Genomic DNA, 72,089 nt, shown 5'->3' on the forward strand with positions numbered 1-72,089 from the left:
CGGAGTAAGGAGGAGACGCACGGGACCGGGCACGAGGGGCTGCGGGCGCCGTTGGGCAGGCAGGCGCCGCGCGGCCGCTGCTGCTCTCGGTCCTGGACGTGCGCTGCAGGCGAGGCGAGGCGAGCTACTGCTGTGCGGGTCGGGCGAGGAAGAAGGCTGCAGCCGGTGATCACTATTTTATTAGCAACAAAAATACCGCAACTAACACGGTGTAATTGTAGCACATATAACAAGTAACCGAGTATCGTATCCACAGGGACTATTATAACGAATTACTCTAAGTAATCCTAATTAAACTATAGTAATATTCAGGCAACGAAAAGGGAGAGATTGGTTGACGTAAATTATAACGCAAATAGAAACTAATAAAAATACGTAGATAAATTCAAATATGGAAAACTCTGACCCTAGGGATGTATTTTCACCAATCAACTACATGCATTCAACCTATTGATTCAATTACCAATTTTAATCCAACCCTGATGAAAGATCACTATATTATCCACAAGCGTCTCTAACGACCACCTATGAACGTAGATTAATTAATCCCTTTTCACATTCAAGACTCCAAGGAATAAATTAACTCCCAATAGCGCATAAAGAATAGCTTCCTATAGCTTCACCTATCGCATTCAAGACTCAAGGTTAATTAACACTATATCATGCATTCCTGAATCGGCTGAACAATTATCGCATTCAAGACTCAAACTGAACAGCTAGACATGTAAATCATTGATCAGATAATTCACAAGAGATTAAGCACCAGGAATCATGAATCATAAGTTGGAGGGCAAATTGATATCAATAAATCAAAAACCCATAATTAATTAGCTATGTACAAACCCTAGGTTCAGAATAAAAGAACTAGCTAGACATATTGAAATAAAACATAAACAAAATTAAAGAGAAAGCAATTGTAAAAACTGAATGTATAAAAACCGAATAAAAACTGAAGTAGCGACTTGAATCTTCAATCTTGATCCAAGCCTTAAAAACTAGAAAAACAATAAAAATCTAAAGCTAAAAACTAAAGTATGAATGCTAGGTTTCGGTGGTCTGCCGTCTGATGATGTCCTCCTTGAAAGGCCAAAAGAGGACCTATTTATAGGCTTCAAACTTCCTTCGGATCACCATGGAAAGTTGCCATGCAAAGTATACTTCTAAAGGTAATCGAATTCTAAAGGTAATAGAATCGTATAAAAATAAGGCAACTTTCCAGTTGGATGCGTGCTCTGTAAAACGGACCACGCCAGAGAAATGAGTTTCGCCAGAGGAATGGTATCGCCAGCGGAATGGGTGATCTCTCTGCTATCGCCAGAGGAATGGGTGATTTCTCTGGCTTCTCGATTCCGCTGTAATGGACTTCTCTGAATATTGATTCCTCTGACTTTCACTTCTCTGACTGATTTCTCTGCTCTGTCGGATCCCTCTGACTTGGTTCCTCTGCTCTGACTTTTGAGCGCTGGACTCGACTCCTCTGGTCAGCAGGGAAGCGACTCCTCTGGCCTAGACTCCTCTGACATTCGCGGATTTGGGCTTTGATTTCTCTGGTCTTCCAGAGCAATGATGATTTCGCTGCTCTACAGACCCAAACACCTAAAAATCGCGAAAATCATCCAAAATTGAATTCTTCCATCTCGAAAGCCTAAATCACCCGCAAAGCATAAAATACACCATAAACGCACCAATTTCCAGAAGATTAACTTAAGATATGCACAAACAAACCCCTTAAAAATCGTGTAAATTAAGCATAAATCAACTCCCCCACACTTAGCCTTTTGCTTGTCCTCAAGCAAAATCTATATGAATCCTAGGAAGAGATTGATTTCAACAACGTTTATTTCCATCCCATCATTCACAAAGTCAATTCAAAACTTTACAATCAACATACATCTCTCGGTCATGCAAGTAACTCAAAGTTTAAGAAGCAACAAAAGAGTAATGCAAGTAATTCGATCAGACCCAATTCTCCGCTAGAAGTGAAATCCCTAATGTGACCGCCTTTATAATCAATATCACCATTTTTCACACTTTTTGTGCTTAGAATTTTCGACAGTTGAGCCATAATTCATGAAATAAAACCATTTGGATATAATCCAAAGTCTTTTCACGTGGTTTCCCATGCTCATAGTTAGACTAGAGGAGCAGAGACTCAGAGCTATCACATTTCAGAACAGGCCAGATGTTTCAGAGCTGGCAATTTTGAAGTTGGCAATTCGTCCAACATTTTTTTCACATTTCACAGATAAGATACGATCGTAGGCAATCACAATGACAACACTCCTTCTAGCATCTACCGGACAAATCACGTTTTACTAACTTACAAAAGTGTTGCAACAAAACTCATAATTCTTTGCACAATCAAGAAACATATATCAAAGGTAAAACAAGAATATCCTCCATTCATTCACAAACCCGAAATTCACATCGAAAACCATCTTCTCTTCCACAGATTCATAAAAATTAGCCAGATTCTAGACTAAAAACTAAGCATAGAAAAATCAATTTCGCCCAATTTTGAAAAATATAAGCACAAAACACCACTCCCCCACACTTAAAGTATGCCATGTCCTCAGGGCACAAAAGAAATATGAAAAGTGTAGAAAACTTCCCTGAATATCGGCATTGCAAAGCTGAATCTTCGTGAGAGGCGTTGACGAGGTTTGTGGCCTTGGGTAGAGTAAATATGGCGGCGCTGGGTAGGGCAGCGAAGTGAGTGACTTCGCTGGTCAGGACAGAGGAGAGGGTGGCTTCTCTGGACAGAGCAGCGAAGTGAGCGGCTTTGCTGAAACACGAAAACCTCCAGAAACCTGACAGAGAAACAAAAGCCCCAAACAAAACAAAGAAACAAAAAGAAACAAAACAAAACACAACGAAACTAAAAGGAAGGAAAACAAAACAAAGAAAAATAGATGGGTTACCTCCCAACAAGTGCTTAATTTAACGTCTAGAGCTCGACGATACCTCATGATCTCAATGAACATCAAACACAGCGAGCGTGACAGAACGCTTTACACGAACAGAGGTAGAATACCCATGCACATCGGCTGCGTGAAAGACGACGCTTCCATTTGGCACATCTATCATAGCTCTTCCCGTAGCTAAGAATGATCGACCAAGAATCAACGGCGGATTTGCATCTTCAGGAATATCGAGGACCAAGAAATCCGTAGGGAAGACTAGCTTGTCAACCTTCACAAAGATGTCTTCAAGCTTTCCTCTCGGCTTTACTCTTGATCTATCTGCCATTTGAATCTCCATCGAGGTCGGCTTGAGATCTCCAATTCCCAGCCGCTTGAAAACAGAGATGGGCATCACATTGACACTAGCCCCTAAATCGCAAAGTGCCTCGGGAAATAGCTCTCCTCCAATCTCGCACTCAATGGTGAAGCTACCCGGATCTTTCTTCTTCGAAAGTAGCTTCGTTGGCAACTCAGCGCACACAGCTTTCGCCTGTGAGATTTTCTTATCCTCATCCCCCATCTTCTTAGTGTGAACAATTGCCTTTTCTTCTTTATCATCGGCAGAGGAACGGACGTTGGTAGAGAAATGGCTGATTTCTCTGCTCTGACTGTTGAGCACTGGGCTTTGTTTCGCTGCTCTGATATCTTGAGGCTGTGCACGCCGATCTGATTCTTCAAGTAGCCTCTCTAGCTCATCCACTATTCGTCTATGCTCTGTCTCCTCGGGATTGACAACTTTTTTCTCATTCTTGCAATGGGGGATCTCCAGCTTGGTTTCCTTGGCATCCTTGCCGTCCCGCTGCTCTGGCCTGCTTCTCAATTGAATTGCGTTACACTTTTTGCTTGGCTTCACAGCACATTGCTCTTCAGGTACCTCCCTCTTCGGCAGACTACGGGGGAATGGAGCTTTTGGGATGTACTCCCTAAGTGGAGTAGGAGATTTGTATGGTTCCTCACTTGGTTGTTCGTTCTCCTTGCTCATCCTCCTGTCTTTCGGAGACAGAGTGCCATCGAAAATCGCTTTGCATTGGTCATTCTGCTTGCCTTCGGTATGTCGAGGTCTGCTCTGCACAACTGCATGGCTAGCCATTTGGCTAACTTGCGTCTCCAAAATCTGTACCTGCTTGGACAGTGCTGAAACATTGTTCCCCATGTTAGCCATACCATTCTCTAGACTGGCCATCCGTGCACCCATACTCTTCTCAAGATTGGCAATCTTGGCACCCACAGTCGTCTCTATACTGGCCATCTTGTTGTCAATAGTAGTTTCGAAACTAGTCATCTGCACCAACAACTGTTGCATCATCTCTTCAAGTGGCACCTTCTTAGGCTCATTGACAATCATCCTTGTGGAGCTCCGATCATGTGGCATTTGGTAGCTATTGGAGGCCATCTCCTCTAATTCAAAAGTGTTTGCCTGCATAGCTGACCCCCGTCCACCTCCATCAAATTGCCCAACTTGAGATTGGTACATGTAATCGAGTAGTGAAGGTGGTGGAGGAGGCTGTGCACGTCTGTTGGCCTCTCTAATTTGTCTTTGCTCATCCAGCTGCCTCTGCAGTTTTGCAATCATACGCCACGCAGCTTCAATATCAATATTCTCAGCCATCGCTTGTTTCTTCTTCTCGCGGTTATCCAACAGCTGAGACACCAAACGAAAATCAGAAATATAAATTTAAAACTAAAAATAAAAATAAACTTATAACGCCTGAAATAATGCTTAAGTTTAATCAGAAATATTAAAGTTAATTCTAAACAGTCCCCGGCAACGGCGCCAAAAAGTTGATCACTATTTTATTAGCAACAAAAATACCGCAACTAACACGGTGTAATTGTAGCACATATAACAAGTAACCGAGTATCGTATCCACAGGGACTATTATAACAAATTACTCTAAGTAATCCTAATTAAACTATAGTAATATTCAGGCAACGAAAAGGGAGAGATTGGTTGACGTAAATTAAAACGCAAATAGAAACTAATAAAAATACGTAGATAAATTCAAATATGGAAAACTCTGACCCTATGGATGTATTTTCACCAATCAACTACATGCATTCAACCTATTGATTCAATTACCAATTTTAATCCAACCCTGATGAAAGATCACTATATTATCCACAAGCGTCTCTAACGACCACCTATGAACGTAGATTAATTAATCCCTTTTCACATTCAAGACTCCAAGGAATAAATTAACTCCCAATAGCGCATAAAGAATAGCTTCCTATAGCTTCACCTATCGCATTCAAGACTCAAGGCTAACACTATATCATGCATTCCTGAATCGGCTGAACAATTATCGCATTCAAGACTCAAACTGAACAGCTAGACATGTAAATCATTGATCAGATAATTCACAAGAGATTAAGCACCAGGAATCATGAATCATAAGTTGGAGGGCAAATTGATATCAATAAATCAAAAACACATAATTAATTAGCTATGTACAAACCCTAGGTTCAGAATAAAAGAACTAGCTAGACATATTGAAATAAAACATAAACAAAATTAAAGAGAAAGCAATTGTAAAAACTGAATGTATAAAAACCGAATAAAAACTGAAGTAGCGACTTGAATCTTCAATCTTGATCCAAGCCTTAAAAACTAGAAAAACAATAAAAATCTAAAGCTAAAAACTAAAGTATGAATGCTAGGTTTCGGTGGTCTGCCGTCTGATGATGTCCTCCTTGAAAGGCCAAAAGAGGACCTATTTATAGGCTTCAAACTTCCTTCGGATCACCATGGAAAGTTGCCATGCAAAGTATACTTCTAAAGGTAATCGAATTCTAAAGGTAATAGAATCGTATAAAAATAAGGCAACTTTCCAGCTGGATGCGTGCTCTGTAAAACGGACCACGCCAGAGAAATGAGTTTTGCCAGAGGAATGGTATCGCCAGCGGAATGGGTGATCTCTCTGCTATCGCCAGAGGAATGGGTGATTTCTCTGGCTTCTCGATTCCGCTGTAATGGACTTCTCTGAATATTGATTCCTCTGACTTTCACTTCTCTGACTGATTTCTCTGCTCTGTCGGATCCCTCTGACTTGGTTCCTCTGCTCTGACTTTTGAGCGCTGGACTCGACTCCTCTGGTCAGCAGGGAAGCGACTCCTCTGGCCTAGACTCCTCTGACATTCGCGGATTTGGGCTTTGATTTCTCTGGTCTTCCAGAGCAATGATGATTTCGCTGCTCTACAGACCCAAACATCTAAAAATCGCGAAAATCATCCAAAATTGAATTCTTCCATCTCGAAAGCCTAAATCACCTGCAAAGCATAAAATACACCATAAACGCACCAATTTCCAGAAGATTAACTTAAGATATGCACAAACAAACCCCTTAAAAATCGTGTAAATTAAGCATAAATCAGCCGGCAGGGGCTGTGCGCACCCGGGGCCGCGCCTGCGCGCTTTGCGCGCTGCGCGCCCAGTGGGCGGCGCATTGCCGCTGCTGCTGTCCACGCCGAGGGGCCTGCTGCCGCTGCTGTTGCCGTGCACCGAGGGCTGCTGCTGCTGCTGCTGCTGCTGGTGGCGCCGAGCGCTGCCGACCGGGTGGCTGCTCGCGCTGGAGGCTGGTGCCGGGCTGCTGCCGAGCGTGGGGGCGGCTGCCTTGGGAGGTGGCGGCGGCAGCTAGGGTTCCAAACCCTAGCTGCGATTGTTTCTCAATCCTAGGGGGCCCAAACCCTATTTTCCAAAGACGGGCCTGTTTTGAAGTTTTGGGCCAAGTTTTCATTTTTGGGCTTTCTTTTCTGTTTTAAATGTAATAGAATAGATGTTGGGATTCCACGAATGGGTCACGAAGAATTTTAATTCTTTATTTCTGTTCGTTGCATGTCGTGGTGTTTATCCCTTATGCTCTTTACCTTCTTTTGTTCGTCTCTGCTTGTTAATATGCTTTATTAACTGCGCTTAGACAAGCATGATAGTAGGTTTATCGTTTTCTTAAGCATGTTTTAGAATTCTGTAAGCATGTTTTACATGTTGCGTTCTAGATGAGCATGTTTAGGATTATGTGTTGAGCATGTTCAAACCTTTTGAATGTTAAAAGATTAAGCTGTATTAATAATTTTATAGATGATTAAAAATTATTTAGACCACCACAAACGATCTCAAGACAAAGTGATTGAGATGTGAGTAAACGTCCACACGATCGTGGCTTACTTCACATTCGATTTCACAAGTTTGTTGAGTTGAGATTTCTAAATCCATTGAAGTAGTGGGAGTTATACGGTAAACGTCCACACGATCGTGGCTTACTCGTATAATTTTTTACAAGTACTTTAGAAAATGGAATTAAACAAGATAACTAAGAAATTAAATTGAATGCGACATGGTCCTCGTGTGTATGTCAAGATTCAAGAATTTAATTTCAAAGTTAGTTTGTGGTAATTGTTTAAAATTTTTTTATTCTTAATTTTATATAGACCTCCACATGCGGCCTCAAGACAAAGTGATTGAGGATGTGAGTAAACGTCCACACGATCGTGGCTTACTTCATATTCAATTTCACAAGTTTGTTAAGTTGAGGTTTCTATTAAAAATATTTAAATCCATTTAAGTAGTGGGAGTTATGCGGTAAACGTCCACACGATCGTGGCTTACTCACATGATTTTCATAAGTACTTTAGAGGATGGACTTTAAATAAGATAACCGAGAGGTTAAATTGAAAACGGTATGGTCCTCGTGAGTATGCTAATTTCGAGAATTTAACTGTCGAGGTTAAATTGTGGTCGCTGCTTAGATATCATTTCAAGTACAATGTACAACTCCCCATCGGAGTCCCTTCTTGAATATGATATGGTCTAGTTAAGGTCCAACTATTAATTTCCTTTGTCAAAAGGTTAAGTTGACAAGGATGGAAATTAAACGACTAGGTAAATAGTCTGGTTGAGGGGTTCATGTGTAAACGTCCACACGATCGTGGCTTACCCGTGAGATTCCTTGGGCAGTTGGAGGTTTCATTAATATTGTTTTATCAAAAGGTTACAATATTATTGTTACGAATTATATGCTTTATGTTCGTTACTTTCAGATATGTCTATGTCTCTTATTGTTTATTTATTCTTGCACAAAGTCTTTTGACCGGTCTATATATATAAAATGGAAACGCAGTTTTGGTTTTTTATCTTTATCACAAACTAAACACATTTTTTTTGTGTTGCTTACTACTCCACGTTCTATTTGTCCGAACAATAGTCAACTGATAAGAAAAAGGAATTACATAAAAGGTGGCATAAGACGAATAATGTGGCTATATGCTATATTATGATTATAATGTCACAAACATTGTAGCTCCAACATCAGGGCATGGACGATGCTATTAGCATCATGCTGAATCTCAAGAAAGTGTTCGGAGAGTCGGACTGAGCTGCTCATTTAAATTTGATGAGAGTAATCTTGTTATTTTTATGAGTGAGCACAGCTCAGTGCACGAGCATGTCATGCAAATTTTGACGGACTTGACTTGCTCAGTGGGAGTATCGACGGTGAGGCAAAAGTCGATATTATCCTGAACTCTCTTCCCAAGTCTTTTAATTAAGAACTTCCGCCTCAACGCTGTTTTGAGCAAGAAAGATAATACTCTTTTTGAGTTGTTGAATGCTCTAGTTATGGCTAAGGAAGTTGTGGGAAAGAGATGTGCAAGCACTTGTTATTGCCAAAGGAGAGTCATCTTCTTCGTCGAATGGCGGGAAGAAGAAGGGTCCAAAGGGTAAGAAAGACAAGGGAAATAGTGGGAGTAATGGTGTGATAAGATTGAGTATTGGAGATTTTTTCTTTCAATACTCAAGGCAAAGGGTTAAGGTACTTCACTTGCTATAGTAACTGAGACATATCGGCTCATTTTCTACTCAGTTGTGAGTAGTGGATAACGAGAGAAACTGATAATGATTGTTACACCTTGCATAGCTTTTTATAAGCTGACAAGGAAGCTGAGAAGTGATGAGATGATTGTCTTCGTAGGCAACGTGACTAGAGTCGCAGTTGTTGGAATGGGAGACTTGTCTTTAAGTCCTAAAGACAAAGTTTAGTTTTGAGAGTTCCTTATCATGTTCCAAAATTTTGAGTAGATGGATCTTATGTCATTTTTGATAGTGGTGTTTCTGTCATAAGAAATGACAAAGTTGTCTATTCTGGTATATTTTGAACATCTCTCTTCATACTATAACTTGTATACAAAATACCTTTATATTGCATTTGCATCATCGAACAAAAGAAAGAGAAAAGTTAAGGCTAATCTCTCATGAGGATCTTACACATATATTGATACCCTAGATTAGGTCACATCTATCTTAACAGGATCCAAAGGCTCGTGTCTAAATAGTACATTGGATTTAATCCAGGTTGTACCATTTGGAACTTGCGAATCCTGTATAGAGGAAAAGATGGAGACCGGATCGTTCATGGCAAAGGGGATAAAGGGCCAATAATGTGTTAGGAATGATCTTTTCTGATTCATTGTCAGTGTTTGGGATTCCAACCCAGTTTACTACACCGTGTAATCCCTATATAAAATGGTGTGGTGGAGAGAAGAAATAGGTCACTCTTGGAAAAATATGTTCGATGATGAGTTATGCATCTTTGCAATTAGTCCTAAAGAATCAGAAGGTGGTTATTAGCAATGACACACGATTCTTAGAAGTGGGCTATGGGAATAATCACTAATCCAAGTCAGATAGTGTGCTTCAAGAAATTGAAGACATTAGACAGGCGATTCCATCACCCAAGCCAAGCGTGCAAGAGTTTTGTACCACAAGACACTGCACGCACTGTTGACACACATGTGCCACCACAGATCCATTGTAGTGGGAGGGTTGTGGGACAACCCGATCGATTTATACTCTTGGGAGAATCTTTAGATTCGGTCCCTGATTGTGAATATAAGAAAATCGACCTAGATATCTACTTGGAATTAGTGGGAGACGAGAATGTAGATTCCTGGCACACCTCAATGGAGCAATCCATTAAAACTATGGGTTGTATACTAAGAAAATCTTGCTACCAGAATGCTGTAAAGCCACAGGTCGCAAGTGAGTATACAAGAGAATGATAAGTCCGAATGAGCAAGGTCGTAGCTTTTAAAGCTAGACTGGCGGCAAAAGGTTATGCCCAGTGTATGGGTATAGGTTATGATGATATTTTCGCCAGTGCCATGCTCAGAACATTTGGATCATTTTACTCATAGCAGTTCACTTAAACCATCGAGGTCTGCCAAATACATGTCATAAATATTTCCTTGAAAAAGGGAAGGACATCCATGTGCAACAACCTGAAGGTTACGTGAGGGAGGGAGAGAAGCATCTCGTGTCAATCGCTCTGGTGTCATCAGTGATGTGGTTTATCTTGCATTTTATGTAGATAATATCCTCCTAATTGGCGACAATATGGAGCTATTGTCAAGACATAAAGTAATGGTTATCCGAACAGTCTCAGATGAAAGACTAAGGAGGTACAGTATACATCCTGGTAATCAAGGTTATAAGGGATCACTAGAAAAGGATGTTGGGCTTATCTCGAGTGTCTTACATTGATACTGTGAATGCTCGTTTTAGTATGAATACCGCCAAGAAAGGATTGCTACCTTTTAGATATGGCGTTCCTTGATCTAAAGACTATGTCTTAAGATGCCTATTGAGGTTGAGGAAATGAAGGCTTTTTCTACATTTCCGCAGTAGATAGCTTCATGTATGGATTGCTATGTACGAGATCTTATATTTGCTATGCAGTTAGCATGGTTGTAAGATATCAGTATAGTTCTAGTTAAGACTGAACTGTGGTAAATTATATTCTCAAGTCCTTGACTAGAGAATAAGGGTAGTTTACCAGTTAGACAGTTTAGTTCCCTTTTTGGATTATACGGTTTCGGATTTCCAGGCTGACCGGAACAAAGAATAATTACCTCGAGCTATGTGTTTTCCTTGGGAGGTAAAACCTTTTGGTTTGACCACTACCTCCAGGATCTATGGGTGATTCCTAGTTTGCGTGAGAGCATCACCTTCATGATACCTCAAGTGCAGTTGCAAACTCTAAGGAATCCAAGAACCACAAGGGGTCAAACACATGGAGAGTAAGTACCAAGTTATACGATTATTCGTAAATCGAGGTTATGTGCTCAAAGAATAAATTCTCACATATTGGAGAAACCTACTGATCTTTTCACAAAAGGCTTATCGCAAATGGTCATTGAAAGATGGGAATGCGATTGATGCCAGATTGATGCCACCCACTTAGGAAACTTTAAGTATAAGTGGGAGAAGTGTTAGGGTGATTGGTAAATAGACGCATTGTATACTAAAAATTTGCTTTAGTATAAGTGGGAGATTGTTGGATTTGTATACTGAAAGCAAGAACGTTTTATGCTTGTATACAATGTTTCCTAAGTTCACTATCTAATCTCCTATCTGATTGTGTTCATGATTGCATATGTATGTTCTTTATCTCTATATAAGTAGATTATACGGTTATACGGTGTATCACAGAAGATCGTATAATTGGAATAACCTTAAGAGATATAATATGATCACAGCCGAAATAACTCTAGGACAAGTTATTGGTTTAGGCTGCAGTATAGATGGAAGTAGTTTGTCTTGACTACTTGTCTATACTGGTACGTCATTACGTATTGATAGGACCAACAGTGAGATGTATTCTTCTATCTGACATAAGTGAAGAATCAAGATCTCGGTGACTCATAAGATCTTAATACTAATAAGTATTCAGATATATATGTTAATTCGTATATCACTTTGACTTACTATGGGTGAAAGTTATATACTAATTCGAGTACTCTGTATCTTGGGTGATAGCGGTTAATATATGATATTTGATTATCTGTATTAGTACCCGTATCCGGTATAGGATAATGACATCCCCTTAAGGAGCTCAATAAGGTTTATTGCGCTAAACCCTGCAGGTTGATTAAGTTCAGGCGCAATAATAAAGTTTGAGTGGTACTGCTTAAGGATTTATAAAGAGATTAATTAATTTAAGCTGTCAGAGCTCTAATTAATTAATGGATGTCGGATATTTTAAATACGGAGATTTAATAAGTCTAAATACAAGCCCCCGACTCATCACCGGCAATAAAGGGGTAAGTCAGTATCGGTTCTCTAGTGGAATGAACTGATATTTATAAATTAATTGTGGTCTGGGCTGACCATAGATAAATTAATTTATTTGAGGCCCATCTTTATTCCTTGTATCTGGTCCCTGGACTGGCCCAAAGTCTCCTAGCCCTAGAAGGAGAGAAGGAACGCCTATTACAGATTCCAAGCGTCCCACACGTATTTAATTTCTATTAAATACAGCTGTCAGCTCTCAGGAAAATAGACTGATAAAAAATTAGGGTTTTGAGAGCTGTGGGAGGCGCAGGAAAACGTGTGGAGCATTCTCTCTTGGGACTTTCATAGATCGTTGTCCATCCAACGGTGAAAGCTGAGCGGGATACAGTTCAGAAGATCTGAGCTGGAGTCAGATTTTCGCAGGAAACCAAGTTCTGGCAGTCTCCGTAAAACGGCCATAACTTCCTCCACAGAAGTCCGATTCAGACGAATCAGGCGGCCACGGAAATCTCTCTCGAAGACGAAGAAGTCGTATTTCTGGGCCAAATACGATTTGAGGACGTTTGAGGCTTCAAACGAAGGCTTGAAGCTGACTGGTCTGTTCAGATACGAATCTGCGAATTCTTCTGAATTCTTCAGGTATTTCTGAACTCCAACGTGCAGCTGTTAAATTCATAGGAGCATGTTAGGATTAATCGTTGTATGATAAATTAATAATAACCAAGAAACGATCATCGGGCAAAGCGGAACGTTAATTCAATTTAATATTCCTTCAATTGGTATCAGAGCCCAGGATTAATTTCTTGGCTCTATTATTAATTTATGTACGATTAATAATGTGCGTTGTTTTTACTGTTGTTGTTCTTCGTGGTTCGTTGATTCGTGGGATACGTCGTTTGACGTTGTAATCATTTTTCACCACGAGAAAATCCGTGGTTAGATTAGAATTTCAAATTGTATTTGTTTTTCCGTTGTAAATCTGTAAAATTGAGAACGAAACGAGGATGACGACGAATCAACAACGATGAACGGAGTAAGGAGGAGACGCACGGGACCGGGCACGAGGGGCTGCGGGCGCCGTTGGGTAGCGCGCGCGCGGGTGCAAGCACGCCGTGCGCAGCGCGCCCAGGCAGGCGCCGCGCGGCCGCTGCTGCTCTCGGTCCTGGACGTGCGCTGCAGGCGAGGCGAGGCGAGCTGCTTCTGTGCGGGTTGGGCGAGGAAGAAGGCTGCAGCCGGCAGGGGCTGTGCGCGCCCGGGGCCGCGCCTGCGCGCTTTGCGCGCTGCGCGCCCAGCGGGCGGCGCATTGCCGCTGCTGCCGCTGCTGTTAAAACTTTCTGAAAATTTTATGCTGATCTTTCCTGAGATTGTTTGTGATATTCTTATTCTCCCGATGAGCTCCGGATCGGATACTAGGTTCTGGAGACCTTCCCTTAGTGGCAATGTAACTTCTGCCCTTGCCTTTGCTAATAGCTGCCATAAATTTCTTAAAGTGTCTTGGGGCAAATGGATTTAGGATGCGGCAATTCCTGTGAGAAGATCGTTAGTTTGTTGGCGGATTATTCAAGATCGTCTTCCGACTATGGACTGTTTAATTCGACAAGGCTTGGTGGCGCCCAATGCTTGTCCGTTTTGTTGGAACGACGCGGAGACTATTTCACACATTTTTTGGGCTTGTAGGGAGGTTCGACAAATCTGGGAGGTTTTTTTGGGTTGGTTTGGGAAGTCCATGCTGTTGGATTGCTTAGATATCACAAGTTTCCTTGCCTTGGCTTGGAATGTCTCTTTCAGTTCGTTGCTGCATCGTCTGTGGAAGGTGGGCATTATAAGTCTTCTTTGGATTATTTGGCAAAGTCGTAACAATGCTATCTTCGATGACAAGGCCTTCTCTAGGATTGGGGTTTTAGCGACGCTTAAAACTTTCTTCAAAGAGACAAATGGGGTCTCGAATCTTGGCTGCATGTCCAATGATTGGACGGATTATCTCACTATTCGTGCGGTTGGGGTCAAATCCAGATGTGCTCCACCCCCGGATTACATCTCGGTTCATTGGTGGCCTCCGGATATTAATTGGATGAAGGTTAACACCGATGGGTCGGCGACGGGGGCGCCGGGATTAATCGCTGCTGGAGGTGTTTTCCGTGACCATACGACTGCGGTTTGCGGGTGCCTTCACATTAAGGGAGGCTCTGGTTTTGCTCTGGAAGCCGAGCTGTTGGCGGTGGTCACGGCGATTGCCATCGCTCGCTGTCGCGGTTGGAATCGCCTTCGGTTGGAGGCTGATTCCACCTATGTGGTGGATCTGCTCAGGCGTCGTTCTTTGGACGTGCCTTGGAGATTTATGGCATGCTGGAAAGAGACGCTTAAGCGTCTCACGGAGATGGAGTTGCGAATTTCACATATCTACCGGGAGGGGAACGCGGCTGCTGATCTTATGGCGCATTCGTCCAGGACGGAAGGTTGGTGGCCTGGGGTTATTGATGACATACAAGAGGCTGTGACGATGGACATGGCTACGCACAGTCACTGGCGCCGTGTTTAGTTGGTGGGTACGGTGTCAGGGTGGATGGGTCTGCTGGGCGCGCTGTTACGGGTCTGGGAAGGCTGGTCTAGCACACGTCGGGGAGGCGTTGGCTGGTGTTGGAGGGTTTGGAGTTGCTGCGGTGGTTCTGGCTTTTCCTCGAACACATGGTGGTCAGGTTGGTCTTGCAGGCGGTTCTTGGTTTTGGGGGGAGATCTGTTATCCGACGGAAGGGTTCCTTGCTTGCGCTGTGTCGGGGGTTTTTGGAGAGCTACGGCAACGGCGTATAACCGGCCGGTTAGCTCTCCTTTGTGCTTTGTTTTCTTTGTGTTTGTGTTTGTTCTCACGGCGACGGCGTCTAACCGGCCGTGTGGTTTTTTGTTTGTTTTTTGCGTTGGTGGAGAGCCGGGATTGTTTGGGGACGATGGTTCGACCGGAGTTCCGGAAACTTTCCCTTCCGCTCTCCCCTTCTTTTGTGTTCGTTTTTAGACGGGTACTCTTTTTCCTTTTCTCGGTTTTTCCCTTTGGGGTTTTTCGAGAAAAGGTTTTAATGAGGCTCGGCCCTTAGTCAGCGTTCTTGTGCTTTCAAGGGTTGTTTTAGGGTTTTCTTTCTTTTTATAAAATCGCAGTTTATATTGAATTATTAATTTGTGTACACTGTGAAGGTTTTGATGATATTTTTTTATAATATATAGATCAACATCACAAAAATTAAATAATATGTAATGTCTATAAATAATACTTTTTAAGAGTTCAACCTTGTTTAAAATTGTAGTGAAACTAGAATAATTATTATTCATTGAATATAATTCACTGAAACAATCAGAGCAACATCATATTAATATTTCTCATAAAAAGCTTTTGAAAATTATATTAACGAAATGATATACTCCATCCGTCCACAAAAAGTGTGTGGTGGAGTGGAAGACACAGATTTTAATAAAATAGTTGGGAGATGTGATTTTAGTATTGAAGGGTAGTATTGGGTCCACCAAATTGTAAAAGTAAATGGTGGGTATTTTGTAAATATTGAGTGTGAATGAGGTTTAAAGTATAAAGAGGGTTTCAAAAAAAAGAAAACACACAATCTTTGTGGACGGAAAGAGTAGTAATTAAGAGATATCAAGTGTAGAATAAAAATATCATCCACTCATTTCTTAGTACTCCCAAATCTCATATTTTGCAGGGCTTATTCCCTCTGAGTTTGGCCAACTTTACCATTTGGAGACATTAGTACTACAATGGAACAACTTCAGTGGTTCGATTCCACATAATCTCTTCAACATTTCAACTCTTCAGATTCTTTCACTTAACGACAATGCTCTGTCAGGGGTTCTTCCAACCCATTTATGCCATGCCTCTCCCTTTCTTGAACAACTTTATCTTAGCTGAAATTCCATGAGTGGAGCAATACCCAACTCTATCTCTAACTGTTCTCAACTCACATTTCTCGCACTTGATAATAACAAATTCAGTGGCTATATACCCACTAATCTCGGAAACCTAAGATTTCTCTAACGTCTTCAACTGCACCACAACAATCTTACCCAGGCACCATCTTCTTCCTTCATTACTTCATTAACAAATTGCAACTTTCTAACTTCTTTGGCATGTTATGATAATCCTATATACGGCGTCATTCCAGCTTCTGTCGGGAACTTATCTTCCTCGCTTGAAAGTTTCTATGCCTGCAACTGCAAATTCAGTGGAAGCATTCCTGTTGAAATAGCCAATTTAAGCAATTTGATGACATTGGATATACATGGCAATAAGTTATCTGGTAATATTCCACTTACTATCAAACATCTGCATGAGCTTCAAGGATTATATCTGTCTGATAACATGCTGGGAGGCTCGATTCCACAGGCTATATGTGATTTATTCAGCCTGAATACTTTATATATTAGTCGGAATCAATTTTCAGGTCCGATTCCTAAATGTTTGGGAAATGTCTCTTCTTTAAGACATCTTTTTCTGGAATCCAACATGTTGAATTCAAGCATACCATCAAGCTTATGGGGCCTAAAAGATTTGATCAATCTAGACTTGTCCTCAAATTCATTAAATGGGTCACTACCTCTAGAGATGAGTAACTTGGGAGTAGCGATCTATATAAATCTAGCGTGGAATCAATTGTTAGGATCAATTCCGAGCACTATCGGGAAGTTGCAGAATTTGGTTGATCTATCTTTGGCAAGTAATAGATTAGAAGGTTATATTCCTATGTCTGTAGGAAGCATGATCAATTTGGCAACTCTTGACTTGTCCTACAACAACCTCTCTTCTTCAATTCCAAAGTCTTTAGAAGCACTTCAACACCTCGACTACTTTAATGTCTCTTTCAACAGTTAAGTGGAGAAATTCCTAATGGAGGTTCTTTTAGAAACTTCACTATGAATTCTTTTATAGGTAATGAGGCATTATGTGGAATCCCCAAGTTCCATGTCCAAATTTGCCCTGCAGTTTCTAATCACAGATCAAAGAGGAAGAAGGTAGAACAAGCTTCATTTATTGTTTTCGAGGTTGTGGCTTTTATCTCAATTGTTTCTTTGGCCTTTATAATTGTCAAAAACAAAAGGAAAGATAAGACAACTAGAGAAGTTGACGAGTTGATATTCATTGTGCCGGAAAGAATCTGTTATTATGAACTGCTGCAAGCAACACAAAATTTTGATGAAAGCAATTTACTTGGCACTGGGAGTTCTTGCTCTGTTTATAAAGGAATTATAAACAATGGGAAGGATATCGCTGTGAAGGTGTTTAATATGCAGTTAGAAGGTCTTTTAAGAAGATTTGATGTCGAATGCGAGATACTACGTAGTATTCGACATAGGAATCTGACCGGTGTCATAAGTAGTTGCTCCAATGAAGAATTCAAGGCATTAGTACTTGAATATATGCCAAAGGGAAACCTTGAAAAATGGCTATATTCTCACAACTATTGTTTGAATGTGATGGAAAGATTAAATATAATGATTGATGTTGCATCAGCTATGGAGTATCTTCACCATGGTTCTTCAACGCCCATTGTCCATAGTGACTTGAAGCCTAGTAATGTGCTGTTAGATGAAGACATGGTTGCCCATGTAAGCGATTTTGGGATAGCAAAGTTGTTATGTGATGGAGATAGCTTTGTGTTAACCAACACACTAGCAACATTGGGTTACATCGCTCCAGGTGAAGTTTCTCTACATATATTGATTGCACTTCATTTGATCAATCAATTAAAAAATGTCTTCCCCTACTACATATTATGCATCACATTTTTTGTTGCTGCAGAATATGGTTTGGAAGGGCTAGTTTCAACGAGGTGTGATGTGTATAGCTATGGAGTGATGCTGATTGAAACTTTCACTAGAAAAAGGCCTAGTGATGATATGTTTTATGGAGATCTGAGCTTGAGGAGTTGGGTACAACACTCACTTGCAGAGATGCCAGATGAAGTGATAGATGCCAACTTAGTAATGAATTTGGGGGAAGAACAGATTGACAAGAATATGCAGTGTGTATCATCCATACTTGAACTGGCTTTGAAATGCTCCGCAAACTCTGCCGGGGATAGAATCAATATGAAAGAAGCACACACGGAGTAGCAGAAAATCAAACGTCGATTTTCCCAATGAGATTGAAGTTAGCTATTTTCAAAGTTCTATGTTTTTTATAAGATAATATTGTTCTATTATCACTTTAGTAAGAAATTTGTTATGTAGTATTTTTAGTTTGGCAAGAAAATTGAGTGTGATATGAACTGAAACATTTACTCAAAGATTGGCATCCAAGTGCACACGTTTCTACCTGCACATTGATTAAGCATTTTCTCGAACACCATGAACTCACTCTTTGATTAGGAAGAATGCATCGTTTTTATACCACCTCCCCGCAATCTATTTCTTCACTTTCATCAACCAAATACTAAATGCTAAGATATATCTACCTTGTTTTTGTGGAACTAGCTTCAGCAAATTCGTGTAAAGTAATAAATGATTCACCTTGGAATTAGTTAATATATATCTATACCTATTATATATAAAAGAGCCTTGTTTTACAAAATTTGGATTACTTATTATGTCCCTATTTTTGAACCTACTAACAGTAAGAACGTGCGATGCACGTTCGACACCCGTGATTATATACTATGTAAATAAAAGGGGAAATAGCACGAAAATCCTTATAGTTTCGCGAAATTATAATGGGTGAAATAGAATATTACTTTGTGTTTGATTTAGATATTGGAATGGGTGAAATGGGAGAATCGAAGACAAAATGGGTGATGGAGTTTACGGCAAAATGGGAGAAGTAAGAGTTCCATTATAAACAAAATGTTTGATTTTGATATTGATATGGATATTTGATTTTGACGGCTAAAAATTGTTCATTCGAAAGAATTAGGTTTTATTTTTTCAGTAGCTGTGAAATGGGAGAAAGAGAGAATTGTGTTTTTAATTGTGTCAATATTTATAAAACGCACGTTTTATTCTTATTCGGCAATTTAATCTTACTCAACAATTTATTACGTGGCAAAATAATCCACATAAGCTCCAACTCAACAATCCGGCGATCGGAAAAAAATTGAGGGGATAAAATTGTAAAAATTGAAAAGCTTATGATTTAATTCGCCACTGTAATGACCCGACTTTTAATTGAGGATTTAAAATCTTCTAATGACTGATTAAGGATTTATTATGATAATTAGGGTTCGGCATCCATTAATAAAATACGAACTTATATGAATTTGATGATTTATATACGTGATGATTTATTTTTATTTTTATTTCCAGTGGACGATGCACTCAAAATATATTTTGAGTCCATTAATTTATTAATGAGGATTTAACATTGAAGTGTTAAATATGAATTTTTATTAATTACTAAAGTTGATCCATGTGGTTAGTTAATTTATTAAATTGACAAGCCCAAATGGATTTTATACTTCAAATAAGAATTAGTCTTGTATGTGTCAATGTATTTAAATGAGTTTGGAACCATATGATTAATGTATTAATCTCTTAGATATTTTGATGATTAAGTTGGAACCATACTAAGCATGCTGAAGAAATTCCCCAGTCATACTACGCATGCTGAAGAAATTCCCCAGTCATACTCAGCATGCTGAAGAATTTCAGTCATACTAAGCATGCTGAAAAAGAATTTCATGTTCATACCAATCAAGCTGAATTTCCACGATCCTCATTCTTCTTTAAAGCCAATCCCACGCCTTCACCATCTTCACCATTTTCAACTACTGCAGCCCATTTTCAACAGCAAGATTTACGGTAATAATGAAAGGAAATTTCTCCCTCTTTCAATTTTCTTCACTGCAGATTTCTAACTTATGCTATACACATAATTATGCAGAGACAAAAATCCACCTATTCAAGGTATCATCACCCTTTCGTTGTCAATTTTTAGAGAACCACCAAGGGAATTCATACACGACTGTTTTGATATTTCACAACATGTTTACATATGCACATATGAACTAAAACTTTTTAATTGAGTGTTTAAATTGCAAGAAAAGAAATTCAGATTTGATTAAGCAATTACAGTTTGAGAATGATATGTGCTAAGAAATCCTATGCTATTTTGTGAACTGAATGTGAGGCTTGACCCTGCTGTGTGTGTGTGAGTCGAGATCAGAGGGAGGCGGCAGCCGCTGTGGCTCGTCGCCGGCGACGGAGCGGCGGCGGTGAACCTGCCGTGGTTCCGTTCTGCCAAAGGGAAAAAGAAGAGAGGGATTTCAGATTTTAATTTTTTTTAAAAAAAGGGGAAAAAGATGAGGAAAAAGAAAAAGAAAATGAGAATAGGGAGATCCGGGGGCTTACCTTTGTGAGACGGTGCTCGGCTCCTCACAGCGAATCCGACGACGAACGGCGGCGATGGAGGACGAAGAGACGGCGGCCTGGCTTGGACTCCGGCAGAGAGGGCGCATGCCCTGTTCCGATCTAGAGATCTAGAAACCGAGAGAGAGAATCAGGGCGGGCAGGCGGCGGCCGTGCTCTTCCACGGCCAGGCGATGGCCGTGAACACCCAAGGCGGCGGCGTGCGGCTGACTTCCTGCGAGACAGAGTGAGAGAGGTAGAGAAAGGAGGCTGAAAGAGAGAGAGAGAAAAGCAAGGGAAGAGAGGGCCAGAGGGAAAGAAGGAAGAGATGAGAGAGGGGAAGGGAGGCGCGCAGAGGTAGAGCAGAGAGAGAGCCGGGAGAGAGCCGAGAGTTAGAGAGAGAGAAGCTTGTGTGTGTTGGTGTGTTATGTGTGTGTTATATTTTAGGATTAGGCTTTATTTTTTTAATTGGGCTTAAACCTCTAATGGCTGGGCCGAAAATTTTAAAGAAAAGAGAAGGAATGGGCCGAATTTTGCATTAAATCAGTAGGCCGAATTTTAAATGCTGGACACTTTATTTTAATTTCTGTTGGGCTCATTTTGCCTTTAAATCCTGATGGGTGTTTATTTAATTGTTTGGGCCTTATTCAAAGAAAAACATGATAGACTTAATTTATCTAATTAATTTGGGCTTATATCTATTTAAATTATTTGAGCTCTTAATTATTAATTTAAATTGAGCTTGATTAATTTAATTATATATTAACCTTTAAATTAATTATATAAATGTAGTTCTTTTATTTCATGTATTTTTATAAGTGGTTTTAAAATAAAATATTTTGAGTTAAACTCTTATTTGATGAATTCCTTTCAAAAGGCTTATTAATATAGTTTATTTGAAAAAGATTAAATTGTTTTAAGTATGAGAAAGCATGATCTATGATGACATAATTTGTTTATGTAATATTATATGATTTGTTATTAAATGACGGAATATTTAACTTGATGGCGTGAGTAGAACGAGTTATGATTGATGCGCATGATGATGTTCAAATAAACGGTTTCGAACCTAAATGTTAGTTATGTGATAGATGTTTTGAGTTTAAGGTTTTGAACGAGACAAGATTAATATGGATGCTAGAACCCTAAAATCATTAAAGGAGATAGTTTAGTTTAGAGACCTATCTTCCTTTCTTACACGACTTTCTTCTCGAACTTATCGATTCTTCGTCAATAAAGGTCCAGGCGGGAAGTGATAGCTAAAAAGGGAAGTAACTCTACGCCCGTTGTGGGAACGAATAAGGTGGGCTTTCTTAAAACACGTATATAGAGATCCCCTGCACACAGGCCTCTTATACGAAATGAAATGATATAACTGTGATATTTCAAATGATGAATGATTATTATGAAATGAAATGTTTATGGAAATGATTAATTGATGAATGGTTTTTATGAAAGTAAATGAAATGTTTATGAAATGATTGTCTGCCAAAAATGTTTATGTTTTATGTATGTATCCTATCTGTGTTGGTTCGCCAACTATAAAGGAAATCGAATTCGGACCCTACGCTAGACGAAGGTTTGCTAGTAAGGGTTAACGTGTACACTCATGGAGACTGTGAGTCGCTTGCGACCGGTCTTGGCGTCCGTGGAAGGAGGCCTCCTTCCCGGCGTGTAAAAGGAACAGATATGGATCATATAGACTGAAAATGGGATGCGCATCCAACTTTATGAAATGAAAGAAAATATTTAGTAAGCACAGGTCCTTCAAGTAAAACCCTGTGTGTTACTGTTGGCAGTACAATAAATGATATAAAATGTTATGTTTCCGGCATATGTTCACTGAGTATTATTACTCAGCCCTGCATGTTGTTTTCCCTAATGTGCAGGTTGAGCGGGTGATGGAATGGAGTGGAGTTGAGCGGATGTACCTTTTGACATAGAACAATAATGTAACCTTGAGTATACATCTTCATATGTATAACTCACACGTATTTCCGCTGAAAGATACTCTGATTATGTTAATGTTTTATTTTAAGTATGATACTCTTTTGTTGGGTAATCCACTTCAACGGGCCTTCCTGAACGAATGTCTTGTTTTTGCCCAAGTGATCAGTTATGATCTTAGTGTTATATAATAAATGTCTCATTTCGTAAAATGTTTGATTGTTAAGTAAATGCCCCTTTCTTTCCCCGCTTCTTAATCCCCTTCCCGAGTCATAACCCCGGTTAAGCCATCCTTAGGGATTGCGGGCTGTGACAGAGTGGTATCAGAGCAGTTCGTTTGCTCTGGCCCAAGAATTTTCCTTCAAAAGCCAAGTCTAGATCGAGTCATTTGACTTAAATGAATCTTATGACACCGCTCAACGCTCCATTGCATCACGCTCAATCAGGAAAAAGGTAACTGTAGTTTCAATCTTTTAATAGTGTTATGATTTTAAACTGTTGCAAGATCATGATTGTGAAGATATGATATGAATGAATGTAGAATGTTTTACGTTGGTATGATAGATTTGGTGCATACTATGTTGATATGATTAGAAGAATGAATGATACTGAACACGTTTTCAAGGAATGTAGATTGTTATAAGTTTTATGATCACATTTGCAAAAGAACATAGATTGATGGATTTATAGGGTATCCCTATAACCTAGATGCTTGAGAATGACGAATCAGAAAATGACTAAACATCACGAATGTTTTGGTTTCCTTCGGGAGACTGTAATTTCTTTGAAACTCAAAGATAGACTGAAAGGATACGTGCCACGTTGAAAGTAAGTCAACGAAAGGTGGCATGAGACAACTTCAAGATGGACGTTACACCACGAAGGTTTTAAGCATAGTCTCTACGTTCGATAGTTCACACATGACGGAACATCGAATTAACTTTGTTTCATGATGAGTTATAGAAAGAATATGGTTGGACTGTTACATTACTATGTTGTAATATATCTACTTATGGAAGAATGTTGAACGTTCAGAATATAAGTCTAAGAGATAGGACCCTATGCTTCAGCTATTAGCTTACTGTTACGAACTTAAGTTTTGTTATGTAAGTATGATGAGAATTTAGAAGACCATAATTACCAAGTCCGGGATGATGTTTCCCGTGTAACTGGGAAGTGATTATGTTGGACCTGGCCAGTCCACATGATCCAAATCTCAGTAGACGTCTTTTGGGTTTATAAACCCTGTATTTCAACTTCAGTTTAAAAATCAGATGGGTTCCCACTCGAGGTCATTTTGTTCGACCTGGTAGTTACTCCTTTCTACCCTCTGGTTATTTATTTGAGTCTCTTGAACAAATTTTCTGCAACACTTTATATCATTCGAGATTTGAGCCTTTGCAACTTTTGAGTTGTTCTAGTAGATTCTTTTGAGGTATACGACTAAGAAGTGTTAGTATATTGACTTAGTAAGTCACCCAAACTATAGCATGGTTAATTGACTTTCAGTTGTGTCTAAATTAGTTGAGATTAGTATTTCTCCTCTGATTATTATCGACCACTCCTTTTGTTAACAATTTATAGTACAAACCGTAAGGTTTGAGAATAAGGACTTGAGTTATTTTGTCTATGCTGATTTCACGATGGAATCATGGAAAAAATGTTACACATGTGATATGAGAAAAAGGAATGTATTGATGATCGTTTTTTTTTTTTTTTTTTTTGAAAAATAGAATGTCTGGTAGATGAGAAGCTAGAAACGAGATGGGGACAAAAATGAACCATTACGAAAGATGGATGAACTTTTTCTCGAGTAAAGCTTGTTATAGCTATGAAACCAAGAATCCAGTTGAGGGTAAACTCTAGATTAAGACGATGAAGAGAACCTTTGATTTTTTTGTACCGCACAAAAAAACGACTTCATGTGTTGCGTTCCAGTTGACTAGATCTACAGATTTTGGTGGGAGGCCAAAAGAAAAGCAATGACTCAAGAATGTTAGCAAACTTGTCTTAGTAAGACTATAAGACGGACACATATTACATATATATATATATATATTTTTTATATATCTGCGATAGGAGGAGAGAAACGAAAAATGTTCAATCTAAAGCAAAACAGGATATCTATGACCTAGTATGACCACATTTGTTGTGGCATGTCCGTTATACCCCACAATAGGTGGACATCAATGAAAAGATCCCGAAGAAGTTTCGCCCTGGCCTAAAGTATGAGATAAGAATGGCACTCGCCAACCACGATGAGTTTACGTACTTTGAATTGCTCAGCAAAACTCTAGACGCTAAGGTAGTTATGCCCGGGGATCACCCGTCACAAATACAAACTGAACAAAGCGATCAAGACATGAAAAACTTTTCACCCATAGAAGGAACGACGATAGTGACACGTAGTTATATGAACCTGTAATTGAATGTAGGATCACTTAAGGTGGTAGCGAATAACTTGATGTTATACCAATATGGAACGTAGATGTAACCCTAAGAATGGACTGGTTAGCTGAGAACTATATGCTATGATTTATGCAATGAATGGGAAATCTCCTTCAAACCTCCAGGAATAGACGCTTTAAGTTTTCACGAGATTAGTATAAGGAGCGGATACCAGTTATTTCATACATACAAGCCATAAAGGTGATAAATAAGAAACATTACCAAGCTTTCCTTGTATACCTAAACGGAGGAGCTAGAACTGAAAGGATAGTTGAGGACATAGAAGTTATACGTGAGTTCCATTATGATTATCCGGAAAACTTACCAAGACTGCCACCCAATAGACAAGTAGAATTTACCATCGACCTAGTACCAAGATCGACATGTGTATCAAAAGCATCGAACAAGATGACTCCAAAGGAAACGGAGAACCTAAAGATCCAGTTGCAGAAACTACTAGACCTAAGTTAGATCATGTCTAGTGCATTCCCATCGGGAGCGCATATTTGTATGTTATGAAGAAATATAGCACTTTAAAAAGGCACACAGACAATAGAGCGTGGAACAAATTAATACTCAAGAATGAATATCCTTTACTGAGGGTAGATGAATTATTTGACCAACTCAAAAGTGCAAATGTGTTTTCCAAGATCGATTGAGGATCGGATGTCATCACCCAAGACAACTTTTAGAACGGGTTATGACCACTACAAGTTTGTATTTGTGCCATTCAGGCTAACAAATGCCCAGATATATTCATGGGCATCATTGATAGAGTATTCTACCTTCACCTGGATAAGTTCGTCTTAGTGACTCCAAGAATGAAGATGAACATAAGGAACATTTAGGGACCATGTACACAAGTACTATTGGGTGAACGAATTTATGCAAAATCAGTAGGTGTGAGTTTTGCTCAAGGAAGTGGCATTTTCTGGAACATATTGAATGATTTGAGTTTATATTTATTAAATATTGCACGTATAATTTACTTAGATTAATTTGAACACCAAGGTTCAAATTTGATGAAGGCCGTGAGTCATAAGGCCAGAGACGAGCGATGCTCAATTTTAATTGAGTTATTTTGAGCATGCCAATGTGTTTAGAATAATTAAAAATATTTGTATTTAAATTTTTGGAATTTATTTCCATTAAATACAAATTTTCTAAACTATTCGATGATTTATTAAGTTGAGATATGTGGAGTATGTGAAGTCATGTAAGTGAACTAGCAATGCATATGAGTTAATGCTATGTTAGTAAGACTATATGAATTATTTGAGTATTTATGAGATGAGCATGATTAGTAAGTTATTGAGTTTTTTTTTGAATTGCATGAGAAATGCATATAAAATGGCTAAGTATGAGAAATTAGCATGGATTAGATATATTATTTTAAATGAGATAAATAAATTAGAGAAGCATGATAATTAATTATAGTTGGAATTTAGTATTTAATTACAAAGTCCGAGATTTAATCGAGAACTATGAGCATGATAAATGGTTAAGATATAATTTATTATTTTGAGTTTGATATCGATTATATGTCTAAATGGAGTGAGTGTGAGAGTTATGAATAACGCACATAAATGTTGGTATCTGACACTCGAACAATTGGTGTCGAGTATAAATGATAGTTTACTGATAAAGAGTTTTGATGATTTTGAATTGTAGTGCTAGAGATTCTAAAACCTGATAAGGAATTTGTAGTAGCTGATGAGACAAAGAGGATGGGTTGAACCCGTAAAGGATTATGATTTTGGTATTAACCATCACATGGACAAGACCAATGTAGTAGATGATACAGTGAGCCAGAAGGCCTCGTCTAAGATATGATAAGATGATGATAGAAGTGATTAAACCACCCAGCTTGAGGAAAATGGTGGTAGGAGCACGAAGGAAGGATGAAAAGTTACGAGTAAGAATAAGGATAAGAAGTTTCAAGAATTACAACGACGAATCAGATAATGTTATCTTCTTTGAAGGGAAGATATGCATCTCCATGACAATGAACTTAAGAATAAGATAAAGCCATGGCACCCATATACTGTCACCAGGAAGTACTAAGATGTATTAAGATCTAGAAAAATTCTAGTTAGGAGGAATGAAACGAGATGAAACCTCATTTGTTGAAATATGCCTTGCGTGCTAGCAAGTGAAGGTTTTACAACATACCATATCGTTACTTTGAGTCTTCGAGCTCATAAAGTCAAGCTTAATGTCGTGTTTGGGACAAACCGAGCCCTTAACGAACCAATGAATTTCGTTGTCGTGATGGATTTTTCGAATCCATCAGACTTAAGCAAAGGTTGTCACGAAAGGGGGCAGTCAATGCCCACATGACTCGAGATTCCTTCGATGAATGAATAAAAGTTTAAAACAACGTTTTAAGCTGACTGCCTACATGCTCGAAATGGTTGGTCTCCTTACAAACTGTTTAAGTTGCCTTAGGAATGCTTTAGAGATATTAGTCGTTATAATTCCGCTTCAACGACATAGAAATTTCTAATAAAGTATGTTGAGGACGACCGAGCTAAACCGGGGTGCAAGCTGAGAACATGTTTTTGCCACTCATTGTGAGACATATAATACCAGTTATCAATCGACTATCGATAGGTTGGCAAATGAGGCGTTATACCTGAGGAAATATAGATCACCACTTTGTTGGGATGAAATGGCTAGATGATTGAAATCATCCGTCAAAATTTGATAGGAATAAAAGAGGGCCATGATTGACAGAGTCATATGTTGACAAATGACGAATTGACCTATGATGTGAACGTGGAAAGATAATTTCCATAAAAGTTTCTCCATCAAGAGAAATCATTGGATTCAATGTGAAGGGTAAACATAAACCCCGTTTTATAGGCTCCTAGGAGATTGTAATAACTTACTGGTTGGCGTTAGCACTAAGCTTTGAGAATGTGCATAATGTATCCCATGTGTCGCGAATAAAGAAGCATGTTTACGATTCAAAGCATATGATCCATAAGAACAACATTGTTATTAGTCAATATTTGAGTTACGAAGGAAGATCCAAATCTATCTTAGATCGGGAAGTTCAGGTACTAAGGACTAAGTCGATACCGATAGTAAGGGACCTATGAATATATCATGGTCAAGAATAGACTACGGTCTAACAGGAAAGTGAAGTACTCAGAGTTGTTTTCTGCGGTACAAATTTCGGGACGAAATTTCTTTTAAGGGGGATAGTATGTAATGACCCGACTTTTAATTGAGGATTTAAAATCTTCTAATGACTGATTAAGGATTTATTATGATAATTAGGGTTCGACATCCATTAATAAAATACGAACTTATATGAATTTGATGATTTATATACGTGATGATTTATTTTTATTTTTATTTCCAGTGGACGATGCACTCAAAATATATTTTGAGTCCATTAATTTATTAATGAGGATTTAACATTGAAGTGTTAAATATGAATTTTTATTAATTACTAAAGTTGATCCATGTGGTTAGTTAATTTATTAAATTGACAAGCCCAAATGGATTTTATACTTCAAATAAGAATTAGTCTTGTATGTGTCAATGTATTTAAATGAGTTTGGAACCATATGATTAATGTATTAATCTCTTAGATATTTTGATGATTAAGTTGGAACCATACTAAGCATGCTGAAGAAATTCCCCAGTCATACTACGCATGCTGAAGAAATTCCCCAGTCATACTCAGCATGCTGAAGAATTTCAGTCATACTAAGCATGCTGAAAAAGAATTTCATGTTCATACCAATCAAGCTGAATTTCCACGATCCTCATTCTTCTTTAAAGCCAATCCCACGCCTTCACCATCTTCACCATTTTCAACTACTGCAGCCCATTTTCAACGGCAAGATTTACGGTAATAATGAAAGGAAATTTCTCCCTCTTTCAATTTTCTTCACTGCAGATTTCTAACTTATGCTATACACATAATTATGCAGAGACAAAAATCCACCTATTCAAGGTATCATCACCCTTTCGTTGTCAATTTTTAGAGAACCACCAAGGGAATTCATACACGACTGTTTTGATATTTCACAACATGTTTACATATGCACATATGAACTAAAACTTTTTAATTGAGTGTTTAAATTGCAAGAAAAGAAATTCAGATTTGATTAAGCAATTACAGTTTGAGAATGATATGTGCTAAGAAATCCTATGCTATTTTGTGAACTGAATGTGAGGCTTGACCCTGCTGTGTGTGTGTGAGTCGAGATCAGAGGGAGGCGGCAGCCGCTGTGGCTCGTCGCCGGCGACGGAGCGGCGGCGGTGAACCTGCCGTGGTTCCGTTCTGCCAAAGGGAAAAAGAAGAGAGGGATTTCAGATTTTAATTTTTTTTAAAAAAAGGGGAAAAAGATGAGGAAAAAGAAAAAGAAAATGAGAATAGGGAGATCCGGGGGCTTACCTTTGTGAGACGGTGCTCGGCTCCTCACAGCGAATCCGACGATGAACGGCGGCGATGGAGGACGAAGAGACGGTGGCCTGGCTTGGACTCCGGCAGAGAGGGCGCATGCCCTGTTCCGATCTAGAGATCTAGAAACCGAGAGAGAGAATCAAGGCGGGCAGGCGGCGGCCGTGCTCTTCCACGGCCAGGCGATGGCCGTGAACACCCAAGGCGGCGGCGTGCGGCTGACTTCCGGCGAGACAGAGTGGGAGAGGTAGAGAAAGGAGGCTGAAAGAGAGAGAGAGAAAAGCAAGGGAAGAGAGGGCCAGAGGGAAAGAAGGAAGAGATGAGAGAGGGGAAGGGAGGCGCTCGGCGAGGCGGCGCCGCACTCGACCGAGCAGAGGTAGAGCAGAGAGAGAGCCGGGAGAGAGCCGAGAGTTAGAGAGAGAGAAGCTTGTGTGTGTTGGTGTGTTATGTGTGTGTTATATTTTAGGATTAGGCTTTATTTTTTTAATTGGGCTTAAACCTCTAATGGCTGGGCCGAAAATTTTAAAGAAAAGAGAAGGAATGGGCCGAATTTTGCATTAAATCAGTAGGCCGAATTTTAAATGCTGGACACTTTATTTTAATTTCTGTTGGGCTCATTTTGCCTTTAAATCCTGATGGGTGTTTATTTAATTGTTTGGGCCTTATTCAAAGAAAAACATGATAGACTTAATTTATCTAATTAATTTGGGCTTATATCTATTTAAATTATTTGAGCTCTTAATTATTAATTTAAATTGAGCTTGATTAATTTAATTATATATTAACCTTTAAATTAATTATATAAATGTAGTTCTTTTATTTCATGTATTTTTATAAGTGGTTTTAAAATAAAATATTTTGAGTTAAACTCTTATTTGATGAATTCCTTTCAAAAGGCTTATTAATATAGTTTATTTGAAAAAGATTAAATTGTTTTAAGTATGAGAAAGCATGATCTATGATGACATAATTTGTTTATGTAATATTATATGATTTGTTATTAAATGACGGAATATTTAACTTGATGGCGTGAGTAGAACGAGTTATGATTGATGCGCATGATGATGTTCAAATAAACGGTTTCGAACCTAAATGTTAGTTATGTGATAGATGTTTTGAGTTTAAGGTTTTGAACGAGACAAGATTAATATGGATGCTAGAACCCTAAAATCATTAAAGGAGATAGTTTAGTTTAGAGACCTATCTTCCTTTCTTACACGACTTTCTTCTCGAACTTATCGATTCTTCGTCAATAAAGGTCCAGGCGGGAAGTGATAGCTAAAAAGGGAAGTAACTCTACGCCCGTTGTGGGAACGAATAAGGTGGGCTTTCTTAAAACACGTATATAGAGATCCCCTGCACACAGGCCTCTTATACGAAATGAAATGATATAACTGTGATATTTCAAATGATGAATGATTATTATGAAATGAAATGTTTATGGAAATTAATTGATGAATGGTTTTTATGAAAGTAAATGAAATGTTTATGAAATGATTGTCTGCCAAAAATGTTTATGTTTTATGTATGTATCCTATCTGTGTTGGTTCGCCAACTATAAAGGAAATCGAATTCGGACCCTACGCTAGACGAAGGTTTGCTAGTAAGGGTTAACGTGTACACTCATGGAGACTGTGAGTCGCTTGCGACCGGTCTTGGCATCCGTGGAAGGAGGCCTCCTTCCCGGCGTGTAAAAGGAACAGATATGGATCATATAGACTGAAAATGGGATGCGCATCCAACTTTATGAAATGAAAGAAAATATTTAGTAAGCACAGGTCCTTCAAGTAAAACCCTGTGTGTTACTGTTGGCAGTACAATAAATGATATAAAATGTTATGTTTCCGGCATATGTTCACTGAGTATTATTACTCAGCCCTGCATGTTGTTTTCCCTAATGTGCAGGTTGAGCGGGGTGATGGAATGGAGTGGAGTTGAGCGGATGTACCTTTTGACATAGAACAATAATGTAACCTTGAGTATACATCTTCATATGTATAACTCACACGTATTTCCGCTGAAAGATACTCTGATTATGTTAATGTTTTATTTTAAGTATGATACTCTTTTGTTGGGTAATCCACTTCAACGGGCCTTCCTGAACGAATGTCTTGTTTTTGCCCAAGTGATCAGTTATGATCTTAGTGTTATATAATAAATGTCTCATTTCGTAAAATGTTTGATTGTTAAGTAAATGCCCCTTTCTTTCCCCGCTTCTTAATCCCCTTCCCGAGTCATAACCCCGGTTAAGCCATCCTTAGGGATTGCGGGCTGTGACAGCCACACTTCAAAAGTCACATTAAAATTGCGAATTCGAAATTGTTCGTGATTTTATTTGCAAAAATCTCATTTAATTAAGACTGTTAGTGTTGCTTCGTCTGGAACAAAATGTTGTGCATAATGTTGGAACAGCACGCACAAAAAACACAGAGTAAACCGCAACGGAAATAAAAATGGAAGACACAAGGAGATACAAAAATTCTTCATGTTATAAAATATATAACTTGAAGACGCCTCATGGCAAAATGACTAAACGGAGAATGAACAACTCACGTTCAATACCTTTACAAGACTCTAGGTATTGAACAAACGACACTCTCACTAAAGAACAAAACTCGGTTCAAGAGTAATACTCCGAAACCTTACAAAATTAAACAACGAGTGTTGACTCTGATGTCATCCCAACATACAGAATCACACTCGTACACAATTGCCCTACATCTCTCTGTAAGCTCTGGGACTGAACTGAGACTTCTCCTTGGTATTTATAGATCTCTCAATCTTGTTCTCCAAGGCTTGAAGTCGTGGGAATGTAGTTGGATAAGTGGCCGTTGATGGTTTGTTGTATAGGCTCCACTTTGTCAACTTCTTTCCTTGAATGTAGGAGCTACTAACCACCTCCTATTTTCTCTCCTTTTATCTCCAGTCTCTCTAGTAATCAGTCGACTCATTTGTCCTCTCTTTGACTCAGTCGAATACCTACAAAACACACGTGAAGAAGGCAAAACAAACCAAAACTTTAGGAAAGTTTTATGGAGTTAAAAATTAACTCCAACAAAGACCTCCTTGCCGCCGATACCAAGAGGCTGAACAACCGTATCAATGTCTTTCTGAGCAGTGTTGGGACTGAACGTCACCGATGATTTATCGAAATTAATCACCTGTCCAGAAGCCATTTAATATTTTGTAAGCACACCGACATTATCAACCGCACGGGCCTCCGTTTTGAAGAACACTAAACTGTCATCAGTAAAAGAAAAGATTAGTGATAGATGGCCCATATTTCGCCATTTTGATACCACTAATATGGCCTTGATTCTCATAGCTTCGCAGCAGTGAAGAGAAACCCTGTGCACAAATGACAAAGATAAATGGGGAGAGAGGGCTGCCTAAGTCCCCGGGATGGAATAAGTGATCCAAAGACCTTTCTGTTAACCACGAAGGAGAATTCCACTGTTGATACACATTACATAACTTGGTCGACAATACGGAGCGGAAAGCACACATCTGTATCATCATAGCGCGAAGAAAGCATCATTCCACCCTATCGTAGGCTTTGCTCATATCAAGCTTAGTTGCTGCATATCCCTCTTGCCCCTTCTTCGAGCTTAGTTGCTGCATATCCCTCTTGCCCCTTCTTCTTATTCCTAATCCAATGCATGCATTCATAAACCAAAATAATATCGTCAGAGATTAATCTTCTCAGGATGAAAGCACTTTAGGACTCATCTACAACAAACGCAGTTCTAAGCTAACATAAATTAGCCCTTTATATTTTTTTTCTCTCTCTCATACCTTTTTGAAGTTTATTTGAATTTTGTGCAAATTGTTACTCAAAGGTCCCTATAATCCACTTTTAAAATGATAGAGTTTAAAATTTTTCAAGGCCACTATTTTAGGGCAATTTGTAAAAATATGTCTAAGCTATTTTGTACTTGCAGAATTGAGTCAATCATTTTAAATTACGGCATTCCATGGGACACATTTGGGTCTAATTCGGTGTTCGTGGGCCACATTGAGCTCAAATATGTCTCATTGACACCAAAATTTAAAATAATCGAAAAAAATTAGCCTATTTTTATAAATCGCCCTAAGATAGTTGCTTAAAATAATTTTAAAATCTAAAAAGTATATTTGATCATATAAAAGATAGAAAACATAACTCTCATAACATTTTTTTTTTTGGCATCCGCACCTGAATCGAGTAATCATATTCATATATGTTCTATAGGATATGACAACCAAATTACATAAACTCTTCATTAAATTATGATTTATTCATAAAACCTATTTGACACATATAAGTCTATTGCCATCGATATTCTAGCTCGTAGTTGAACAACAAGCCACGTTCATTAACAGTCCAGGCACACACTCTGTCCCCACACCTCTTCAAATCTCTGTTGGAATCGAACACATCGAATCGTCCATGCAACTTTCCGAGACTCATATTGCACGTTGCGAAAGTCCTCTTCTCTACGATCCACGGACATACCAAATATTGTTGGCTGTAAGGCTTGATGGTCGTTGTTCCGACCCGGTCGCCGTTGCTCTCGCATTGTGTGACCAACAACGTGTTATTTTGTGAGCCGTTGTAGATCTTAATTCTGTAGTCGTACAAGGAGAGTGAGGAGCCAAAATGGATGAGTGCGTTCGAGAAAATGAAGAGAAGTAGCAACACTTTGAAATGGAAGAAAGCAGCCATTTTTATTTTTTTTACTAGGGTTTACTTTGTAAATGTTGTACTATTTTATATATTGGCCAAAGCGAGCATTTTGTGTGACGATTAATGAAATATGCATTTAATATTATTACCCTATCAATAAATTTGGGCGTGCATGATTATGTGCACTTACCCAAAAATTCAAATGCAATCTGGGCGTGCATGATTATGTGCACCTACGTACCCAAAAATTCAAATTAATGCATTCGCGAGGAAATATATATAATTTTGAAATGTTGAGGAATTACGCATCGATCTCTACATTTTATGTTGTTAAATTATTTTCCCTTTTTGTTAAAAGTAAAGATATATACACTGAGAGGGGATTGAGTGGTTCAATGAGTCCAGATATATATCGCATTAAATAGAAATCATTTTTGGTTCTTAGATTACGAAAATTTACAATAGATTCATCATGATTTTGTTGATTATATATTTGTGGTTCAAGGTTCGAATCCGTAAGCGGCGAAAATTCAATTTTTTTGTTAATTCATAATTTTCTACACTAAATTCATGATATTTCATTGCAATTGATACTTGATAGTGGACTCATTTTATATATCCAATAAATTTAGTTTGTATAATGAACACTCTCTATAGAGAGGATTGACGTACCGCATATATTTTGTGAGCACCTAGCCTATCGGTGGAACCGACCACTGATGTATAATAAAAGCTAGCTTTTATTCCTATTCCTTTTCCTTTTAAGATTTTTTTTTTATTCCGTTCTTCTACCTAGCTCATAAATCAACAATCATCAAATTTACAAATTATATAAGAAAATATCAGCGTCTAATTTATTGTTTTATTAATCTTGTTGAAATAATTAATGTTAATATATAGATAAATATTTTCAATCATTCAAATATACTTCATCTTAATTATATAAGTTTATTTTTCTTTTTTGAATGTTCCAAATAGGCTTGTTAATTCTATGATTGTCGCCAACTTTGATTCATCATTAAAGAATAAATATGAGCATATTAGACAATTTTGTATATTTTTATTTTCAATTATTTTTCTTACGCAAATGCTTATATGTGTGAGACCGGTCGCGTGGAATAGAAGAATACAAAAATAATATTGTGGCGCGCGCAATGGTTTTCTTTCTATACTCTTCAGCAGCTTGAGTTTGAATCCCGCTTTTGGGCTTTATTTTTATTTTTATTTTTTTCTAATTTATCTTTTCACTTTATAAATAAAAATTATAATAATAATTAATAAAGGCTTTGTGCCCCAATGAAAATGGTATTGGTTTATGTACCTCGAGATCTTGGGTTCGACTCCAAATTGAGCTATTTTTATTTATATTTTTTCATTATAACTTGTGATACTTATATAAAATCAAATAATCTAGAAGATTTTACAAAGGGACATTAAGTTGTAAATGTACGAATTTTTGGAATTAATCCAAAAAGGAATTCACATTAGATGCTGCTGATAATTCTATTTACTTGCTAGTTTTACTAATAATTCTAATCACAAGATGTTGAAAAGATTTAAACGGGCAATAATTAAATAATTTTTCAAAGACAAAAAATAAGTTAAAGTTGAAGCTACTAAATTGAAATTCGTTGAAAATAAGTTAAAGTTTTTTTTTTTGAGGGGGAAAATAAGTTAAAGTTGAAGCTACAATAATTAACCATTTACTATTTACTATTTACAATTTTCAATAAATTTTGACTTTTTAATTCTATCCATCACTAGCTTTCAATTTATAACTAAATACAAAACTCCAACCCTAAATCACCACACCTGCAGCATCATACGTGCATACAACATCCTTGTCTTATGCCAAGTTGAGTATATGTGTTCTTTTTAGATTTGTTTTGGATTAAGAAGGTGAAATACAGTAAAATGAAAACTAAATCAGAACAATAATATCGATTAATTAATGTGTGATCCTGTGGTCGTCTCAATCTCAAGTCTTCTTCTTCGTCTTCATAGATTGAAGTGATTGACGGGCTATAGCCTATATGTAAACAATAATAAGTGGACTGTAAGCGAGTAGGGACTTTCACAATACAAGTGAATGAAGCCTTGTAATATTTGTGTATAAATATATATGATTATTATTGCAGTTATTAGGGACTTATCTTAATACCAATCACACACCCCCAATTTGCAGCCATGGAGAAAAAACTTTATTGTGAAAAACAAGATGGTCTGTGGGGAAAATAATGTGATGCGCGTAGGAAAAAAACAAAATATATTTTCAGTTTTTTAAAAAAAATTATGTCCCACGTTAATTAGGATAATGAAAAAAGTCACAATTTCATGTGAATGTGATGACTGTTGTAAGTTAATTGTCTGCATGTGACATTTAACACAAATTGGTACATGCCAAAGACTCGACTCAAATAAAAAACAGAGATGCATTTCACACCCATCAAGACTCTCAAGTCAAGGCAGCCTTTATATATAAATATTTGTCATAACTAATGATTATTGCAGTTATATACTTGAATCACAATTCACGCCCTCCAATTTGTAGCCATGGAGAAAATGTTTGATTGCATTTTTGCATATGCATTCCTAATTAGCATAACCTTCCAAATGCTTTCTTCTGAATCCAAACAACCTATGAGCCTTGCAACTGATCGAACTTCCCTTCTTTCACTCAAACAACACATCACCTCCGATCCTTCTCTTTTACTTTCAACTAATTGGACCAATTCGAGTTCCGTCTGCAGCTGGATTGGCGTCACTTGCAGCTTGCGCCACCAACGAGTAGCTGCCTTGAATCTCTCCAACATGGCTCTCTCCGGCACCATTCCACCACCGCTCGGACACCTCTCCTTCCTCGTCTCCCTCGACCTCACCAGCAACCTTTTCCATGGAGACTTGCCTCAGGAGCTGTCTCTCCTTCGCCGTTTGAAGTTCATATCTTTCCGGCTCAACAACTTCACCGGAGACTTCCCTCCGATGTTCGGTCAGTTACCAAAACTAGAGTACTTGAATTTACGCAACAATAGCTTCATAGGTTTCATCCCAAAATCGCTCTCAAACCTCGCAAACCTACAATTTCTAAGCTTATCTTCCAATTCTCTAAGTGGAGAAATTCCAAAAGAGTTTGGGAGATTTCGAAGTCTACAAACTCTGTCGGTTGCATTCAATCATCTGTCAGGTGCTATACCATCAGCCATATTCAACATATCGACCCTTGTATCTATAGCTTTGTCACACAATTATGAATTGAGTGGAAGTCTTCCAACGGACATGTGCAGTAATCTTCCATCTCTTACTGTGCTTCGTCTTTCTGATAATCGGTTGAGTGGTGCGATTCCCACAAATGTATCCCAATGTTCACGACTAGAGGTTTTGGGCCTCTCTTATAACTCTTTTAGTGGGCAGATACCTCAGAAATCGGATACTTAACATCAGGGACGGAGCCAGGAATTAAGTTCGGGGGGCTGAAATTGTATGGGGGTTCGGGGGCGGTAGTCCCCGAGAAATTTTTTTTGGGCATTCTGTATATTTAAGGTATTTTTTTTTATTAAAATATGAGCATAATACTAATAATAACGAACAATATTTTCATAGATTATATAGTTTCAATATATCACAAAACGTTTTTTGGACATTCCGTATATTTAAGACATTTTTTATTAAAAGGCAAGCATAATAATAATAATAACAAACAACATGTTCATAGATTATATATTTTCTATATATTACAAATTAGTTTCAATACATTATATTTTTTTTAGCATTTCATACATATTAGGCATTTTTTATTAAAAGACATGTATAATAGTAATAATAACAAACAATATTTCATAGATTATATAGTTTTAAATAACAGAATTATCCTTAAATTAAGTATATATGAGAGAATATAATAACCAAATACTCTTTTATAAAACAAAATTATTTTATAATAGGTATAAACATATATCTATATATATTTTAAAATTAAAAAAAAAAAAAAAAAAAACTCAAAATTTGGGAGGGGGATCTAGTCCCCCTGGCTCCGTCCCTGCTTAACATCTCTTCAGGATTTAGCTCTTGGTGGTAACAGTTTGAACGGTATATGAGTTAAATTTCTTATCACATAAATTTGTGTAAATAAGATTTGATTAGTTTCATGACACTTTTTTGGTAGGTATACTACCACTTGAGATTGGCAATCTTCATAGTCTGGTTAATTTTGGTGCTGAAGACAACCAGATTTCAGGCTCAGTTGAAATCAGTATTTTCATGAATATGTCTTCTCTGCAAAACATATATCTATCGCGCAACAAATTCATGGGGAACCTTCCAAGGGATGTCAGGAATATTACAATGCTAACAATGTTGGATCTCTCGAAAAACTACTTGAGAGATAAGACCGAGTAATTTTCATGTTATACGATGCAAGAATTTTTTAGTAAATTAAAACACCACTAAGACAAATTGTACGTATCAATCCTTCTTTTATAAAAAAAAAAAAATAACTATTTTATGTATTTAAACAATTGTCATATTAAATACTATGAGTAAATGTAACAATTAAAATTTTACTAATGAACTTAGAATGATAAAGGAACGTTTATTTATTTTATATATCTTGTAGTGATTTTATTTTATGTTGGGAACCTTGTGGAATATCCTAACCCTTGTTTTGATGATACCAAAATTCATAGGACTTATTTGTAATAGACTAGAATCGTTTTGAACTCAAGTGTTAGAGTTCGTTTCTAGTTTAGTTGCGGTGTCGAAGACTGAAGACTGAAGAACGAAGACTGAAGACTGAAGACTGCAGATACCAACTGAAGTATCAGTTGAAGAATCAGTTGAAGACTGATTATTTAATGCGCGCAATGGACTGATACTAAAGTCAAGTATCAGTTGAACATTCCTCCTAGGACTGATCTTCCAACGTTCAGAGGAATCCACGTACGCACAAGTACAGCCGCATTAAATGCAGAGATCTCAATATCTTATCTCTGCAGAGGTCATTCCTATCTGGTGGTTACTTTTCAGAGATGTCACATCTCCTGTCCATCAAAGAGAGCCGTTTCCACACAGACAAGGAACCTCGAAGATTGAAGCCTCAGCCCAAATTCGAATTGCTCTCCAACGGAAGAAATCTTGAGGACGATTTACGCCAACGGATCTATTCAAGAGTTCTCCTACAAATAACGCTCGAGGATCACTTCAATCTTCACCGATTCAACAACATAAGCTGAAGCTCTGCCGAAATTGCTACTCAGCCTAAAGCTTAACCGCCCAAAGCTTGAATCGAAGAAGAGAATTCCAAAGCCAAAATCAGTCACTGCTGATTACATACATTCTCTTAGACCCTAGGCATATATCTGTTTACCCAGAAGCCAAAGGTCAAACTTGCTTCAAAGAACTTGTTCTTTGTAAGTATAGTTGGCACTCGTTTAAACCTCTCCCCCATAAGAGTGTTTGAGTGATTCGGAGTTCAGGAAGGTACTCTGAACTCTGAGTGAAAAGTCTGAGCACGAGGTGTGCTTAGCAGGGAAATCCTACGCGAGGTGTGTGGGTGCTGAAGAGGGGTTATCTTCAGTTTACGGTTGTGTGCACCAGGCAAGCACACGGGTACGGTTTGCAGTGCACCAGGCAAGCACTTGCGGAGTGGATTGTTGGTCTGATCAACCAGCCGTGGATGTAGGAAAGGGTTTTTCCGAACCACGTAAAAGTCTCTGTGTTATTTACAGCTTTCAGTTTTACATTCATACTTGTGCTATTTCATTTGATAAAACTGAACACTGACTAACAGCAAAGAGAAACCTTAATCCAACAACTTGCTCCACCGAGGCTATTGCGAAACTAAGTTTAATTTCCGCTGCGTATGATATCAATCTGACTGAACTATCCTCTGATAGTAAGGAAGAGCGATATCATCTCTATCTTTGCAAATACGACTGAAGCCCTTATTTGAATCGGTTAAATTCCAGTAACTTAACTGATAACTCATTACTGAAGAGCTTTCAGTATCAGTCGTCAACCCTGTTGGTCAAAACTGATTTCAGTAAAACAGGAGTCTTTGTTTGCGTGTAAAGTTTCGTTTTAATCTCTGACTGAGATCCCTCTGATTGAGGTCAGTAGATAATCATAAAAATAGCCTATAGGTGTATTCCCCCCCTACACCTATTCGAGACCCCCCCGGACCTAACAATTGGTATCAAAGCAGGTTGTTCGCAAGAACTATCTGTCTCTGACTAGATTCTATTTGAACTAGATCCTTTGTCTTAAAGGTCTCGAAAAAGTTTTACTCTTTCTTCTTGTGCTTGCTAACTGCTCTATCTGCTGTTATCTGTACTCTCTTTTTTGATGGAGACTAACCACAGCAGATTATCTTCTCTACCTAAGTTTAGTATTGAAAAATACGACATATGGAAGTTTCGGCTTGAAAGCTTCCTCACCGCCCAACATTGCCGAATGTGGGAAGTTATCACCAGCGGACCGATCACCATCACCGAAACCATCAAAAGGGTTCCTGCTGATCTCCGACAGGATCCTTACGATGAGGTTCAGCCCAAGTCAAAGGCAGACTTCACCACAGAAGAAAGGAAGCAAGATGAGTTAGACAACCTCGCCAAAAGCATCATCTCCGGCACCGTTCCTGACAAGCATGTCATGAAGATCATCAAGTGCGGAACAGCAAAGGAGATGTGGGACATTCTGGAAAGAATGTGCGTAGGTTCTGAGGAAATCAAGGAGAATAAGCTATCCATAGCTTGCCAGAAGTTCGACTCCTTCCTCATGCTCAAGAATGAATCTGTCGAGGAAATGGAACAAAGATTCAATCTCATCTTGAATGAAGTTCAATCCATTTCCAAAGACAAATACACTCAACGAGAAATCAACCTGAAGATTCTTCAAGCACTGCCACGTGGAGAATGGCAGATCTACTCAGTCGCTCATCAGCATAAGCCAGGATTCAGTCAGCTCCCGACAAACAAGCTTTTCTCCGACCTCATGGCAAATGAGTTCGACCTTCTGAGAAATCTTGGTATCAAGAAGGCTGGAGGATCAGACGAAGATGGTCCATCAACCTCAAGAGGAGTTGCACTGAAGGTCTCAACCAGAGAAGGCAAGAAGCAGATCAAGGAGCCAACGGAACTCAACCCAGAGGACGTCTTCAGTCAATATGCTTTGTTGACTGAAAGATTTAACAAGATGGAGTCCAAGTTCCGGAAGTACAGAAGGTTCCACAAGCAGCACTACAAAGGAAAAGAAAGAGAAGGGAACTCCAGACATTCCACAGATCGAAGCGGAGAAAGGAAGTCAGCCGCTTACAACATCAAAGATTTGGAATGCTTTGGATGTAGAAAGAAAGGGCACTTTCGACATGAATGCCCTGATCTGACTCCAGCTGAGCGCAGGGAACTGAAAGCTAAGAAAGATCGTAGCTTTTCGAAGAAGAAAGCGATGGTTGCTGACGATGCTGACTCTTCCAAAGACACATCAGAATCATCCGACTTCGACAGTTTCAGCTCAGATGATGAGAGCCGAGCCTTGATGGCCAATTAATCAGAAAGCGTGGCTGACAACAGCTACGACAATGGAATGAATGGCCCAGAGGTAAACTCTCACTCAAAAACTCCTTATACTGATAACTTCCTGATGCTTTCAGGAGACCACTCAGAATCTGGAGATAGCTCATCCGATGAAACTGACAAGTTTGATAAGCTCTTGACTGATCACTGTCAGCTGAGGAAAATGTTTGAAGATCTCCTCAAGCAGAATCAGAAAATGGACAAGGAGATCAATGATGAACGAGCTAAGAATCAGACAATCATCTACTTTCCGAATGAAACTTGTCTTGATCAACTAATCATGGAGAACAGTCGACTGGAAGAAGAGCTCAGAATCTCCAACTCAGAATGTGAAATAGCATCTCATGAAATCAAGAGGCTCAATCACAAACTGGAAGAAACAGTCAAGAACTGCATGATGCAGTCTCCCATGATGAGCAACTTTCCATCGAAAGGCCTGGTCAACAGCATCGGAGGAAAGGTTGCAGCTGCCAAAGGAAAGGATATCATGATCATCTCAAAGGACGATCCTTCTGAAATCACAACCTCAGAAGAATCAAGAGATCATGATATGGATGAAGTTCGCAAGCGCAGACTGATGGCTAGATCAAATGTTCCACCTCCACGAAGCTACAGACGAGCTAAGGAGGCCCCCAACCAGATCATTCTATTGAAAAGGCTGGAAAGCAGATTTCAGTCAAAGATCCGGGAAGGAACATCAGGAGTCAAGAAGAATCTTCCTCACCAATCCAGAGGGAAGAAAAGCCACATCAGTCAGAAACTGACATCCACAGTCCAGTTTCAGAAGGAACAACATCCGTGGAGACCAAGCAATGCTGAGTTCAGACGAACCAAGAGCCATCCTCGACAACAAGCTACTGGACATCAGCCAAGTCTCCAAAAGTCTGCAAAGACTCGAGTATCTCAGGGAAGATACTTCGCCAAGCAAAGAAGACCTCAACCACTCATCAGACAGAACTGTTACAAGAGTGAGGCCTTCAAAAGGATTTCTCAACAGAAGAATGCTCATGTGCCACCTGAAGTGCCAACGACATCGATCAGACATTCAACAAAGCGCAAGAGATCAGCCAGACCAATTCTGAAGCAGATATGGGTTCCAAAGGGAACTCGAGCTAACATCGAAGGACCCAAAGCTTGATTGGGTGCCTGAAGCAACTCTTCCTTACAGGTCAATGTCAGGAAACATAAAAAGAAGAAAGAGGCCAAAGCTTCAATCAGAACGTGGTATCTGGACAGTGGCTGTTCGAAGCACATGACGGGCTACAAAGAATATCTATCTCAGTATGTTGAGAAAGCTGGATCCAAAGTTGCATTCGGAGACAACTCAATTGGAGAAACAAAAGGCTACGGTGTGCTCAACATGGGTAACGCCAGTATCAGTAATGTTAGCTTTGTTTCTGGTCTTAAACATAATCTGTTGTCTGTGAGTCAATTTTGTGACAGTGGTTTCACAGTGAAGATCAAGAAGGATGAATTCACTATTAGAAACAATCAAAAGAAGGTGGTTCTGAAAGGATTCAGACAAGGGAGTCTCTACGTCGTTTCTTGGGAAGACAGTCCACCAGAAACGTGCCTCATCAGCAAGAGCAGCTCGGAGCTCAATTGGCTATGGCACAAGAGACTCAACCATCTCAACTTCAAGACGATCAACAAACTTGCTAAACATCAACTGGTAGAAGGCCTTCCTTCTATTGTGTTCCAGAAGAAGCAAGAATGTGAAGCATGCCTCAGAGGAAAGCAGACGCGGATGTCATTCAAGTCAAAGTCAGGACACTCCTCTGAAAGGATTCTGCATCTACTTCACATGGATCTGTTTGGCCCGATCACTCCAAGAAGCTACAACGGTAGGAAGTACACCTTAGTAGTTGTGGATGATTATTCACTATATACTTGGGTTATCTTTCTCTTCAAGAAGAAAGAGACACTGGAGGAACTGCCAAAGCTGCTGAGAAGACTGAGCGTTGAAAAGGAAGTCAACATCATCAGCATCAGATCAGATCGTGGGACTGAGTTCCTCAATACTGTTATTCGTAAGTATTGTGATGAACAAGGAATCAGTCATCAAACTTCTGCAGCAAGAACTCCACAGCAGAACGGAGTTGCAGAAAGAAGAAACCGGTCTCTAAAGAAAGCAGCAAGGACGATGCTAGCCGAGTCAAAACTCCCCTTGAAGTTTTGGGCCGAAGCAGTCAACAACGCATGCTATACGCAGAATCGCTCCTTCCTCACTCAGAGACATGGAAGAACTTCATACGAGTTATGGAAGAACAGAAAGCCATCGATTGCCTACTTTCATGCTTTCGGTTCTAAGTGTTTCATACACAACAATGATAAGAAGAGGTTAAACACTTTCGATAGCAAGGCTGATCCAGGAGTCTTCCTTGGATACTCTGGAACAGAACGTTCAAGCAAAGTCTATCGAGTGTTCAATACTCAAACTCTTTGTGTTGAAGAAACACCTCATGTGATATTTGATGAGTCTACAGATGGTTTCAGGGAACAAGATGCTGAAAAGTATGTTCAGATCGCTGAAGGTCCCAAAGCTGAAATCCACAACATCGAGCCCTCTACTGTTTTGGTGTGGGGACCTGGCAAAGATGAAGATACTGAAATGCTTCAGTATCAGAAGATCAACCAAAGGTCTGAAGTTCAGACTGGAGCCAATGCAGATGGCATCAGTCAAGGGGGAACTCCAGTTGCTGAAGTTCAAGTTGAACGCGCAGAAACCGCCCCAGCTCAACTCTCCCCTGCTCCAGAAGGTGCTCAACACCCCAGAGCAATTCTGACCGAAGAAGCCCCACCATCTCCTGAAGAGATCAAGAAGTATCGAAGATGGTTTGAACTCCACTCAAAGGAAAACATCATTGGAGAACCATCAGATGGCGTCAAGACTCGGAGATCAATGTGCAACCTCGTCTTCGACATCAACCAGAACTGCATCAATGAAGATAAGAATTTCAGCTGTTTCTTATCAAGTACAGAGCCCAAGGATATTGAAGAAGCTCTGAAGTCTACTCAGTGGGTCATCGCAATGCTAGAAGAACTCAATGAATTCAACCGGAATTCAGTTTGGGAACTTGTGGATCGAACAGACGATGCAAAGGTGATTGGCTTGAAATGGATTTTCAAGAACAAGAAAGACGAAGAAGGAAACGTTGTGAGAAACAAAGCAAGGCTAGTGGCTAAAGGATACAGTCAAGAAGAAGGAATCGACTACGACAAGACGTTCGCCCCAGTTGCCAGATTGGAAGCAGTCAGACTCTTCTTAGCCTTCGCAGCTCACAAAGGTTTCAAGGTACACCAAATGGATGTCAAGTGCGCATTTCTCAATGGAGTGCTCACAGATGAAGTCTATGTAGAACAGCCTCCAGGGTTTGAGGTTGCTGGACCAGAAAAGGTGTACAAGCTGAAGAAAGCGCTCTATGGGTTGAAGCAAGCACCAAGAGCGTGGTATGATACTCTCTCAGAGTATCTGGTTGAACAAGGCTTCAAAAAGGGATCTGTGGACAGAACTTTGTTCACTCTCAAAGAAGGAGAAGATCTCTTGCTTGTTCAAATTTATGTTGATGACATAATTTTCGGATCCAAATTCGAACGCATGTGCAAGAAGTTTGCTGACATCATGACCAACAAGTTTCAAATGTCCATGATGGGAGAAATGAATTTCTTTCTTGGATTGCAAGTCAAGCAGACCAACGAAGGAATACTGATCAGCCAGTCCAAGTATGCCAAGGAACTGATAGCTAAGTTCGGTATTCAGCACATGAAGTCAGTCAAGATCCCAATGAACACAAACTGGAAAGTTGATCCAGGTTCAGAAGGAAGCTCTGTCTCTTCAAAGAAGTACAGAGAAATCATTGGATCTTTGCTGTACTTGACTGCGAGCAGACCAGATATCGCATTTGCAGTCGGGGTATGTGCAAGATATCAATCAGATCCTAAGGAAGCTCATTTGGATGCAGCTAAGCGGATTCTGAGATATCTCAAAGGCACACCCAATTTAGGATTGTGGTATCCAGCAGACGACGACGTCAAGCTCACCGGATATTCAGATTCAGACTTCGGTGGATGCAAGCTTGATCGCAAATCAACCTCCGGAACATGTCAATTCCTAGGCAACAAGCTCATCTCTTGGTTTTCAAAGAAGCAGACTTCAGTCGCTACCTCTACAACTGAAGCTGAATATGTTGCTGCCGGAAGCTGCTGCTCACAAATCCTGTGGTTAGTCCATCAACTAAAGGACTATGGGATCGACAAAAAGAAAGTTCCTATCTATTGCGACAGCTCCAGTGCTATTGCAATCTCCCAGAATCCAGTTCACCACACCAGAGTAAAGCATATCGAAATTTGACATCACTTCATTCGTGATCATGTCGAAAAGAAGAATGTCTTTGTGGAATGGATTCCCACTGCTATTCAGAGAGCGGACCTGCTGACCAAGGCTCTTCCAGAAGAGAGGTTCAATGATCTATGTGCAAAGATCGGCCTCATCAACCCTGAAGAGTGATGCTGTGTTTGAAGATCTTCTCAAACAGTCATACTGACTGGTGGTCAACCAACTGCTGCTTCTACGATCGCCGACGTGGAATGCAATGAGTCCGAATGCTCATCTGAAGAAGAAGTCATCCTGTTGAATCAACCAGGATCACGTGGTATCAACTGACTACGATATTCAGTTGATCAGTAAGTATTTTAAATGCTTACCTTTCAAAATCAGTTATTTCAGTTATGAGTTTTAAGTTTTTAGTTCAAAATCTTTTCTCTAACTGATCAGTTTCTTTCAAAAACTTTAACTGATTATTGGATTTGTTGGAAAATGGAATATCCGAGAAGGACAAGAGTTTTATAAAGTGAAAAACTATTTTGATTGAACTTGTCCTGATCTTTTTGCCAAAAATCCTTCCAACCTTTTTGCCTCTGCAATAAAATTTCTTGAAAAGCTCATTGACATGACAGTATGTAATGATGTCCTTCAACTTTTTAGAAAACACAGTCCCTCGCAGTGACGGTGGATGCGAATTTTCTCTTCAATTGCATTTTAGGCACATTTTTCGAAAAACCTTTCATCTTCTACATGATTCACATCTTGTCTATTTATACCATGTTGTCTTCACGATTTTTCTGCATCAACTAACAACTCTCCACAGCCTTCACTGTGAGAAAAAGTTTCAATTATTTCAAAAGTTGCAGAGAAAAAAATTGTTCCGACTAAAGGAGAAATCTATGACTTCAAAGTCATGGAGTGGAAGAATGACGCTCACATACCTGGTCTTCACCGGACCCTTCCACTGGATCTCAACGTCTCTCCGGCGTCAAAGTTTGCTCTACCCTCACTTGTATCCAGCGAAGCGAGCGTCTTCCATTCTCATGCCTGGCGCCAAGAAGCTTTACCGCTTCTGGAGGAGATATTTCTTATCGCATATATCGTACTCCTCCCTGGCTTGCAACAAACAACGAGACCTCTCTTGTTGTTGGCCGGCATCTTCAGCCGCACCGGGTCTATTCTTCACAGACCCTGGGTCGGCGAATCGACGGTGTTGGTCTTCTCAGCTGCCACCGCTTCGATTCTTCCTTCTCACACGCTTCCCTCTTCTCTCTTTCTTTCCAATTCACCAACCTGATCCTTCTCCTCATAAGGCAGCCCTCTCCTTATTCCAAGGCAGCCTTATTCTATCTTCCGCCTTCTACGTTTTCTTGTCCTCCTCCACTTCTCCGTCTCCCTCCTCTCCTCTCCTCACCCCACAACTGACGTCCTCCTCTTCTGTTTATCCGGACTCACTCTGTTCTCAAATCTTCTCACGAACTTCTGAGACAAGGAGTTGGGTACCGTCTGATCATAGCCTCCATCGTCATCTCTCTTTTTGATGTTGCCAAAAAGGGGGAAAGTTGGAAAAGTCAGAAGTCAGAGAGAAACCTTTTCTTGAGGTTGCTCCTGTCCTCTAACTCTTGACTGATGATGGAACAGCAAAGGATCACCAAAAGTTAGAAGGATGACGTTTCAGAAGAGACCTCAATTCAACGGAACACAAGTGAGAGTGGAACAAGCTTAGGAACATGAAGACACGAAGACAGAAGATGAAGATCAAGAAGTTCAAGGCGCAGCCAAGCAGACTGCTGGAGTCCATGGGTTTTCCCATGATGTTTTTGTTTTTCCTTTTACTCCAATGTAAGTCTTGCTCTGTACCTCGACTGATGGCTTATCAGTCTTTATTAATGAAATGAACTTCTTATTGATCTCAACCTGAAGACAATGACTCTTTGTCCAGGCTCTGATTATGGTTTTTCTGTCTTCTTTTTAGTTCTGTTTTTAGAACTGTTTTCGTTCTTGCTCTAAGTACAAGTTGTTTAGGTTCTATTGTTAAGGGGGAACTGTTTTCACCCCTTGTTTAGAACTTGTATTGTGAGCTCAGTCTTTTTGTTGTCTAGAACTGCTGTGTGGTTTTGGCATCATCAAAAAGGGGGAAATTGTTGGGAACCTTGTGGAATATACTAACCCTTGTTTTGATGATACCAAAATTCATAGGACTTATTTGTAATAGACTAGAATCGTTTTGAACTCAAGTGTTAGAGTTCGTTTCTAGTTTAGTTGCGGTGTCGAAGACTGAAGACTGAAGAACGAAGACTGAAGACTGAAGACTGAAGAACGAAGACTGAAGACTGAAGACTGAAGACTGCAGATACCAACTGAAGTATCAGTTGAAGAATCAGTTGAAGACTGATTATTTAATGCGCGCAATGGACTGATACTAAAGTCAAGTATCAGTTGAACATTCCTCCTAGGACTGATCTTCCAACGTTCAGAGGAATCCACGTATGCACAAGTACAGCCGCATCTCAATATCTTATCTCTGCAGAGGTCATTCCTATCTGGTGGTTACTTTTCAGAGATGTCACATCTCCTGTCCATCAAAGAGAGCCGTTTCCACACAGAAAAGGAACCTCGAAGATTGAAGCCTCAGCCCAAATTCGAATTGCTCTCCAACGGAAGAAATCTTGAGGACGATTTACGCCAACAGATCTATTCAAGAGTTCTCCTACAAATAGCGCTCGAGGATCACTTCAATCTTCACCGATTCAACAACATAAGCTGAAGCTCTGCCGAAATTACTACTCAGCCTAAAGCTTAACCGCCCAAAGCTTGAATCGAAGAAGAGAATTCTAAAGCCAAAATCAGTCACTGCTGATTACGTACATTCTCTTAGACCCTAGGCATATATCTGTTTACCCAGAAGCCAAAGGTCAAACTTGCTTCAAAGAACTTGTTCTTTGTAAGTATAGTTGGCACTCGTTTAAACCTCTCCCCCATAAGAGTGTTTGAGTGATTCGGAGTTCAGGAAGATACTCTGAACTCTGAGTGAAAAGTCTGAGCACGAGGTGTGCTTAGCAGGGAAATCCTACGCGAGGTGTGTGGGTGCTGAAGAGGGGTTATCTTCAGTTTACGGTTGTGTGCACCAGGCAAGCACACGGGTACGGTTTGCAGTGCACCAGGCAAGCACTTGCGGAGTGGATTGTTGGTCTGATCAACCAGCCGTGGATGTAGGAAAGGGTTTTTCCGAACCACGTAAAAGTCTCTGTGTTATTTACAGCTTTCAGTTTTACATTCATACTTGTGCTATTTCATTTGATAAAACTGAACACTGACTAACCGCAAAGAGAAACCTTAATCCAACAACTTGCTCCACCGAGGCTATTGCGAAACTAAGTTTAATTTCCGCTGCGTGTGATATCAATCTGACTGAACTATCCTCTGATAGTAAGGAAGAGCGATATCATCTCTATCTTTGCAAACACGACTGAAGCCCTTATTTGAATAAGTTAAATTCCAGTAACTTAACTGATAACTCATTACTGAAGAGCTTTCAGTATGAGTCGTCAACACTGTTGGTCAAAACTGATTTCAGTAAAACAGGAGTCTTTGTTTGCGTGTAAAGTTTCGTTTTAATCTCTGACTGAGATCCCTCTGATTGAGGTCAGTAGATAATCATAAAAATAGCCTATAGGTGTATCCCCCCATACACCTATTCGAGACCCCCCCGGACCTAACATTTTATATACTTTAATTGCTACAGATTTTTTCTTTCTTTCTTTTCTATCGAGCTATAATTTATTACTTCTATATATATTTTATTTTCTTTGAAGGGATTTTTCATTCTGTTGGAACAAATGATTAAAGGTTTGCGAGCTGAGATTTCTATTTACCATTAAGAGAAGTAAATAAATCGGCCATGTACTTTGGACTCCAATGTCCATTCTTAATTTTAAATGATATCTAATTAGTAACATATTTAATTATTAATTTGTGTACAATGTGTAGGTTTTGATGATAAATTTTTATAATATATAGATCATCATCACAAATATGAATAACATGTAATATAAAAATAATTTTTAAGAGTTCAACCTTGTTTAAAATTATATATATATACAAAAGTGAAACTTGAATAATTCTTATTCATTGAACAATCAGAGCAACATCATATTATTTCTCTTAAAAAGCTTTTGAAAATAACATCACCGAAATGATGTAGTAATTAAGAGATATCAACTATAGAATAAATATATCACCCTCTCCTTTTATACTCCAAAATCTCATCTTTTGCGGGGCATATTCCCTCTGAATTTGGCCAACTTCACCAACTAGAGATTTTATTATTATCATCGAACACCTTGAGTGGTTCAATTCCATCGGAGCTCTTTAACATTTCAACTTTTCGAATTCTTTCACTTAACGACAATGCTCTGTCAGGGGTTCTTCCAATCCATTTATGCCATGCCTCTCCCTTTCTTGAAATATTATATCTTGGCTATAATTCCATGAGTGGAGCAATACCCAACTCTATCTCTAACTGTTCTCAACTCACATTTCTCACACTTGGGAACAACAAATTCAGTGGTTATATACCTACTCATCTTGCCAACCTAAAACTTCTTCAAATTCTTTCTCTGTCCAGCAACAATCTTACGCAGGCACCATCTTCTTCCATCATTACTTCATTGACAAATTTCAAGTTTCTAACAAATTTGGCAATTGCTAATAATCCTCTATACGGTGTCATTCCAGCTTCTGTCGGGAATTTATCTTCATCACTTCGAGGATTCTATGCCCACAACTGCAAATTTAGTGGCAGCATTCCTGCCAAACATGGTTTTCGTACCTCAATTTCACATGATTTGTTGTCATTTTCCTTCATATTTTGTTTGTCAATGCGTGTTTGTACCCTAATGTTGAGTTTTATGAAGATTTGATTCCTTGGTGTAGTTTTGGAGTGATTTCAAGAAAAATCAAGGATTAATTGGAGTATTTTGAAGATATGAGATTGAAGTACGTCTCGAGAGGAATCCGTGAGCGCAAACGGCGACCAAATCCGAGTCCGGACGAGGGAGAACGGAGCAAAACGAGCGGATTGCGCAAAACGCCCAGGGCGCGGGCATGACCGCGGCTTCCTGAGCGTTTTGATACAGATTACATCCGCGGACCGGCCCGCGGCCGCGGGCCCGACCGCGGGCCTCGCCAAAAGCTCCCCCACGGTCCTACGCCGCGGTCACGGCCGTAACCGCGGGTGAAACACGGAATTGATGTTTTTGGTGGGGCCCAGACGCGTTTTCAGCCCCCAAATACTTATTTTCCCCCCTCTTTTCATATCATTCACCACACACACACATTTTCATTTTCCCCAACACTCCAATTCCAAACCCTAGCCTCCATTTCTACCATTTTCTCTCTTCCACACATTAGAACAACACCAAAATCAAAGAAAGAAGGGGAGACTTGGAAATGAGCTCATCAAGACTACATGATTGAAGATCAAGATTATAGGATTTGTCTATGAATCTCTATCTCTCTATATCTTTATTTATGTTTTCTTATGAATTGAGATTTGCTTTTATTATGAATATGCTTGGCTAAAATCTCTTATCTTAGGGATTGATTAGATGGATTTGTAATGGATTGATTTCTTTGTTTAATATATATCTTGATTGTGCTTAATTGTTATCTTTTCAAGTCCTAGATTTATCTCTTGTATGATTGGTTGGCCACCTTTTGTGCATTTCTAATTTGTGATTTGAATCGGGAGAGGATAATTACAATAGATTAGGAGTTTGATACATATCATCTCAATAAATCGGGAGGTTGAGAGTTGGGTGAGGGCTTGTTGATCCTTTGTGCTCTTGGGAGTTATAGGTTAGAAATTGACCGAGGACGACAATTATAACCCGTAATCTACTGTTTTAGTCGTCCGGGAGGGGGCTAAAACTAGTGGGGAGATCGCCCTAGCTAAGTAGGCCATATCAAGATTTATATTGATTTAGATTGAAGTTCATTACGATCCATCGAAATCTAGTCCCTAGGATAACTTTCCTTCGAGTCATTCCCCAATTTATTAACTAAGTTTATATTATTGTTATTTAGTTTGCTTGCTTTAATTTAACTTTGATTTAACCTTCAATACATCTTCATCTTTGGTTGTCTAAATAGATTGAAAACAACTTATTAATAGTATTTAGAAGTTTGAATTCACCAATCCTTGTGGGATACGACCTTGCTTCCACTTATTGCAACTACACCGTATACTTGCGGCGTGGTAAAAATAACAGCGAACAATTCCTGTTGAAATAGGCAATCTAAGCAATTTGATGGTATTGAAACTATCTGACAATGAGTTATCCGGTAGTATTCCACTTACTGTTAAACATTTGCATGAGCTTCAAGGATTATATCTTGAAGATAACAAGTTGGGAGGCTCAATTCCACAAGCTATATGCGATCTATTCAGCATCGATACTTTATCTTTTAGCCGGAATCAATTTTCAGGTCCAATTCCTAAATGTCTAGGAAATGTCTCTTCGTTAAGAAATCTTCTTCTAGACTCCAACATTTTGAATTCAAGCATACCGTCAGGCTTATGGGGCCTAAAAGATATGATCAATCTAGACTTGTCCTCGAATTCATTGAATGGGTTCTTACCACAACAGATAAGTAATTTAGGAGCAGCTATATATAGACATATCGATGAATCAATTGTCAGGGTCAATTTTGAGCACTATCGGAAAGTTGCAAAATTTGATTTATCTGTCTTTGGCAAGTAATAGATTGGAAGGTTATATTCCTATGTCTGTAGGAAGCATGACCAATTTGGGAACTCTTGACTTGTCCTACAACAAACTCTCAAGTTCAATTCCGAAGTCTTTAGAAGCACTGCAACACCTCGAGTACTTTAATGTCTCTTTCAACAATTTAAGTGGAGAAATTCCTAATGGCGGTTCTTTTAGAAACTTTACTATGGATTCTTTTAAGGGCAATGAGGCATTGTGTGGAATTCCCAAGTTCCATGTCCAAATTTGCCCAACTGTTTCTAATCACATATCAAAGAGGAAGAAGGTGGACACAGAAATCTGACCAGTGTCTGTTCGCTATTATTTTTACTACGCCGCAAGTATACGGTGTAGTTGCAATATAAGGGAAGCAAGGTCGTATTCCACAAGGATTGGTGAATTTAAACTTCTAAATACTATTAATAAGTTGTTTTCAATCTATTTAGACAACCAAAGATGTAGAGATATTGAGAACTAAAACAAAGCTAAATAAGCAAATAAATAAAATAACAACAAGATAAACTTAGTTAATAAATTGGGGAATGACTCGAAGGAAAGTTATCCTAGGGACTAGATTTCGATGGATCGTAATGAACTTCAATCTAAAGCAATATTAATCTTGATATGGCCTACTTATCTAGGGCGATCTCCCCACTAGTTTTAGCCCCCTCCCGGACGACTAAAACAGTAGATTACGGGTCATAATTGCCGTCCCCGGTCAATTTCTAACCTATAACTCCCAAGAGCACAAAGGATCAACAAGCCCTCACCCAACTCTCAACCTCCCGGTTTATTGAGATGATATGTATCAAACTCCTAATCTATTGTAATTATCCTCTCCCGATTCAAATCACAAATTAGAAATGCACAAAAGGTGGCCAACCAATCATACAAGAGATAAATCTAGGACTTGAAAAGACAACAATAAGCACAATCAATATATATATTGAACAAAGAAATCAATCCATTACAAATTCATCTAATCTAATCCCTAAGATAAGAGATTTTAGCCAAGCATATTCATAATAAAAGCAAATCTCAAGTCATAAGAAAACATAAATAAAGATATAGAGAGATAGAGATTCATAGACAAATCCTATAATCTTGATCTTCAATCATGTAGTTTTGATGAGCTCCTTTCCAAGTCTTCCCCTTCTTTATTTGATTTTGGTGTTGTTTTTGTGTGTGAAAGAGAGAAAAATGGTAGAGATGAAGGCTAGGGTTTGGAATTGGAGTGTTGGGGAAGATGAAGTGGGTGTGTGTGATGTTAGATATGAGAAAAGTGGGGAAAAAGGGAGTTTTGGGCTAAAAATCACGTCTGGGCCCACCAAAAGGCGGATCCCCGCCTCTACCCCGCGGTCACGGCATGAACCGCGGTTGAAAACGCGGCTGGAAGCAGGGGAGGCCGCGGTCATGGGCCGCGGCCGCGGCTCGGACCGCGGGTGACTGTAAAAAACGTTCTGGACTGCTCTGGAGCAGAGGCCCGCGGTCGGGCCCGTGGCCGCGGTCCGGACCGCGGGTTACTGGGCAATTTTGGAGCAGAGGCCCGCGGTCGGGCCCGTGGCCGCGGCCCGGACCGCGGGTGCCTGGGCTTTATGCGTAGTCAGCTTGTTCGGCTCCGTTCTCCCTCGTCCGGACTCGGATTTCGTCACCGTTTGCGCTCACGAATTTCTATCGAGACGTACTTCGATCTCATATCTTCAAAATCCTCCAATTAATCCTTGATTTTCCCTGAAATCACTCCAAAACTACACCAAGGAATCAAAACTCAACAAAACTCAAAATTGGGATACAAACACATATTAGCAATCAATTCATGGGGGAAAATGACAACAATTCATGCGATATTGAGGTACGAAAACCATGTTTGTCAACCCCCCAAACTTAAAGCGTTGTTTGTCCCCAAACAACAAAGAGAAGAGAAATAAAAGATAACAAACATGTGAGAATGAATTGGTGTCATTTCAAGGGCTTCAATTTTTTCAAAATATTTCACTAGTGTATCATAAGTAGATATGCATTTCAAGAAGTCACAAGTGATAGTAAGTTCAACATTATAGCCTCCAAGCTTGAATCCTCACAAGGTGAATGTTTCAATGATGCACTCGACTCTCAAATGTTTAGAATGGACGTGTTTACACTCAATTCGAAACAGTGCATGCAATCTACCATAGGCTTGCCATTTGTCCTAACTCTCTATGCTTCAATGTGTTATAAATAGAGATCAAAAAGGGCTTTCATTGGGTTGTAATGAGGGCTCTTTGGTAAGGTGAGTAGTTTTTTTAGGCAAAGTGACTCATCCCACAATCTATCAATCACAATGAACAAATCAACTTCACCATTTCTCTTATCAATCAAAAACCAAAATCCCTACATTTCATCTTTTCATCCTTAGTGATATCTATCATGGCTATGATTCAAAAGACAAATCACTCCCCTTTATGCTCTTTTATTCACATTCATTTTCATTTCTTTTTCTTTTTGAGCTCATAGGGGATTAGTGATTTTCACACAATCAAAGCTTGATAAGCAATTTCAATCATTTCCCAAACTTTTTTCTTCATCAAAGCAACCACTAACACTCTAAGTTCTACCCATTTATCATTGGTTCATTCAAAGAAAGGCTACAAGGCACAAAAGGGGTAAACTAGGATCATACGAGAATTTGGCACAATTGGGGTCAAGTGGCTAACAAAGATGGCCTTAAATCACTTCAATATTAACAACACATCTACTTTTATTTTCAAGAGAGGACTCATGGCAAGTTTTAGAGACCAACATACATGCTCAATCGATTTACACTCAAGAACAAAATGAGATTGTAATTGGATGACAATCAAGGGCTCAATTCTCACAAGCTCATTTTATTTGCAAGTTCTTAGAGGTAAAATATTTAGCTCATTTGTCACAAGTTCAAACTCTACATGCAAAATCAACAAGTGAAACACAACAATTTCTTTTCAAAAGCAACATTCATATCATAAGCCCAACACACATTTCATCCAACTCATGTGTTTCAACAATCAAGCTCAAAAACAAAAGACAAGGAAAAGCTAAAAAAACATAGACAAAACTAATTATTGTAACATAACTAAACTAACTAAATAAATAAACAACGGATAAATGAGATAAGTAACCCATCTTCACCCTCCCCCCAAACTTATTTCACACAAAGGAGAAATAAGTTTGGATGAAGGAGAAAATGGTTACTTGTCTCGTACTCACAAACGAGGTGGAGGCTTAGGCGGTGGCCATTTCTCATCAAATTTGCATGCTCCATCCACCGCGACCCAAAAATATGGTGGCTTTGCAATTCTTGAGACATCCCGGGCGTCATGATAATCTCGTTCACCATCTAGAGTACCACCACACTCAAACAATTCCTTATTAGACAAATCAAAGTGAAAATCAAAAGATGAAGATAAATAAAAGTGAAAGAAGCAAGCCTTCATAGAATCGCCCATGTCGAGGTAAGGATCGACAAAATTTTTGACTTTGCATTCTTTAAAGCTTGTGACATCTTCATCTTTTTGGAATTGTAGAGGTTGCGTTGGAAAAGTTGGGCTCTCGACTTCAAGGGGTTTGGAGAATTGATCCTCATCTTCTTCATACTCTTCTTGAGGCTCTTCACTTAGCATCGGCATTGGTTCCTCATACAAGGTTCCATTTTGTAGGCTAATGGCTATGCACAAATCATCAATTCGCTTTTGATTTTCCATAGTGGTAGCCAAAGACCTCCTTTGCTCATCTAGCATAACCTCCGATTTTGCTAGACTTTTTTCTATCCAAGCTTGTGTAGTTATGAAGCATTGTAGGAGTTCGTCTTTTGAATTCGATTTCTCCTCTTGATAGTATCGATTTCCCCCTTGGAAGCCTTCTTGAGTGGAATAAGAATTTTCATAATTCCAACTATTAAAATGGTCCTCATACTCCAATGGTGATTGCCACTCCATGGCATTGCACCTCATGTCATAAAAGTCACCATATGAAGGAGTTGGTTGGAACACTCCTTGGAGAGACGGTTGCCCATAATTTCTTTTGGCTTCTAAAACACGCAACTTAAGTTGCATCATCGCCAATTGTAGTTGGAGTTCCTCAACCAACTCATTCCTTCCATCATCCATTTAATTTTTTTGGTGCCGCTTCTTCGGTTGTGCGGCAATTTTCTCTAATAAAAGTAAATAAACATATAAATAAACTAATATATAAAAAAAATCTAAATTAGACAAAAGCAACTTTTCATAATATCAAAAGTAAAAACTCAACCAATCCCCGGCAACGGCGCCAAAAACTTGTTCGCTATTATTTTTACTACGCCGCAAGTATACGGTGTAGTTGCAATATAAGGGAAGCAAGGTCGTATTCCACAAGGATTGGTGAATTTAAACTTCTAAATACTATTAATAAGTTGTTTTCAATCTATTTAGACAACCAAAGATGAAGAGATATTGAGAACTAAAACAAAGCTAAATAAGCAAATAAATAAAATAACAACAAGATAAACTTAGTTAATAAATTGGGGAATGACTCGAAGGAAAGTTATCCTAGGGACTAGATTTCGATGGATCGTAATGAACTTCAATCTAAAGCAATATTAATCTTGATATGGCCTACTTATCTAGGGCGATCTCCCCACTAGTTTTAGCCCCCTCCCGGACGACTAAAACAGTAGATTACGGGTCATAATTGCCGTCCCCGGTCAATTTCTAACCTATAACTCCCAAGAGCACAAAGGATCAACAAGCCCTCACCCAACTCTCAACCTCCCGGTTTATTGAGATGATATGTATCAAACTCCTAATCTATTGTAATTATCCTCTCCCGATTCAAATCACAAATTAGAAATGCACAAAAGGTGGCCAACCAATCATACAAGAGATAAATCTAGGACTTGAAAAGACAACAATAAGCACAATCAAGATATATATTGAACAAAGAAATCAATCCATTACAAATTCATCTAATCTAATCCCTAAGATAAGAGATTTTAGCCAAGCATATTCATAATAAAAGCAAATCTCAAGTCATAAGAAAACATAAATAAAGATATAGAGAGATAGAGATTCATAGACAAATCCTATAATCTTGATCTTCAATCATGTAGTTTTGATGAGCTCCTTTCCAAGTCTTCCCCTTCTTTATTTGATTTTGGTGTTGTTTTTGTGTGTGAAAGAGAGAAAAATGGTAGAGATGAAGGCTAGGGTTTGGAATTGGAGTGTTGGGGAAGATGAAGTGGGTGTGTGTGATGTTAGATATGAGAAAAGTGGGGAAAAAGGGAGTTTTGGGCTAAAAATCACGTCTGGGCCCACCAAAAGGCGGATCCCCGCCTCTACCCCCGCGGTCACGGCATGAACCGCGGTTGAAAACGCGGCTGGAAGCAGGGGAGGCCGCGGTCATGGGCCGCGGCCGCGGCTCGGACCGCGGGTGACTGTAAAAAACGTTCTGGACTGCTCTGGAGCAGAGGCCCGCGGTCGGGCCCGTGGCCGCGGCCCGGACCGCGGGTTACTGGGCAATTTTGGAGCAGAGGCCCGCGGTCGGGCCCGTGGCCGCGGCCCGGACCGCGGGTGCCTGGGCTTTATGCGTAGTCAGCTTGTTCGGCTCCGTTCTCCCTCGTCCGGACTCGGATTTCGTCACCGTTTGCGCTCACGAATTTCTATCGAGACGTACTTCGATCTCATATCTTCAAAATCCTCCAATTAATCCTTGATTTTCCCTGAAATCACTCCAAAACTACACCAAGGAATCAAAACTCAACAAAACTCAAAATTGGGATACAAACACATATTAGCAATCAATTCATGGGGGAAAATGACAACAATTCATGCGATATTGAGGTACGAAAACCATGTTTGTCAGTGTCATAAGCAGTTGCTCCAATGAAGAGTTCAAGGCATTAGTACTTGAATATATGCCAAAGGGAAACCTTGAAAAATGGTTATATTCCTACAACTATTTCTTGAATGTCATTGAAAGATTGAATATAATGATCGATGTTGCATCTGCTTTGGAGTATCTTCATCATGGTTATTTAACTCCCATTGTCCACAACGACTTAAAGCCTAGTAATGTGTTGTTAGATGAAGACATGGTAGCCCATGTAAGCAATTTTGGGATAGTGAAGTTGTTATGCGGTGGAGACAGCTTTGTGTTAACCACCACGGTAGCAACATTGGGTTACATCGCTCCAGGTAAAGTTTCTCTACATATATTAATTTTCATATATATTGATTGCACTTCACTTTCAATCAATGAAATTGTATCTTCCTTACAACATATTACGCATCATGATTTTTGGTGTTCTAGAGTATGGTTTGGAAGGGCTAGTTTCGACAAAGTGTGATGTGTATAGCTACGGAATGATGCTAATTGAAACTTTTACGAGAAAAAGGCCTACTGATGATATGTTTTGCGGAGATATGAGCTTAAAGAGATGGGTAGAACTCTCTCTTTTAGAGATCCCAAATGAAGCGATAGATGCCAACTTACTCATGAATTTGGAGGAAGAACAAATTAACAAGAATCTGGAGTGTGTATCATCCATATTTGAATTGGCTTTGAAATGCTCCGCGGACTCTCCCGCGGATAGAATCAACATGAAACAAGCACATGCAGAGTTGCATAAAATCAAACACCGATTTTCCCAATGAGATTCAAGTAAGCTTATTTCAAAGTGGTATGTTATTAATTCTAAGATAATATTGTTCTATTACCATTTTAGTAAGAAATTTGTGTGGTAGTGTGAAGTGGAGAACCTTGAACATGGAGAAGGAAGCAGCAAAGGAGTTGGCAAATGATGGCGACATGTTTTTAAGTTTGCGTAGCTCTTTACGTTTGTTTTAGCTGAGTTTACTTCTTCCGAATAAGGCTTTGTTGATGAAATACTGTAGCTCCGTTGTATTTGAACTCGTCTTTTTATTTATGAAACTTTAGGTGGAAATGTTACACTACCATTCAGCTTTGATCAGTGGGCTGGAAATGTCAACATCTACTTTCCTAGTTAACGACGTCGTTTGGAGATGCTGAAGATGGGCTAGCGAAATTGGGCCCTTTGATATAAATTCAAGAGATTGAAATTTGAAAGTGTTCAAAATGGGCCCAAATTATTATTATTATTATTATTATTATTATTATTATTATTATTATTATTATTATTATTATTATTATTATTATTATTATTATTATTATTATTATTTAAACATTTTTGTTTTTGTTGTTATTATTATTAGGATTATTCCATGCATAACTCCCAAGTAGTATCAATGTATCATTCCTGTCAAAACATTAAAAAAAATTCAGCTATACACTCCAATTTAAAATACATTGGTGGAGTGCTATGGAGGCGGGACAAAAAGTTCAAATATTATTATTGAATACTAATTTGTAATTTCGGTGGAATATCACTTTATGTCATAATCGTAATACCCCGTTTCCTTATAGTTAAATTTAGATTAATTTTGAACTAAGAAGTCAGGATGATTCACGCCGGGTGAAAGAAATGAATTTATTTTAATTACAACAATTGATTTGCAAAACCTTCTGTAAATTTTATTTATTTAAATATGTATGCATTGCATATTTTTGTGTTCGAGTATTTGATTACACAGAGGATTTAATTACACTCATATTGCAATCTTCCTACTCAAGCCTACATAAAGTGGAAGTAATACATAAATATCTATTCATGCATACATATACATGTAAGTGTGAAGTACAAAGGACACACTATGCAAAGGAAAAGGCAGCAGACTTGAAAACTAACCCAAGAGAAAACCAGCAAGTACTAGATCATTTTAAAGGTTTCATCTTTGAACACCTATATCTGCCTATTTCGTTTTGCATATGATTAACACACCCCTCACTTTATTTCAACAAACCAATTGCAGTTACACCTATTGTTGCTATGCTATAGATTCATGAACGCATTATACATATATGTATGTGCATAATCATATCATCACTCTATATATATATATATATATATATATATATATATCTAGGGTGTAGTTCTAGAGAGAACTACATTATTTGTGAGAACGTGAGAACCATCAAATCTAATGCATCCACTGTAAAAATTAATGCATTCGCTGTTAAAATTAATGCACTCAAAAAAATAAAATAAAAAATTGCTTCCTTCAGGATTCGAACCCAGGATTTGCATTAATCCAACAAGTTGATTCATCCACCACAGATCTTGATGATCGAATGGCTGAAAATGGTTCTCCGGTCTTCATTTTCTGGTGGAAAACATATATCATGAAAATCTTTAGCAAAATGCACTAAATCTTTTAATAATAATTGAATACCTAAATCTTCATCAGAAAGATCAAAGTGCACGACTTTTTTTCTTTTGCTAACAAATCTTCTTTTGATTTTCCCAATGTTACATGATATAGTATATGAATTGAACCCGATTTCTTAGATGAATAAAATATGAAAATTAAATATAGAAAATTTCTTATTGGGTGCGTGCATTTTTTCATCACATACACTTTTGTTATTATATATGTAAAAAATCAAATGCACGTCGAACCTAGATTCTTTGAAAATAAATTTCTAAATTTTGGTGACACACCTCTTTCAGCCGATTCCACTACACAATTCAGACTATCATTTCTTGAATCATCGGATAGAACAATAGAGCAAATTTTCTTTTTACCCCTGAAGATTTCTGTGATGGAGAAGCAATATAGTTATATTAAATGAATTTGCAATTAATATTAAGTATCTATTTATAACAGTGGATGTGATACCTGATATTGGTTTATCATCATCAGACGAAAGACTATCTTCAAATGAGCTTCCAATTGTATCTGTTGTTGCAAAATTATACTTCCTCCGCCAGCTTTCTGTATCCACTACTAAAAGTGGATACAAAAAGCTGGGACAGAGGGAGTAATTATTAGCTTTTCAAGCAAGAATAGCATATCATAATCATTTTCACCTTTGATATATTCAACATGGGTTTCTTGAGACATTTTCCCCTTGCCTTTAGCTTTGGCAGCATCCTTTGCTCGAATGTCTTCATCATTATCTATATTAATTACAGCAATCATCATTACAAAAAATCAAAATAAATTTTAACTTAATTTAACTAAAATGTTCAAATTTAATTACAATAAATATTAATTGGTTGCCATCACAAAATTAGTTGAAAATATTTCACCTAATGACTCAGGAAAAACCAATTGTCTCGTCGCACTTTTTAGCAGCCCTGGAGAATAAAATACTTAAATTATTATCATCTTAATTTAATAATACATAGAATAGAAGAAAAAAATTAATCAAACCTTGCTCCAGATGAACTTCAGGTTCAATGCTAATTTTCTCAGATGGTATTGCACCATCATCTTGTAAAATCTCAATAGCATCCGCAGTGAAAGTACAAACATCTTTAAATATTCGACTTTTTAACTTTAAGAGTAAGACAATATTGCATAGGCGTTGCCTAAGAAAATCCACCTGCGTTATGGGTCCCTATAATTTTTAAAAGGGTATTATTCATTTTTGTAAATGTGATAATAATAGACCATTGTATAGTAGAATACTCACCTGATTTTGTTTTTTTATAAAACTCGGAAGGATCTAGGCCAAGAAGTTTTTGAGCTTCTTTACCGAGAAAAGTGACTTCCACTTGTCCAGACGCATCAAAGACCATGAAACTAAATCTAAAGCTGTTGTAAAATCAAGTGTTCAATATACACACTTGTACAAATCTATATAAATTAAGAAAAGAGATATTAATAAACTAGCACCTTCGATTTGCTATTCTCATGTTCTTGCATGGAGTTGAGTAACACATGAACTCCGTACCATATGATGCAACTGTCTTTGTGGAACATATTGGACAACCAATGTAGAAGTAGTCTTGGTATTCATTTTTCAATCTTGCTTTAACTTTTACATTAAAGTATGTATTATGGAAAAGAAATTAAAAAAAATGTTAAATTCATGTTATTCGTGCAAGTACAATATAAAGTAAGTCACCTCTTGATTCTGCAACATTTGTTCCACTTTAGTAATCTGCAAAGGTTTCTTGGGTGAGCGCAACACTTTCTTTTCAAAAAAAACCACCAGTTTGTATTAAGATGTTAATGGCCTCTACATTCTCTTGCTTCCTGTTTATGATAATTATAAGCAAGTTAAGAACAAAAATATTCACATGATAAGGTTCTTAATTAATTGTAATACAAATTATACAATACCATCTCTCCAGTTCAATTAGCATTTTATTCTCAGAGCCATCCAAGACAATTGACTGAGCATTGGTGGTCAGACTCAATCCTGAACATTGAAAACAAACCATCATCGATTGTGCCTAACAATTTATGTATGTATAATTTGTCTCACCAAGTAAATCACGCATACCGTAATATAGCACGACTGAAAAATTCAACAACAACAATGGTGTCCTATTCGAAATAGGTTCCAATTTAGCATAGATCTCATTGGATACAGAATCTTCCCAAAATGTCACCACAAACGATTCCAGCCTACATTTCCATGTAATATTTTACTTTAAACTAAACTAAACATATGTAAAGAAATACAAAAACATAAACTCATCGTGTATCTAACATACTCTGTATCTATAGCAGCATACTCACGAATGACTTTACCCTGTCCTTTGACTGTGACTACTCGAGGTTCATGGGTAGCAATAATGACACAAGCAGTATCTAAGTAAGAGAAGAAAATGATTAATTAACATTGCTAAAATAAATATAGAAATATCATTCACAATTCTTCAATAACTAAGTTGCTTAGCTTAACTGATCAATGTCTTTGTTGAGAGGAATTTGTGGAACTCGCAACTTGGAGTTGTTCTAAAACTTAGTCCCCCAGCAGGTATAGAATCATTTGGTTCTTCGTTCACCGAAGTATCTTTTCTGAACGTCCATTGGTAATTACATGTCACAATTGGATTCCTGTATTGCTTTGGATCAGAAACATAAGCTCCTTTCACCATGTAAACATTACCCTCTTGAAGCACATGTTTGAACCTATCTATATTATCATGGAATATCATAGCATCAAGAGTGTGGCCCTAACAAGAACAAAAAAAATAATATATGTCACCTTTTAAAGGTAAGAAAAACTCACTACAACAACTTAAATGTAAGTGATACTCATTAACTTACCAAGCCAGCACCCAAGATTAGTTTCTGAAATTTATTAGGATTATTGTTAGCTTTGCTTAGCTCCTAGCTTCTTCATCACTCTCACCTTGCATTTCCATTCCTTCATTCCTGGGAGAATCTCATTCATTGGGATCAAACGCTCTTCCATCTCTCTTGACAACCTAATTGGATCATGGCAGTAAGTAACAAAAGCATTTTAATTACAAAACAAACAATAATAGTCAGATCAAATAAACAGATTCAAATATATATATATATTTTATAGTACAAATTCAAGCAAAATAGTAATCTTAACTAATTGGAATTCAATATTATAAGATCCTAAATGTTTCACTAATTCTATCCTATACTCTATTTCAAACTAAGACTACCCAAAAAAAGAGTACACCCCTATAAATACCTGCCTTCTACGAAGCACCCAAATTTATCATCATGTCGCCGCATGCAAAATTTCAGTGTACACAACATTTCTTGTTTCACATGTTGAATCCATATCAGCAACTAGCGGTCGAATCAGGAATTTTATTGAACTTGATGTTCTGACCCTTGATAAAGCAACATATAGCTGTCCATGTGAAAAAACAGGATGAGGCAAATAAACACCAACACGATCTAATGTTTGGCCTTGAGAATTGTTGATGCTGATAGCAAAACACAATCTTAGCGGAAACTGAAGCCTCTTAAAAGTAATTGGACATATGTGTGTATCATCCAACTCCAATGGAATCCTTAGGATTAAAACATATTCACCGGAATGCGTCCCCACAGCAATGACTGCTCCAATCACGTGCCTACCAAGATCACGCACAATTAAACATGTTCCATTAAACAACCCCTCCAATGGATTTAAGTTGCGAAGTAACATAACAGGACAATTAACCTTTAATTTAAGAACATGTGGTGGCAATGAACCAACACTAATTGCATTCATATAATCTTGATAGTATTGTTCCTGACTTGGATCGTTTGCATAATCCGTGCTAACATATTCAACCATGTTGCCTGGGAAATTTCCAATCAATGATTCGTTAATTTCCCCCATACATTCATTTTTAGGAGTTAAAATAGCGGTATTTATAAGGCTCGAAGAACCGCTAGAATATGCATCAAATGATGGAAATATTTTATTGACCAGTGTGTCAAGAGGTGAATCTGAACCATGGTAAGAAAGGCACATATCATCATGAAGATTAATATAATCGTCATGAACATTTGGCTCTATGCCTTCACCAAGCTCAAGTTGCCCACATATCATCAGGAAGATTAATATAATCGTCATGAACATAAAAATAGGATCCTCCATTGCCCGCATATTCTGTGTCAAATGAATTTTTCGAATAAGAAGCCATATGGATGAAAATACCAAACAAGCATCCACTATCTCTTCACGAGAACCCCTTCGAACAATAGGTAAAGTTTTCCGGAAATCTCCACCAAGAACAACTGTTTTCCCACAAAACAATAACTGGTTTTCCATCAAATCTTGCAACAATAAATTTAAAGCTTCAACTGCCTTTCGATTTGCCATCGATGCCTCATCCCATAATATTAGCTTGGCTGCAATTATTAACTTTGCAGTAGCAGTATTCTTGCTTATCGAGCATGACATATATTCATCTAAATTTAACAGAATTTTAAATCTAGAATGAGCTGTTCGACCATTTGGTAACAAAGAAGCTGCAGCAACACCAGATGAAGCAACTGCAAGTGCATTGAACGAACACTGGCCAAGATTGCCTTATATAAAAATGTCTTTCCAGTGCCACCAGGACCATCAATGAAAAAGCCTGAGCCAATTGGTGAAGCAAGACTGGACATTATCTCAAGATAAGCAAAGCGTTGTCTTTCATTAAAACGACCCACTGAAGCTAAATCAGATTCTGCAACTGGCATATTAATTTCAGCTGCAAATTCACGACTATTTATCTCTTCACGAGTCAACCCAACTATATAATCGACCACAGAGTACTCATCGATCCCATGACCCATCATTTGCAAAAAAGAATCAATGGACCGTAGAGATAATCGATAACCCTCTACGTGGTCTAATAGATAATCCCGCATTATATCAGCAGATAAAGCATCTCTAAATTCAATCCACAAATTTTTGGGATCAGAAGGGGAATTAAAAACAAGTATAATCGCAAATAATTTTCACAGAGCAGACGGCATTTGATAAGTTGCAGCTTCGTGAATCGCATGCCTAACATCGTTGTCAGAATCCAACAAGCCTCTATCAAGAGCTGCCTCCCGAAAAGACAAAAACAATACTCCATTTGATGTTCTCAAATCTTCAAAAGATGTTGGAGCCCTAACATGATTCAGCAAAAGCCTTAGATAAAAACGCTCCACTTCTGTAATATTGATAGAGACAAGTCTACCAATTGTCCCTAACCTAGAGCGCGGTGTCCACCTCCTAGTTTGTAAGCTCCATATGAAATGTTCAATAAATTCCCGATACAATAAATTTAGTGCTGCAACTTCAACAAATTTATTCATCTAAAAAAACTCTGTAAGTTGTGTCCTGTTAGCACGATCAGAATCTACAATTTTCGGAAGGGATTGGTTGGCCGCGAAGAAAACCTGTTGATACCCCGACAAATGCACGTGTAATTGCAAAACTAATGGATACATATCAAAAGTATCAAATCCATAAATTCGCCACATAGCTTCCAAAGCACAAAGCCACCGTGACTTTTTGAAAATCAGAAATCTCATCTATTGGCTCAATAGCTAAATCATGCATCAACAATATTATATGCTATTTGATCATTTGTCACACCCCAATTTCTGAATGAATAAGTATAACTGGGGTGCAACTAAATCATTGAAATGAACAAGGGAAAAACCTTGTAATATACGAATAACGGGATGATAAATCGGGCTTCGCCCCTTTGGATGAAGAAAGACAGATATCCAAACGATACTAATCCATCAACAAACATTACAACTTCAGGATCACAAGTTTAGTTTCATGCTTCGAATAACCAACTTTCATTAATCAAAATGCTTAAGAGTCAAGAGTTTAAGCTTATCAAAAGATATCATTCAGAGTCATAACAAAATGTCTTAAGTCAAGGAAACGAAAGACAAATAAAGGCTAGTACAACAGCGGAAGTCAAAACACGGAGTTGAACCCTAGCCTCAGCTCTCCCCGTCAACACCAGCCATCAACCTGAAAAACATTTGAAAATATTTGGGCTAAGTACTAATGTACTTAGTGGGCTGCAACTTTAAAACATTTCGTAACCTGAAGAACAGTTTATCCAATCGTACTTGACATGACTTAGAAGGTTTTAAAGTGAAAGAACTTCTAAGCATGTTAAAACATTTCATATATATATACTTAGTTTTGCGCGCAGATGTCACACTCATTTCTGTTACTCGCTGTGATCCCGGACCTTTTAGCCACCGGCGGATCCATTTCTCCCATTTACTTGAACTGAGGGCGTAACCCAGACAAGTTTACTTTTGACCTCGGGATGCTACCCAGACAGGCCCTTACATTACATGCTTCGGAACACATCCAGCAAGCACCCTTATAACGCCTCTTAGTTAGTGCCCGAATGGAGATCAACCCACCGAGTCAGCTAACAGTGTACACAATTCTCAAATAACGTGTTAGGTCATAAGAGAACCTCAATTGATTCGTTGTGGCGAGCCTTAAACAGAGCAGAGTGCACATAAACATTTTATTGGATAAACAGTTTATTTTTCACGAACATTTAAGCTCAATAGCTAAATCATACATTTGGAAAAAAATAAGCCCACCTGTTTAGGCAAAGCCTGTCGTTTAAACTTTATCTCTGAATCGGAATAGCAGTGCTAAACCTCCTGACGTTCAAAACCTACAAGAAATCTATTCTTAATAGGTCTCTTAAATCTAAACTCAAGTCACGGTAAAGTACTTAACATTCTATGATTCACTTAGCCGGGTTTTCAAAATTTATAGAATAAATAATTGAAAACATTTTTCTTGAGTTAAGAACACCAACAATATTCTTACTCATCCTTCTTTTGTAATTGGAATTATAAATAAAACCAATTAAAACATGATGCAATGCATGACTCATTTCATAATTAAGCATAAAAAGTTTTTACTATAATATGCACAAGTTCTCTACTCCGTTCTGTTCTACTATGTAAACCAGCTCTGGTCATCTCAGCTCTGCTCTCCGAGCTCTAGCCTCCCAGCTCTGGCTTTCTAGCTCTGGCCTCCGAGCTCTGGCTTTCCAGCTCTGGCCTCCGAGCTCTGGCTTCCAGTTCCGGCGTTTCAGCTCTGACCTTCAGCTCTGGTATTTCAGCTCTGACCTCCAGCTCTGGTATTTCAGCTCTGGACTCCAGCTCTGGTATTTCAGCTCTGGACTCCAGCTCTGGCTTCCAGCTCTGCTCTGCCCTTTCCAACTCTGGCCTTTCAGCTCTGCTCTGCCCTTTCCAGCTCTGGCCTTTTCAGCTCTGCCTTTCAGCTCTGCTCTGCCCTTTCCAGCTCTGGCCTTTCAGCTCTGCTCTGCCCTTTCCAGCTCTGGCCTTTCCAGCTCTGGCTTTCAGCTCTGCTCTGCACTCATCTCCTTGCTCTTCTCTCCCAAATTCAGTACAGCTCACGACTCCTTCTTTCTCAACCCACCAAGTCAGTTCATGCCGATCACCTCCCTCTGTTTCCGACGACCGCAGCGAGCTACGGCCGCCACCCTCAACTCACATCCAAAACTCGACTGAACCACCCAAAACTCCACAAAACAACACACTCAAAGATCGATTTTCAGTAACTTACATCAAGACTCCACCTTTATCCTTATTCATTTAACAGTTAAGATGCTAAAACATATAAACACACAAAAACATGAACAAAGGGCGATGGAGTTCATAGATGAAACCTTGGTTTGAATTTGCTGGATGCTGGGTGAATCGAGAGCTATGGTTGCTGCTGTTCTTGGAGTTCTCTTCTGTATTGGAAAGAGAGAGATATGTGTGAATGAGAGAGAGTGTGCAGGGGAGGTGTATTTGAAGAGGGGGAATAGTGAGGCGGTGGAGATGGAGAAAAAATATCTAAGAATCAAGATGGGTTGGGCTTTGTCAAGATTGGTTTGGGCTCTCATTTATCAACCAAAGGTAAATAAACATAAGGCCCAAAAGAAAATAAATCCCAACTCATGGAATGCTTGAATGCATAATCAAATAAATATGCAATGCATATAAATTTAATGACTAAATTTACAAATGCTTTTGTAAATCATTTTTGTTGGAATTAAAATAAATTCTTTTTCTCAATCCGGCGTGAATAATCTAAATTCTAAGTTCAAAATTATTCTAAACTTAGCTCGAGGAAACGGGGTATTACATCATTACCCTTTCAAACATATTTGTAAAGATACTTCACTGATCTAACATCCGTATAAACTTGGACATTAATATGGCAATCAAACTTTGCCAACAAATAAGCATTATAAGGGACCACCCATGTGTTATCCAACCACTTGCCACGCTCCAAAACCTTTTTCCATCATCTCTACGCTTGTAGTCAGGGTATGAGTCCAACCGATGTTCAGTGTTTAACTCAAACTCTTTAGGATAATAACTTTTGCATTTTTCCCCTATCATGCATGCATTCTTTGGGTTGAGTTCACCACATGGCCCATGCATCATATGATTAATAACACAAGAATGTAGATGTGGAGTCAGGTCAAGACCTGGAATCTCAGCAGATACAAATCGATTATAGGCTTCAGTTGAAGTCACCTTATATCGTGGTTGTAATACTATCAACCAATGAACATGTGGAAGGCCTCTTTTCTGAAATTCAATCACATAAAAATAAGCTGCAACTACCCCAAACAAAGAGTCTTTTACAATTTCCTTTTTTAAATCCTCATTTTTTGCCCTGAAAACTCTTGCATACAAATCAGCTCTATTATGACTCTTCTCAACGGGAAATAACTCACTTTGAATTTCCACCCACTTTGGATTACAAGTCATTGTGAGAAAAATATCTGGGCGTCCAAATTTCGCGACAAGTGCCAGCGCATTCATGTAACGACAACGTAGATCACGCGGGCCACCTGTAAAGGTCTTAGGAAGAAGAACACGCTTACCAACAGATTTTGCACTAATAACACCATTAGATGTTATACTCTCAACTATCCCTTGATACGATTCAGCGCTCATTTCAAACTTTGACTGATTATGACGAAAAAAATCTAGTCTTTGTGTCTCGATCTTAACATAAGTATCAATCTGAAACTGTTGAATTACTCGACCAGTTCTAAGGATATTTGTTATATCGTCGGTGCGTATTTGAAATAGATAGCAATAATATTCTCTCATAGCAGCACATGAAGGAGTTTTGAAATTCCTCAACAAATCTGCATAGAATGATAGATAAGTCCTTATCAAAAGTAGAACAAATAATATAAAACACAAAATTATCAATAAATATTCCTATTAATTGATTCACGCACCAACCTTTTTTCATGAACAACAACAAAAAAAACTATTGTTCTACAAAAAGAAGTCAGCCTAAATAACTCCCATATAAGCAACAAATTTTTCTAGTATATTAATATAAGCACAAAGACATAATACTGAGTTAATAATGAAATCAATGCAACACATCATAGAATGCAAAAAATAATATGGAAAATATAGTAGTAGAGAAACATAAACCACATTGCAGAAGACCTAACAAATGAACATACATCAAAACGATTAAACACGTACTATTTTGTTCGGCAACAAGTAGGGTGCGGATCAACAGTATTATTTTCATGATCTTCAATATTTTGTTCAGTTGGGTCCAAATTCAAATCAACGTTGTCAATAGTTTTGGGTATTCCAGCATACCAACCTGGCTCGCCATACGGAAAGATTAGACAGTACTGGAAAGGATCATAGCATCCATAGTAATAGTGCACATAGCGAACACCACCTTATCTTAGGTTGACCCTAATATCACGAGGTTGTTCCATAGATGTTTCCACACCCTCGTTCCAAACTGCTGCAACATGGTCAACTACTGGAAGATTATAAACACGTCGGTCAAGTTTAGGATTCGCACGCAACACTATAGCATAACTATCTAAGTCATCCTTGTTTTGCAAATTGGTGAAGAACTTATGGTATGGATTATTAGTCAAGATGTTCACCAACAATGAAACTATAACACGGTCTAATCCTTCAGATTGAGATACACGATTATCCAACTCTCTCTCAGTGCCATAGAAATATAACTGCAAATGCCTCGGCACACCATCCTTGGGTGTTAGTTCATGGATATAATGGTGAACAATGCCCTGCACTTTGAAGGTGTAAACCCCTTTGTTAGCTTTAGCCAAAGCTTCATCATAAGTCATCTTAATAGATATGAATGCCAAAGAATTATTATATGTCCTGCAACGCTGACGGAACTCGACCCCCAAAGTTGTCATATCATTTACATAGAGGTTCCATAACTCATCTAGCATTTTGGGCAACTGCATCTTTATTTTACCTGATGCGCAACAGAAGGCGGGAGGTTCATTAGCAAATCGAATAGCTTTACAATGCTGACAAGGGTCTTTATGTGGTAGTTCATAAACCTCATTAGGTATTTCAATTAATCTTCTGAACATCTCAATATCTTTTTGCATAGCCGAGCGTGAAGTTGATGTGTGGCCTAATTGTGCAATAATGAAAAAAAAAATTCAAAAGTGAGCAAAATGCATATCAAAATTATAATAAACAACAAGAAACATAAAAAAGAATGAAAGCCTTTGATTGAGAATAAGTTTAGCATTCTCCTTTAAAAATCTGACTATCCATATTGAGCAAAAGGCACATTAATTTACAGACAAGCAATATGGAAAAATTTTACATCATTCAATCTACACTAAACCACTAATATTTATTATAAACAAAGGTGCAACTGTTAATAATTTAATAAGGTAATCAACAGACATAAAACACATACGTTTCGAGCGCCTCTGTCCACAAGAAGCTTTAGATAAACATTTAGACCGTGAATCATTAACATTATTAGACAAAGGCCGTTGCGTCACATCGGAACCCAATCGGCGCAAGCAGCCTGCAACCATCAAAATGCAAGAGTAGTTACAAAGTCAAGATAAGTAAATAAACAATAACACTAAATAAAATTAATTATAACAATACCATTTGACAATATGGAACGAGGGATCGCATTTGTTGGGCCAAAGAAAACTTGACCATTTTTAGAAGAAGAGCATAGCAAATGAAAACAAAACGATTGTTAATACAAAACACATCAGTTTTTCAAATATATGCAAAATTCTTAAAAGCTCCAAAGAAATTTCAAACAAATACAAGAGAAATCATAAACCTGTCACTTGCGAGAGTGGAACACTCCCATCAGTGTCAACAACGAGAACACGCCTCTTTCTTTTTTGTGAAGTCTTATCTGAAAATTACGAACCATAGTCAATAAAAAAAAGTAATAG

General features: G+C 38.5%; 1 protein-coding gene across 1 annotated transcript; it reads left to right on the forward strand.

The window, feature by feature from the left end:
* The first annotated feature begins 36,395 nt into the window (after positions 1–36,395).
* Positions 36,396–37,277, forward strand: LOC131007935 (leucine-rich repeat receptor-like serine/threonine-protein kinase BAM3). Its single transcript, XM_057934846.1, has one exon. It carries the CDS (start codon positions 36,396–36,398, stop codon positions 37,275–37,277), a length of 882 nt encoding a protein of 293 aa, XP_057790829.1.
* The last annotated feature ends 34,812 nt before the right edge of the window (positions 37,278–72,089 follow it).

The sequence above is a fragment of the Salvia miltiorrhiza genome, chromosome 2 (assembly GCF_028751815.1).
Source record: "Salvia miltiorrhiza cultivar Shanhuang (shh) chromosome 2, IMPLAD_Smil_shh, whole genome shotgun sequence".
In the NCBI taxonomy this organism is placed as follows: domain Eukaryota; kingdom Viridiplantae; phylum Streptophyta; class Magnoliopsida; order Lamiales; family Lamiaceae; genus Salvia; species Salvia miltiorrhiza.

Excerpts from the sequence above, each read along its gene's own strand:
- LOC131007935 (XM_057934846.1), top strand. The coding sequence starts at position 36,396 with ATGGAGAAAATGTTTGATTGCATTTTTGCATATGCATTCCTAATTAGC.